Source organism: Arvicola amphibius, chromosome 2 (genome assembly GCF_903992535.2).
Source record: "Arvicola amphibius chromosome 2, mArvAmp1.2, whole genome shotgun sequence".
In the NCBI taxonomy this organism is placed as follows: domain Eukaryota; kingdom Metazoa; phylum Chordata; class Mammalia; order Rodentia; family Cricetidae; genus Arvicola; species Arvicola amphibius.
In genome coordinates, this window is record NC_052048.2 from 77,948,586 (window position 1) to 78,020,674 (window position 72,089).

Here is a 72,089-nt window from a genome sequence, read left to right on the forward strand (position 1 = left end):
GCAGTGTGGCGGTTTCTCAGGAAATTCGGGATCAACCTACCCCAGGACCCAGCAATTCCACTATTGGGAATCTACCCAAGAGATGCCCAATCATACAACAAAAGCATATGCTCATCTATGTTCATAGCAGCATTATTTGTAATAGCCAGATCCTGGAGACAGCCTAGATGCCCTTCAGTGGAAGAATGGATGAAGAAACTGTGGAATATATACATGCTAGAATACTACTCAGCGGTAAAAAACAATGACATCTTGAATTTTGCAGGCAAATGGATGGAAATAGAAAACACTATTCTGAGTGAGGTAACCCAGACCCATAAAGATGAACATGGGATGTACTCACTCATATTCGGTTTCTAGCCATGATTAAAGGACATCGAGCCTATAAGTTTGGGATCCTTGAGAAGATAATAAGAAGGTGAACTCCCAAAAAAGATATAGTAATCCTCCTGGATATTGGAAGTAGACACGATCGCCAGGCAAAATTGGGAACTTGAGGGTTGGGCAAGACTGGGCCAAGGGAAGATGGGGAGAGAAAAGTGTGAAGGGGAGAGCGGGTGGAGCTCGGAGGAATGGGGTGCTTGGGATATAGGAAGGGTGGATATGGGAGCAGGGAAGCATATATCTGAATTTAAGGAGCTACCTGAGGGTTGTAAAGAGACTTGACCCTAGAGGGGTTCCCAGGTTTCCAGGGAGACGCCCCCAGTTAGTTCCTTGGGCAGCTGAGGAGAGGGAGCCTGAAAAGGCCAGTTCCTATAGCCATACTGATGAATTTCTTGCATATCACCATAGAACCTCCACCTGACGATAGATGAAGAAAATGACAGAGCCCCACCTTGGAGCACCGGACTGAGCTCCCAAGGTCCTGATGAGGAGCAGAAGGAGAGAGAACATGAGAAAGAAAGTCAGGACCGTGAGGGAACCTCCAGCTGGCGACAGATGGGGAAGGTGACTGAGACCCACATTGGAGCACTGGACTGAGCTCCCAAGGTGCCGATGAGGAGCAGAAGGAGCGAGAACATGAGGGAGAAAGTCAGGAACGAGAGGGGTGCGTTCACTCATGGAGACGGTGGGACAGAACTAATGGGAGATCACCAACTCCAGTTGGAATGGGACTGATGGATCATGCGACCAAACCCGTCTCTCTGAGTGTGGCCAACAGCGGGGGCTGACTGAGAAGCAAAGGACAATGGCTCTGGGCTCTGATTGTTCTTCATGGACGGGCTCTGTGGGAGCCTTCTCAGCTTGGTCGATCACCTTCCTGGACCTGGGGGGAGTTGGGAGGACCTTGGTCTTAGCATAGAGTGGGGAACCCTGATGGCTCCTTGGCCTTGAGAGGGAGGGAGGGGAGGTATGGGTGGAGGGGAGGGGAGGGAAGGGGGAGAAGGAGGGGAGAGAAAGGGGAGAAGGAGGGGAGGGAGGGGGGAGGAGGAGGGAAGGAGATGGAAATTTTTAAATATAAAAAAAAATAAACCATGAGAAAAAAAAAAAAAAAAAAGAAAAAAAGAAATCATGGATGATGAAATCAAAAAAAAAAAAAAAAAAAAAGAATAGTGAAAGAAGTTACCTGTAGGTATGAAAGAACTGTTTTTGTCTTTGAAAACATCTCATTCTGTTGTCATTCAAATGTAAAAGGAATGAGGAATTACATTATATATGTACAAATAAAAAAGAAAATGTTATATAAACCTCTTATTCTTCTTAATTGCATTGCAATTCAGAGTTCATGTCGCTATTGTCTTTTCTAAGCAGCCAGGATGTTCTTAGGCAGTCATTGTGCAGAGAGTAACAGGTCCTTTATGATCATAACTGCAATGAAAGGCTGGTCATTCTCCTTCAGGAAAGCATTTCTTTAAATAAAACTGCCTATGTCATATTTTTAGTCTCTCTCTCTCTCTCTCTCTCTCTCTCTCTCTCTCTCTCTCTCTCTCTCTCTGGCTGTTCCACACATATTCCAAAGTTTGTATATACTCTTCAAAGAAGTACATGTTAATACATTGCTTCATTTTCTAAAATGTTGTATGTATATTTCAATTTAAAAATGAATGCATTATTTGGCTTTATTGTTGTAATGAAATAATGCTTGAACTTGTAAGACAGTAATCGTTTAAGAGATAGAGACTTTGAAAGCATTCTGTTCTCTTAGTCTTTTTCACAGGCAACATTTGATAAATTATTCAAGTCTGTCTCCCATACCTTTGTCCATAGCTCATCACTTTGTTTTGTACTAAGTCATTCCCAAACCCAAGACTAGTGAGAATTTCTATACCTTATACTTTAAGAATGCCTTAGTTTCTTGTTCACATGTGGTACTCTGTGGTAGTTTATATGTGGGTTGAGTTACTTGGGCCCATATATAATGTTTTCTAAATGGATATGTATTTGTTCTTTCATTTGTTCAAGCAAGTTGTACTTGTCTTTCCATATAACAGTTTTTGTGGTTATCCTACGCTGTCATTTGAAACCCTCTATACTAAAAAGAAGATAATTATGAATATAATTTCTAACATAGGAAATATGAATGAGTCAGTTGCCATATATAACCAACACTTTCTATAGGCAGCTGCATTATATACTTGTCATTTACTTGATAATAGCAACCACATCTTGTCATAAATCTAGAAGTCTTTAACAACAAAATGATATTCATCTTAAGCAGTCAATGACCTAGAGACAAAATTTAAAAAGAATAGTGAAAATTGCAGAGAGAGCTGTGAACAAAGTGTAAGCAATACATGCACACTGTATATTTTGGGGCATAGTCTCTTGCCTGTACTAGGAACCAAAAAAAATGTTAAACATATAATAATCAAGTATCTCTTGTGACTACAAGGCAATGTACATCAGAGTGGTTCTGAGAATGATGTACACTACAAAACATCAGCACTGCTACCCAGGACAATCTACAGTTAATGAACTCATTTAGGCTTCATTTTTATGTCTGACATGGAGGTGGTCAAATATTCAAATAGATATATGCTCCAGATAAATGGAAATATATGTTCACATATAATCTGATACAAATGTGTTCATAATACCTTTTTAAATAACATCTTTAGGTGGAAAAATAAAAAAATCCACATGAAAGAATAAATATTGCCATCAATAAATGCTCCGGTAACAGAGGCATTTTATATTTGTGTGTTCAAAGAATGTAAGTGAACCTTTAAAAAAAAAAAAACAGGTATGATGGGGAAACTCTGTTAACCAATCACAGCTAATTGTGGCATGGTGACCTGGACCCCATGAAGAAAAACTGGGATATCCAGGTGCATGCCCCTCTCTGCACGGTGCCCACTGGACCTATTGGATTTCGGACCTCGCACTCTTGTAACATGAGTTTCCCTTTTTCAACTATTAAAATACAATTGTTCTTGAGCTGGTCTGGTTATTTATTGTACCAACTTAATTCATCAACACTTGGCACCCAGTACTACCTTTGATCAAGATACTTATACATTGTTTACATTTAAAGGTCATTGTCCTCATTTATTGCACAGTTTTTTATTGTCTTAGTCTTTAAGTTAGATAGGTATTGAGAATTATAGATCAATAGTCATCTATGTTTGTCATATATTTAGGCTAATCAGGTTCTTTAGATACATAGAGATTATATTCAGTATAGATAGATAATCTTCAAGCTCTTCAAACAGCTTTAGAAAATGGTCTTTAATCTAACTTAGAGTTCTGTGGTAGTGAGACACAATCGCTTCTGACAACACCGATCTATTTCAGAGAGAATGTTGAGCACCAAAGACATTCCACCTGGAGCCTTTCTTCTTGGAAAAAACTGGCCTTTGGGCAAAGAAATGCCCTTACCTTAACCACTGACAGAGATACAGAGTATCTGTAAATGAATAAAACAGGACTGTCATATCCTGCCCAAACAGGGTAAGATAGTTTTGAAAAGTTTCTTGCCTTTAAAAATAGTATGTCAGTTACATTAGGCCTTAGCCAAAGTTGGTTGCTTCAACATTACAAATGAGACTTTGAGTGAGTTCCCATAGGAGCTTTCAAACAACACATGCTCTTGGAAAGACTTTGGGCTGCTATCTAAAAAACTGATAGCATGGCTCTAATATTGAAGACAACATCTACACAATTCATTGAACATGGAGGAATTGAACAGATCCCTTCATAGAGCCTTTACTCTATGTACTAATGTCTTTAATACATAAAGATGCTCTACAGGGTAACAAGGGACAAAGGTAAACCACCAATGCAGTCACATACCCTCTAATCCACAATGTTTTCCTCTCTGTGAAATATGTTGTTGCAATGGTCGCACGAAGTCTGTGGGAGTAGCCAACAAATATCTGATTTGCTTGAAGGTCCACTCCATGAGATGGTGTAACATGAAGGGAGCCAGGCCTGCTTGTGGGTGGTTTCTGTACCGCCCAGTACCCCACAGCCAGCAAGCCCCAAAGAAATAACACAGAGATCTTTTTAAGTTATAAAGCTGACTGGCCCATTAGCTCTAGCCTCTCACTGGTTAACTCTCACATCTTGATTAACCCATTTTTCTGATCTATGTTAGCCATGTGGCTTAGTACCTTTTTCAGTGGTTGCAGATCACATCCTGCTGCTTCGGTGGTCTGGGCAAGAGTGGGAGGAATCGACTTCCTCCTTCCCAGAGTTTTCCTGTTCTCATTACATCATTTCTCCTTCCTGTCTGGTTTTCCCACCTTTACCTCCTGGCTGGCCAATCAGCATTTATTTAAAACATGATTGACAGAATACAGACAATTCTCCCACACCAAGATGGAACCCATACATAATCCTGCTTGTGTGACAAAGAATCAGAGATTAGATAGTCCAGACACCTACAGTAAAATCATAAGCTCATATACTACTGTTCTATAACAAGCAAACAACAAACCAAAAATAACAACAAAAAACCTAAATCAAACCAAGAAACAAAATAAATCAATAAAATTACTCATTATGACATTTTGTTATACTCATAGATTACTGTCTTGCTCGGCTATTATAGGGGAAGTTTTTTTCTGCAGAAGATCAGAGCAAATACAGAGACTTAGAGCCAAACATTATGCAGAGAGTATTAGAGTTTGGGATACTCATTCATAAAAGTAATATCTCTATGAAATAACTTCCCTTGTGGCTCAGCATGAAGAGACAGAAAGAGTTTAAGAACCACAGATGCTATAAGACACCAAGAAAACAACTCCTTTAAAAATCAACATGATTAATGTCTTTTTTATGGCTAGAGTTCACTAATGAGTGAGTACATACCATATTCATCTTTTTGGGTCTGAGTTATCTCACTCAGGATAGAGAAGCCAAATAACAAGGTGAACCCAAAGAAAAACATATATAGATTCTCCTGGAAAATGGAAGCAAACAAGATGGCCAGGCAAAAGTTTCGAACATGGGAGTGGGGGTAGGGGGAGGGGTGAGGCTGGGGGAAGGGGAGAGGGGAAAAGAGAAGGGAGAAAGGAAACACTGGAGAGAGCTTGGGGAGTGGGAGGTTGGAGATGGAGGAAGGACAGATATAGGAGCAGGGAAGAAGATATCTACATTAAAGGAGCCATTTTAGGGTTGGCAAGAGACTTGGCTCTAGAAGGGATCCCAGGTATCCACGGGGATGTCCCCAGCTAGGTTCTTGGACATCAGAGTAGAGGGTGCCTGAAATGGCCTTGCCCCACTCTCACACTGATGATTATCACCATAGAATCTTCGTCCAGTGACAGATGGAGATAGAGACAGAGACCCTAATGAGAGCAATGGACTGAACCCCCAAGGTGTCTGAAATCCGGGTGTCATTTAGACCTGCTCTGACAGACGTTGTTTGCTTGGGGCTGCTCTTGCTGTCCTTGCTGCCTTGGGACTGCTCTGGCAGAGGTGGCTAGGTCAGGTCTGCTCCCACAGAGGTTGCTGAATCACGCCCAGTCCTACAGAGGTTTTTGGTTCAGGCATCCTCTCTCAGCAGGGAGTCTGTTGTCCTGCTTCCATGAAGATCATTGCCACAGACCTGCTCCCACTGAAGTTACTGGCTCTTCTCCTGCAGAGATCGCTGGCTCAGGTGTCCCCTTCTTGTTCCTACTCCTGAGTAGGTCTCTGGCTTGGGCCTGGTCTCTAGAAGGCCCCTGACTCATGCTGGGTCCCACAGAGGTCTATGGCTTAGGCCTTCTCCTTCAGCAGTCACTCCCTTGTACCTGCTTCTGTAGAGGTCACTGTCTCAGGCCTGCTCCAGCAGAGGTTGCTGGCTTAGGTCAAGGGCATGGCTACTGCTCTGGCAGGATTCCATCAGACTGATTAGTGGAGTGGGTGAGGGGTCGGGGTTCTTCCATCCGTTGCATTTACATGACTTCTCTGCCTCTACCAATGCTCAGACTGAAGAGGGAACGCTCAAACTGCCAAACTTTAGACTATCTTGTTTCCTTTTTTATTGGCACTCATTGTGATCCAGTACAGAGCTGACGTAGCTGCTGGATTGAATAACCTCATAACATGAACGGAGATTGATGCTTAGCACTCCAAATAATTTACGAAGTTGAAAATAAGAGCATAGGAAAAAATCATGTCAGTTTATGAGTCTGAAAGAAAATATTTCCACACTTTTCTTTTTTCATTCTCCCATTGAGGGGCATCTAGGTTGTTTCCAGGATCTGGCAATTATAAATAATGCTGCTATGAACATAGTTGAATAAATGCTTTTGTAGTATGATTGGGCATTTCTTGGGTATATTCCCAAGAGTAGTATTGCTGCATCCTGAGGTAGATTGATTCCCAATTTCCTGAGAAACTGCCACACTGATTTCCAAAGTGATTGAACAAGTTTGCATTACCACCAGCAATGGATGAGTGTTCCCATTGCTCCAGTTGAAGAGCAGAAGGAAGGAGAAGATGAGCAAGGAAGTTTGGACTGCGAGGGGTTGGTCCACCTACTGAGACAGTGTGCCTGTTCTAATGGGAGCTCACCAAATCCAGCTGGACCAGGACTGAATGAGGATACAATCAAACTGGACTCTCTGAATGTGGCTGAAAATGGGGGCTGACTGAGAAGCCATTGATAAAGGCACTGGGACTTGTTTCTACTGCATGTACTGGTGTTTTGGGACCCTAGTCTATTTGGATGCAAAGCTTCTTATGCCTGGGTGTGTGGGGGGGCTTGGACGTCCCACAGGGCAGGGTTCCCTGCCCTCTCTTAAGGAGGGGAGGGAGGAGGAGTGGGGAGCAGGAGGGAAATGGGAGGGGAGGAAGTGTAAATTTTTGAATGGAAAATTAAATAAAAAATATTTCACTTGATACACCTGCCACCCTAATCTCCACCCTAGTCTCAAATTACCATTATAGAAAGTGAAAGATTAGCAAGGCATAACATTTTATAAGTTATTGCTAAGTTTCTATTGTCTATCTTTTCTTTCTTGACTGTTGATAATAGTATGAATCTATGCAAAGAGCTTGGTAGATGCGGTCCCATCAAGGTTCAGTGACAGTGGATAAGGCACACAGTATTCCCTCAAAATCAGCAGCCTCCAACCAGAAGACATGGCAAGTAATTACTGTCAGCATGGTGGTAGTACTACATCCATGTTTATTCACTGTTGGGATTTTCTTTAGAATGAGTGTATCTATATAGATATAGTCCAGTCCTTTATCATTTCTATCCTTTCCTCTCCCACTTCAATTACTTCTATATCCTTCTACCACATCCTTTAAATTCTTGATTTCTTCAAGTATTATTGCTGAAGCCCAACCCCCAACACAAACACAGAAGGAGAAAGAGGAGTGAGGGTGGGAGAGACACAAAAAGAAAGATGATAGAGACATTCACATATAGTTCCTGCTGAGTCAATTACAACTTTTTTATACTCATATGTGTTTAGAGGTAATCACATTGAAATGGATACTTACTGTATGATCCCTTCCTGAAGAAAAGTGACTTTCTCTTTATTAGCAGTCATTAATTGCCTTTAGTTCTTTATGTAGATTTCCCTCATCCACACTACTCTGTCAACAGGTGATGCTGTTGTGTTGGTTCATTTAGGCAAAGGTAAAAAATGAAAAAAATGAGGTAAGGATGAAGAATTTAACTGTTATTGGGGTAAAAAAAACTGTAAATAGGAAATTGAGAAAGGAAAAGGAGAAAAATTAAAAGTCAAAGAGACTCCCAAAATATATAGCATACTCTGCTAGGGTTCCATGAGTGCATGAAAGAAGAAAAACAGAAAAATGACCACAAGGACCAAGTATAGTCCTTGATGAGCATAAACTTGATCATAGCTCTTCTAAAACCCCTCCTTCTTCTTAATAGGTCTTCCCAGAGACCTGAAGGACAGAGGCACAGCCATATGATTTAGTCCTTGCCAAATGTGAAACCTTGCTACATCTCTGAGTTCCTTTTTCTGCACAGTCAAGCCATACTGACAATCCCACATTATGGTTTTGATGTAACTAGAAAGATTATAGGCAAACCATATGTAGCTGACTCAAAGTAAACTCATGTAAATGACTTTGTTTCACTGAGTTCATTTCATGTCCTTTTATCATTATTTTCAAGCTAGAATATAAACAAGATTACTAACATAATTGAAAGTTGTTTTCTAATGAAACCTCAATATTCTGTATCTTCATTGGAACCAACATCATTTTTTACCAACAAAAGAATAGATCATAAGGGCTGGAGAGATGGCTCAGAGGTTAAGAGCATTGCCTGCTCTTCCAAAGGTCCTGAGTTCAATTCCCAGCAACCACATGGTGGCTCACAGCCATCTGCAATGGGGTCTGGTGCCCTCTTCTGGCCTTCAGGCATACATACAGACAGAATATTGTATACATAATAAATAAACAAATATTTTAAAACAAAAAAAAGAATAGATCATAAAAATTTGATGTACATATAAATACTATCTAGTTTAAACAAAAACTGGAATCACAAAATTTTATGAAAATGGATCAACTTAGACTATATCATATTAAGGGAAATCACATGACTACAGAGAGAAAAATTTCACATTCTTTTTATTATGGGGACTATAGATGATAATATATGTATTTATGTAAACAATGATGTAGGTAGGTCTTATTTCTATGTGCTGTTTTTATTTGTTAATTAATAAAGAAACTGCTTGGCCTGATAGGTCAGAATATAGGTGGGTGGAGTAGACAGAACAGAATGCTGGGAATAAGGGAAGTAAGATAGATGCCATAGCTCTCCTTTCCAAGATGGATGCAGGTTAGAAGCTTCTCGGTAAGCCACCACCTCGTGGTGCTACACACATTAATAGAAATGGGTTAATCAAGATGTGAGAGTTAGCCAATAAGAGGCTGAAATTAATGGGCCAGGCAGTGTTTAAATGAATACAATTTAGGTGTTGTTATTTTGGGGCATAAGCTAGCCGTGCGGGAGCCAGGCGGGAAGTGGCCTGCCACTCCTATTTCAACAAACAAGTCTACTTGTATGTACAGTGTCATATGTAGGTGAGAAAACAAGAAAGGATAATTTTAGGGAAAATTGAATTCAGGTAATGGACATAAGTCATGAAAGATTATATAAAGCTAATTGCCTAGTTTTAATTCCATTACAGATTTCTCACTTTTGGTAGAGGAATAACGATTATAAACACTGCTGTAGGGGCTGGAGAGATGGCTCAGAGGTTAAGAGCATTGCCTGCTCTTCCAAAGGTCCTGAGTTCAATTCCCAGCAACCACATGGTGGCTCACAACCATCTGTAATGGGGTCTGGTGCCCTCTTCTGGCCTGCAGGCAGACACACAAACAGAATATTGTATACATAATAAAATAAATAAATATTTAAAAAAATAAAAAAATAAACACTGCTATAGCTGTAGATATTTTTTGATATGAATAACTTTGAGATTGGTGAATATTTTACAGTTTTCATTTATAATAAAATTCATCAAAACATACATATGAAAATGTTTTTCTGGACATAATTTATGTGAACAATAATAGCATTTCCTAAATTATGACTGTTATGATCACTGTAGATAATGTAAAATTATTTTCAAACAGAACTTCCTAATGTGCAGTGGACTTACCATCTCTTGTTTCAGCATGGATCACAGTAAGTAAAATGAGAGTTGAATCCCCATTTTTTTGATCACTAATCTATATTTTAGCTCTCACTACACATTTCTCAGTGGCCACATTACTCCATCATTTCCGCCCATGATCACAAGTACATTCTTCATATCTGTGCTAAATCTATTAGTCAGAAGCTTGTGATTACACATTTGGACCAACTGGTTAACCAGTCTACATCAGTTAAGAGTTAAAGTCATGACTCACTACTAAGAACATAAGCAGGAAAGTCAAGCTCTTTCTGCATGCACACTGTATTTTACATCTCTGTCTCGCTCTCCTCCTTCCTTGCTTCCTTCCCATCTATACTTTCCTTTCACACCTATCCAATTACTCTATCTATCCATCTATCTATCTATCTCTCATCTATCTATCTATCTATCTATCTATCTATCTATCTATCTATCTATCTATCTATCTACTTGCCTTGTCTTTCCACTTTCCTTCCCCTCCCTCCTTGTGCTACTTTCACTTTCCTTTACCAAAAACAGTATCAAAATCACTTCACTTCTAAAAAGAATTCACAGCAAGCATATGATGGTCCGAAGCCTCCTGTGGGAAGATAGTCATGGATTTACATGAAAATGAGCTGTCCTCATCCTCATTCAAGTACATAGACACAGAAAGCTGTTAATAATCTAGACATTATGCATGCAAATGGAGGGAAATAGAAAACACCATCCTGGTGGAGGGGAGGGGAGGGAAGGGGGAGAAGGAGGGGAGGGAAGGGGGAGGAGGAGGGGAGGGAGGGGGAGGAGGAGGGAAGGAGATGGAAATTTTTAAATATAAAAAAAAATAAACCATGAGGGAAAAAAAAAAAGAACCACTCTTAAACCCCCCCAAAAAAAAATGAAAAAAAAAAAACTAGAACCTATGTCTAGTTACAAAGTAAAGATATTTGGTGTTTTTTTTCTATTCTACTAAAAAAAAAAAATAAACAAAAAAATAAACAAAAAAAAAAAAAGAAAACACCATCCTGAGTGAGGTAACCCAGGCCCAAAAAGATGAACATGGGATGTACTCACTCATAATTGGGTTCTAGCCATAAATAAAGGACATCGAGCCTATAATTTGTAAAAATCCTAGAGAAGCTATATAAGAAGGTGAACCCAAAGAAAAACATATAGTTATCCTCCTGGATACTGGAAGTAGACAAGATTGCCGGACAAAAAAATGGGAACATAGGGGTAGGGTGGGATGGGGGAGGGGGGATGGGGCGAGAAAAGTGTGAAGTGGAGGATGGGAAGAGCTTGGGGGAATAGGATGGTTGGGATATAGGAAGGGTGGATATGGGAACAAGGAATTATATATCTTACTTAAGGGAGCCATTCTAGGGTTGGCAGAGACTTGACTCTAGGGTTCCCAGGTGTCCAGGAAGACGCCCCCAGCTAGGTCCTTGGGCAGCTGAGGAGAGGGTGCCAGAAATGTCCAGATCCTATTGCCATACTCATGAATATCTTGCATATCACCATAGAACCTTCACCTAGCATTGGATGGAGAAAATGACAGAGCCCCACATAGGGGCACCGGACTGAGCTCCCAAGGTCCCGATGAGGAGCAAAAGGAGGGAGATCATGAGCAAGGAAGTCAGGACCATGAGGAGTGTGTTTACCCATTGAGACGGTGGGACAGATCTAACGGGAGACCACCAAGTCCAGTTGCAATGGAACTGATGGAACAGGGGACCAAACCGGGCTCTCTGAATGTGGCTGACGGTGGAGGAAGACTGAGAAACCAAGGACAACGGCAATGAATGTGAACTCTACAGCATGGACGGGCTCACTGTGAGCCTTAACCTTCACCTGGCGATGGATGGAGATAGAGACAGAGCCCCACATTGGAGCACCGGACTGAGCTCCCAAAGTTCTGATGAGGAGCAGAAGGAGAGAGATCATGAGAAAGAAAGTCAGAACCATGAGGGATGCGTTCACCCACTGAGACGGCAGGACAGAACTAATGGGAGACCACCAAGTCCACTTGGAATGGGACTGATGGAACATGCGACCAAATCGGACCAAATCGGACTCTCTGAAAGTGGCTGATGGTGGAGGTTGACCGAGAAGCCAAGGACAATGGCGATGGGCTTGGTCTCTATGACATGGACGGGCTCTGTGTGAGCCTTGTCAGTTTGGTTGCTCACCTTCCTGGACCTGGAGGGAGTTGGGAGGACCTTGGACTCAACATAGTGTAGAGAACCCTGATGGCTCTTTGGCCTGGAGAGGGAGGGAGTGGGGATATGGGTGGAGGGGAGGGGAGGGAAGGGGAAGGAGGAGGGGAGGAGATGGCAATTTTTAATAAAAAATAAATAAACTGGAAACAAAAAAAATAATCTAGACATTATCACTATCTATACAGGTCATTCATAGCCTATTAAAACCTCTCAGTCTGTCTAAAATATTTTCTAATTTTTTGAGATTTTCATATCTTTATACACTATATGTTCAACAAAGTGAGTACTTTATGAAAATGTAGTAATGAACCTCCATTTATTTTGTATACTTTAAAACTGTTTCTGGATATTTCAGGATTCTGCATCTCACAACTTCAAGTTATAAACGATTGTTCCCTAAAGTAACAAGAAATCAACTGTTTTCCCCATTTTAAACATTTATACTAACCACTTCACCTAAATCCTATGCTTGAAACACTCAATTTAAAATATAAGTTAAGTATTTTATTGAGAATTTTTGCATCAATGTTCATGAGTGAGATTGGCCTGTAATTCTCTTTCTTGGTTGAGTCTTTGTGTGGTTTAGGTATCAGGGTAACTGTAGCTTCATAAAAGGAATTTGGCAATGACTCTTCTGTTTCTATATTATGAAATGCCTTAAGGAGTATAGGTATTAGGTCTTCTTGGAAGTTCTGGTAGAATTCCGCATTGAAACCATCTGGTCCTGGGCTCTTTTTGGTAGGGAGGTTTTTGATAACAGTTTCTAATTCTTCACGACTGACAGGACTATTTAGAGCATTCACCTGGTCCTGGTTTAACTTTTGTATATGGTACTTATCTAAAAAAAAGTCCATTTCTTTTACATTTTCCAATTTTGTGGCATACAGGCTTTTGTAGTAAGATATAATGATTCTCTGAATTTCCTCTGAGCCTGTGGTTTAGCAGTGTAAAGCCAAGTGGGAAATCAGAATAGAGATAAAGCAAGATAGAGTAGACAGAGTCAAAGAAGCAACATGGATCTGCCAAAGTAGGATATAGAAACCTGACTTCAAATCTATTACAGAGCTACAGTATTGAAAACAGCTTGGTATTGGCATAAAAACAGAGAAGTTGACCAATGGAATCGAACAGAAGACCCAAATCTTAACCCACAAACCTATGAACACCTGATTTTTCATAAAGGAGCCAAAAGTACACAATGGAAGAAAGAGAGCATCTTCAACAAATGGTGCTGGCATAACTGGATTTCAACCCATAGAAAAATGAAAGTAGAACCATATCTATCACCATGCACAAAACTCAACTCCAAATGGATTAAAGACCTCAATATTAATCTGAACACACTGAGCTTGATAGAGGAGAAAGTGGGAAGTACTCTACAACAAATGGGCACAGGAGACCGTTTCCTACGTATAACCCCAGCAGCATAGACATTAAGGGCAACATTGAATAAATGGGACCTCCTGAAGCTGAGCAAAGGACACTGTCACTAAGACACATAGGCAGCCTAATGACTGGGAAAAGATCTTCACCAACCCTGCAACTGACAAAGGTCTGATCTCTAAAATATATAAGGAACTCAAGATACTAGACTTTAAAATGCTAATTAACCCATTTAAAAAATGGGGCTCTGAACTGAACAGAGAATTCTCAGCAGAAGTCCAAATGGCCAAAAGACACTTAAGGTCATGCACAACCTTCTTAGCTATCAGGGAAATGCAAATCAAAACAACTTTGAGATACCATCTTACACCTATCAGATTGGCTAAAATCCAAAACACCAATGATAGCCTTTGCTGGAGAGGTTGTGGGGTAAGGGTTACACTCATCCATTGCTGGTGGCAATGCACACTTGTGCAACCACTTTGGAAAGCAGTGTGGAGGTTTCTCAGGAAATTCAGGATCAACCTACCCCAAGACCCAGCAATTCCACTCTTGGGAATTTACCCAAGAGATGCCCAATCATACTACAAAAGCATCTGTTCAACTATGTTCATAGCAGCATTATTTGTAATAGCTAGAACCTGGAAACAACCTAGATGCCCTTCAATGGAAGAATGGATGAAGAAACTGTGGAATATATACATATTAGACTACTACTCAGCGATAAAAAACAATGACATCTTGAATTTTGCATGCAAATGGATAGAAATAGAAAACACTATTCTGAGTGAGGTAACCCAGACCCAAAAAGATGAACATGGGATGTACTCACTCATAATCGGTTTCTAACCATGATTAAAGGACATCGAGCCTATAATTCGGGATCATTGAGAAGATAATAAGGTGAACCCAAAGAAAAACATATAGTTATCCTCCTGGATATTGGAAGTAGACAAGATTGCCAGGAAAAAATTGGGAACTTGGCGGTGGGGTGGGAAGGGGGAAAGGGGCGATGGGGAGAGAAAAGCATGAAGGGGAGGATGGGGAGAGCTTGGGGGAATGGGATGCTTGGGATAGAGGAAGGGTGGATATGGGAGCAGGGAAGCATATATCTTAATTAAGGGAGCCATCTTAGGGTTGTCCAGAAACTTGACTCTAGAGGGGTTCCCAGGTATCCAGGGCGATGTCCCCAACTAGTTCCCTGGGCCGCTGAGGAGAGGGAGCCAGAAAAGGCCAGATCCTATAGCCATACTGATGAATTTCTTGCATATGACCATAGAACCTTCACCTGGCGATGGATGGAGATAGAGACAGAGGCCCACATTGGAGCACTGGACTGAGCTCCCAAGGTCCTGATGAGGAGCAGAAGGAGGGAGAACATGAGAAAGAAAGTCAGGACCGTGAGGGGTGCATTCACCCACTGAGACGGTGGGCTAGAACTAATGGGAGATCACCAAGACCAGTAGGAATGGGACTGATGGAACATTCGACCAAACCGGACTCTCTGAATGTGGCTGATGGTGGAGGTTGACCGAGAAGCCAAGGACAATGGCGATGGGCTTGGATTCTAAGGCATGGATGGGCTCTGTGTGAGCCTTGTCAGTTTGGTTGCTCACCTTCCTGGACCTGGGGGGAGTTGGGTGGGCCTTGGACTTAACATAATGTAGGGAACCCTGATGGCTCTTTGGCCTGGAGAAGGAGGGAGTGAGAGGATGGGTGGAGTGGAGGGGAGGGAAGGGGGAGGAGGAGGGGAGGAGATGGAAATTTTTAATAAAAAAAGAGAAAAAAAAAGAACTCATGAAAGGTCACCTTGTACACCACCAAAATTACTTCTCCCAACAAAAAGCAACAGTTTGGAGAGATCTATGCACAAACTCCCAAATATTGCTCATAAATGTTTGTTTATATTTAAAAGGGGATACAATACAGAGATCAACATTTTGCAATGAAATGGGTTTTGGTCTATAGATAAACATTTTATGTCTATTTTGTTATATGTATATTTCTGCTCTTCATTAAGGTATTGTGTTTGTCTACTCATTTAAAAACGTAATGCATAATTAAGAAATATAGGTTAATAGTCATCTGTAATAGTCAAGCTTGTAGTCATGTTAGTTAGGTTTTCTAGATATATAGAGATATATTTCAGTTAGATAGGTTTTCTTTAAAGCTTTCAGAGACCTTCAAAATATCACATTTAGAATGTTTAAGATCTTAGCCTTTTCATGACAATGAGACACATCTGCTCCTGGCAGTACCAATCTAACTCAAGAGGATGATGAGCATCAAAGAGGTTTTTAAGGAACTTTCTAGCCATTTGGGCAAGAAACTGCTCTTGCCTGAAATACATAATAGTCTGCTGTATGAACTGTACATGACCCACAGAAAAATGGCTACTGAACTTGCCTAAAGGTGAGACGGCTCAGAAACAAGTCTGGGTGACCAGAAAACAAACAAGCAGCCTCCCTCAACAGAGGATATAGACATTTATTCAAAAGGTTACAGCTCAATCCTTTTATACAAAGTTCTCAAAACTATGTCAGAGAAAATACAGACTCATTTACAAATGTCAATATCAAAACTAGATATCCAACAAACAATAAGGCAACTAATCTTGATCTCTCACTTGATATAAAAATTATCTCAAAATGGATCAACTATATATTGGTGTAACAATTAAAATATTAATTGATAGAAGAAAAAAGTTAAACCCTTTATACCTATAACACCAGCTTCACACCTCAGGCTCAGAGAACAATTCAGAAGAGTGTGTGGAAATACTGGAAGAGCAATGAAACCAGGATGTCTTCTCTGAGAGTGTGTCTTATAAAAACGAAAGAACTACGATCATAAAAATTCAACAATATGGCTTCTTAAGAAGACCTGAATGATGACAAAAATAAAATAGATATACCAATTGGGATGGTGGAGCTCTTGTAGAACCCTGTCACTAGGTAAAGAGCTATCAGTAATTTTTAACTGCCCAGAGTGAGAAAAGTAGTTTTCTCTAGAGATGAACCCCATAATATTCTCCAGTGTGAAGTAGTGAGCAATAAAGTATACATATATGAGCCCACTAATGGCCTCAACAGCCATATTTATACACACAGTTTGCAAAAAGGTATCAGTGATGAGTAGTACTGAACTGGATGAAGAAAATGTGCCCATAACCTGTTTATACTTCTAAGATTGTGCAACACACATATTCCTAGGTAATGTCAAGGAACACATAATTGCCACATACCAATGCTCTTTCCTTTTGGCCCCAAGAAACTTGCATATTCTTTGTAGAAAAGTACTCACAACCTCCTGTCAGGCAGGAGGCACCTTGGGACCCTGACCCCTAGTGAGTCCTTAGAGAAATGTGTCAGTTCAGTAACTGTGCCCAGCTCCCACAGATTTCCATGTCCTGTCTTGAGGTCTTCTCCATTGACAGACCATACCCTTAAAGGAGTCATTTGTCATCAGGACACAGCATGGTCATGTGTATTCCCAATCATGAGGTTGCTGTTGTGCTGGCTCCCAGGTAAGGAATGATATCTGTGGGCATTTGCTTAGCTATGGTGAGTGCTGTTGAGCTTGTAAAATAATGAGTAGGTTAGGAATGTTAGTGATTTGTAAGTATTTGTTTTCTATTTTTAATGCCAGGTGTCTGTCACATGTGGTGTGAAGACAACCCAGACTCCATCTTTTCTCTTTGTATTTCTGGGAGAAAACATGAGGAAAACTTGACAGAATAGTGAGGAAACTGAGTGTTTATTAGCTTGGTATCAGCAGAAGCAAGAGAAAGCTCCCATGCATCCACTTGGGAGATCAGTGGCAGTGGATCTGGTACAAAGTATTCTTGTGGGTTCTCTCAAATACTATTATGTACACCTGGCCACACTTATGTTCATTTCAGGGTTCACTGGTTAGCCCCACATTGTGGCACTAATATGTCAGTGACTGTCCCACATTGGGAACCATATATCAGGAACTGGCCTAAACAAAAACACCTCTTACCAGGGTATAGGCATGGAGATTTACATATATTAGTAAAAAATATGAAGATTAAAAATTAATGAAAGAGAAGCCATAAACAATACTGGGAGAGCATTCCAATGAATATTGAAATTGTCCACGTTTAATTTTCCATATACTGCTATACACTAATACAAAAGCAAGGAGAACATAAAAAAAAAGACTTCAACATGATACAAAAGACAACTTGAAAAGTCAATTGCTTTAACACTTTGAGATATCAAGTCATTAGCATTATGCTGCTTAGGTACTAAAGCCACTCTAGACCAAGTATCCAAAGGCAACCACTTGGCAGGTAACCTCATATTACAAAAAAAGAAAGAAAAAGTACATTTAGATATCCTGAATATCTGTAAGGATAAAAACAGGCTCTAATTTTGGGCCTTCACAAGCAGTTCATGTGTCTATTGTAATTTGATATAGAATTACATCAAAACAGGATATGAGTAAACTATTAAATTCTCAGTGAGTGAAATGAAAACATGGTAATCCACAGAGTATGTGTCCTCCAGTTTGTCCTGTGAGTTGATAATGAATTACATCAAGACAGAGTATGAATAGAATATTAAGGCATTCTCAGTGTGTGAATACATGCTAATGCTCAGATTGTGTGTTCTCCACATAATTTATGTTTTTATTTAATTTATTTATTATTTATTATTTTATAGACTTTTTGACAGGCAAAGGTTTGACCACAGTAAGTACATTCATTGGGTTTCTGGCCAATACAGGTTCTTTAATGTATTCAAAGCTATTGTGACATAAAAGGCTGTAACACACTAAATATATTCATAGAATTTCTCTCCATTATGTGTTCTTTCATGCCTTCGAAGACCATTGAGATATGTAAATGATTTACCACACTGATTACATTCATGTGTTTCTCTAAGGTATGTGGTCTGTTATGTATTTCAAGATGACTGGGGCATGCAAAAGCTTTACATCATTGATTACATACACAGGGTTTCTCTCCAGTAAGAGTACTTTTATACATTTGATGATATAAACTACTACATGCAAACCTTTACCACACTGATTAGTTATAGGTTTTCTCTCCAGTGTGTATAAGGAGATGGTTGTGGCATGCCAAGACTTTACCACACTGAGTACATTCATAGGGTTTCTGTCAAGTATGTGCTCTTTTGTGCATCAGAAGGTGACCATGACATCAAGGCTTTACCATCTGATTATATTTATGGGGTTTCTCTCTAGTATGTCTTCTTTTATGCATTTGAAAATGAAGTGACATGAAAAGGCATTACAACACTGAATACATTCATAGTGCTTTTCTCAAGTGTTATTCTATGCCTTTGAAGAATGCTGCAATATCCAAAGGCTTTATTACATTGATTACATTTATAGGGTTTCTCTCCAGTATGTGTTCTTTTATGCCTTTGAAGACAACTGAGATATGCAAAGGCTTTACTACATTGATTTCATTCATAGGGTTTCTCTCCATTATACGTTCTTTTGGTTTTGAAGATGACTGTGACTTACAAAAGACTTTACCACAATAATTACATTTAAAGGATTTTTCTCAAGTATGTGTTTTGTGCCTTTGAATATCAATGTGACATGCAAAGACTTTACCATACTGATTACATTTATACGGTTTCTCTCCTGTATGTGTTCATTTATGCATCTGAGATGATTATTACATGCAAAGGTTTTACCACACTGATTACACACACAGGATCTCTCTCCAGTATGGGTTTTTTTTTTTTTTATGTATTCAGTGACTGCTGTTATATACAAAGGATTTACTGCACTGAGTGCATTTATAGGGTTTTTCTACAGTTTGTGTTCTTTTATGAGTGAGAAGATAATCCTGACTTGTAAAGGCTTACACTGATTACATTCATAGAGTTTCTATCCAGGATGTGTTCTTATATGCCTTTGTAGAGTACCAATACACGCAAAGACTTTATAACACTGAATACATTGATAGGGTTTCTCTCCAGTATGTGTTTTTTTATGCCTTTGAAGAACACTGCGATATGTAAAGGCTTTATCACACTGAGTACATTTATAGGGTTTCTCTCCAGTATGTGTTATTTTATGAATCTGAAGATGACTCTGACTTGCAAAGAATTTACCACACTGATTACATTCATAGGGTTTCTCTCCAGTATGTGTTCTTTTATGCATTTGAAGATGACTGTGACATGTAAAGGCTTTACCACACTGATTACATTCATAGGGTTTCTCTCCAGTATGCATTCTTTTATGTATTCGGAGACTACTATAATATACAAAGGCTTTACTACACTGATTACATTCATAGGGTTTCTCTCCAGTATGCGTTCTTTTATGTATTTCAAGATTACTGTGACGAGCAAAGGCTTTACCACACTGATTACATTCATAGGGTTTCTCTCCAGTATGTGTTCTTATATGTCTACGGAGAGTACTGATACCTGAAAAGGCTTTGCCACACTGAGTACATTCATAAGGTTTTTCTCCAGTATGTGTTCTTTTATGAATTTGAAGATGACTGTGACATGCAAAGGCTTTACCACACTGATCACATTCATAGGGTTTCTCTCCAGTATGTGTTCTTTCATGTATTTGGAGACTATTGTAACATACAAAGGCTTTACCACACTGATTACATTCATAGGGTTTCTCTCCAGTATGTATTCTTTTATGTATTTCAAGATTTCGGTGACTGGCAAACGCTTTACCACACTGATTGCATTCGTAGGGTTTCTCTCCAGTATGGGTTCTTATATGGGTATGAAAAGTACTGATATATGCAAAGGCTTTACCACAATGAGTACATTCATAAGGTTTTTCTCCAGTGTGGGTTCTTTTATGCATTTGAAGATGACTGTGCCTTGCAAAGGTTTTACCACACTGAGTACATTCATAGGGTTTCTCTCCAGTATGCATTCTTTCATGTATTCGAAGACTATTGTAACATACAAAGACTTTACTACACTGAGTACATTCATAGGGTTTCTCTCCAGTATGTATTCTTTTATGTATTTCAAGATTACTGTTACGGGAAAAGGCTTTACCACACTGATTGCATTCGTAGGGTTTCTCTCCAGTATGGGTTCTTATATGTCTATGAAGAGTACTGATACCTGAAAAGGCTTTACCACACTGAGTACATTCATAAGGTTTTTCTCCAGTATGTGTTCTTTTATGCATTTGAAGATGACTGTGACGTGCAAAGGTTTTACCACACTGATTACATTCAAAGGATTTCTCTCCAGTATGTGTTCTTTTCTGACTTTGAAGATGACTGTCGCATGCAACGGCTTTAATACTTTGAGGGTATACATAAGATATCCCTCCAATTTGACTTTTTTCATGCCTGCAAGAATAATGGCACATAAAAAAGTGTTATCACATTCAATACACTGTTGAATCTTTATTACTATATCAAATAATTTTTAAGTTTATTCGAAATTTAAAGAGGAATTAGATCTTAAGGTTTTACCACTGTGTTTATACTCATGCTGTTTCCATTCACTAAGGATATTTTACAACTTTGAAGATACCTTTGATAGTAAAATCCTTTATTACATGAGCCATATTTACATAATTATTTTTATACAAAATTTTCCACATATTTGAAGAGAACTGGAAAAGCTCAGATCTTTAATATCCTTATTGCATTTATCAATTTTCCTAAACTGTCAAAGAGACTACATTTGCTAAGTGAGCTAGGACAAACAGAAGTATTACTGATTTCTAGTACTCATGGGGAATTTCCGCAATGCGCATCTTTTGATGTATTAATGTTGAAAGAGAAAATCAAATAACTTGAATACTTGAATGATATTCAACAAGCATTCTCAACATGGGGACTGCTATATATCTCCTAATTATTCTGAGAGATAGGTATTATATGTCTTTCCATATCCCTATGCTCATTAAGGCTTATATTCAGCATGACATATGATATACCTAGTAAAGGAAAAATATCAAATAAAAGGATTACAATTAATGTCACAGAGTTTGATCTTCTGTCCTCATAGACTTATGGTACAGAGATTAAGGTTTCTCCATAACTGCCCCTTCATTCTTGACTCTAATTGCACCCTCAATAAACTTAGCATAATCACATCAAGTATATAAGTCAAACAAGCTTCAACATGGACAATTTGCATGTTAGAAAGTCTTGGAGACATACTTAACACCACTTCAATGTTTATAATTTTTGTAATGTGAGTGGTATGGAAGAAATTGATTGACAATTTTACAGCATAGATCTCATGATGCTATAACTCAAATGGTGATATCTGTTAAGACACTGTTTCCTTTGCTTCTTTCTTAAAAGTGTGGCTTTCAAATGCAATTCATCCAGCTGAAACTGAGGTACATGGCTTTGTGACAATATAATTATCATTGATGCACTCACATAAAGTGTCATTATTTATTATGTTGTTTTTGTTTAAAACTTCCATTACATACCACAGTTTCTACAGAGGAACATTTTTTTAGCTTGCACATGAAAATTACCTTTCATATCTTCTAGACCATGGAGAATGCTTTTCAGTATTATGGTCTTCCCAACTGTATCCTAGAATATAGTATCAGAAAATATATGTAATATTGAAAATTATGCAAAATGTTAGTTGCTGTCGTCTCTGAGCCTTAGAACCATGCCTGATTTATTCACCCCATTGCTCTTCTTTCTTGACCAAATTGGAGAAGAACATAAATAACCAATGAACTGTTGACCCCTTATTTGATACATAAAAGAAAATTCAGTCTTACCTATAATAGTGAGGTTCCTGTAGGTCTCCAGCATAACATCTTCATAGAGATTCTTCTGGAAAGGATGCAGTAAAGTCCATTCTTCCCAAGTGAAATCAATATGCACATCATCAAAGGTCACTGCATTCTAAAATTTAGAGTGCATATATACAATGGCAATCATAATGACAACATTGTAAATGTATAATTCTTTGACAGTATACTCACATAAACTTCCCCACAATTATTTTATATCATAGACATTATGATTTAGTTATCAAGTAACTTTTGAAGGAAACTAAATAGGCGGTTCACCACTATCATTTTTTTTTACCCCTTGAATGGAATATCATCTGCAAGAGAAATGCCTATAAACAAACATAGAGAGACAAGTAAACAGATCAGCAGTACAGAGGACACATAGGAAAAATTTGTATGAACAACTAATTAGTGCCTACAAAAACAAAAAACAAAATGGGTAAACTGGGTACATTGGATCATGCCTCCCTCTAATTCCAGGACTCAGAAGGCAGAGACCTCTAAATTGAATGCCTGACAAGTCTATTCAATCATGTCTAGGACAGTCAGAATGACATATTAAGAACCTGTTACCTATGTATAAATCAGAAAAATAAAACAACCCAAACATCATAGAAAAAAACCAGAGGCGTTTGGTGAAGTTCCTATACAGAACTATGCATTCACTCCACGTTTGTATTCATCTTCCAAAAACCTGAAGTGTGCCACTTTAAACTCTAACATTAATAAAATTTTACTAAAAGGCACTGTATATCTTAAAAGTTAGAAATTGAGACATGAAAACCTTAGCAATATAAATGTTATCACAAGTAATCAACATGGTGGGAGAAGGCTCAAAATAAGGAGAAGTCGCTAGCTTGCATATAGGTGGGCTCAATTGTCAGTACTTTTTTTGATTTTTGAGACAGGGTTTCTCTGTACCTTTTTGGTACCTGTCCTGGAACTAGCTCTTGTAGACCAGGATGGCCTCAAACTCACAGAGATCCACCTGCCTCTGCCTCCCAAGTGCTGGGATTAAAGGCATGCGCCACCACCACCTGGCCAATTGTCAATATTTACAAGGGGATCACAACTATTCATTAGTCCAAGCTCAGGGTTTTTTTTTTTTTTTTTTTTTTTTTTTTTTTTTTGGTTTTTCGAGACAGGGTTTCTCTGTAGCTTTGGAGCCTGTCCTGGAACTAGCTCTTGTAGACCAGGCTGGTCTCGAACTCACAGAGATCCGCCTGCCTCTGCCTCCCAAGTGCTGGGATTAAAGGCGTGCGCCACCACCGCCCGGCTTTCAGGGTTTCTGTTATCATGTTATGATCACTGTGAGGACCAGGTACCCACATGCCGCATATATATGCATACAGGTAAATTCTCACATATAATGAAATATTCAAAACAAAAATTACAGGCAGGAAGAAGGTGATGTACCTGCAATCCAATGAATCAGAAGGCTAAGGCATTATTAATGTCATAAATACATGCCATTTGGGAAAACAAAATGATACTTTCTTCCAAATTTTTATATTCAAGGGGAAATCTCAGTACAGTAGCATATGTTTGATAGAGATAAAACCATCAATCAATAATATAAACACAAAAGAAAGAAATGTTAGACCACTTTTAGTCACAGCACTTGGGATACAGAGTCAGAGGATCTCTGAGACTGAGGCCAGAGTGGTGTACAGAACTATTTTCAGGACAGCTAGGGCTACATGGACAAATATTGTCTCCAAAAACTTACAAACAAGAAGATTCAAACAGCAGCCTGCTAACCTGCCTTATCACTGAATAGCAATAATTTATACTGAATCTTATGCAACAGTACTATAATGGTTGTTAAGGCATGACAGCACAAGAAGGAAGCTTACTGATTAGTATCAAACATAACACAGTACACAAAGAACAGGAAATAGGTTGAGGCAATAGAGACTCATATTATATTCCCAACTGAATATATTTTAGTGCCCAATGTGGGGCTCAAAATTAATGACTCCTTTAAGAGTTTCTGCATTACAGAAGTCCTTGAGCAGTTGGTACATAAAAATTCTAACCAAATAAATAAACAAACAAACAAACAAATAAATAAATAAATAAGTGGCTACGGCAGAACAAAAATCAGATTCCCAGTGATATGAAGGTAGAATGTAATTCCTGAAACACAATTTCCACCTGGCTGCAACCTTAGTGCTTGGTTTTCATGAACAGAGAAGCAGGAGCCTGCAGCCAAAGTTAACAGGGGAAGTCAATGATGCATAGCAGTTTAAAGGCTTTTGTTGTCAAAAAAAAAAAAAAGCTAAATGGTATTCAGTTAAACAGGTTCAGATTGAAAAAACCTGTAAAAAAAAATCTCCAGTGTATTTTACAATTTGCATAAGCTTAAGAAAGGAAAGAAAATAGGTGTAGGCATTTATAGAAAGAAATATATTTAGAAAATAATAGTCTTTTTAAAAGACAGCAACACTGATAGAAATTTTAAAAAAGCATGTAAAGATGTGAAATATCCAGGAAGTCAGGATTCTGAATACTATTGCATTGATTTTGAACCTTTTGATGACTGATGGGCAAGAGGCAGCTGGTGGAAGACATGGGATTATAAACAGCACTGCAAAACTGAACCAATTCAGGTATTTTGGGTTATATTTTTGTTACTATGGTTTTTAATGAGCTTTACATTTTTCTCCACTCCACTCCCTTTCCCCCCTCTCTTCTTCTACTTTCTCATTTGACCCCCACATTGCTGATTTACTCAGAAATCATGTCTTTTTCAGCATCCTATATAGAACCATGTACGTCTTTCTTAGGGTCTTCTATTGTCTAGTTTCTCTGGTACTGTAGCTTCTAGGCTGGATTTTCTTTCCTTTATCACTAAAAAACACTTATGACTGATACATATTATATTTGTCTTTCTGGGTCTGGGTTACCTCACGCAATATGTTTTTTTTTCTATATACATCAATTGCCTGCAAATTTCAAGATGTCATTATTTTTTATCCTTGTGTAGTACTCCATTGTATAAATGTACCACATTTTCTTTATCCATTCTTTAGTTGAGGGGCATCTGGGTTTGTTGTTGGAGGCATTTAGTTGGTTCCCAGATGCTCAGCACCAAAATAAACACTGACAAGTGATATCATTTGCAATACTGCTTGGCCAATAGCTTAAGTGTATTTTTAGCTCACTCTTATCTCTTAAATTAACCCATTTTTATTATTTTATATTTTACCATGAGGCTCGTGGCCTACCAGCAAAGTTGTGGCTGATAGCTTGCATCTTTCTCCTCTGGCCACTCCATAGTGTCTCTCTGACTCTACCTTCTTTCTCACAGCATTTAGTTTGCTTTTCCTATCTAGCGCTATTCTCTTAAGCCACTGGACAAAACAGCTTCTTTATTCATTAAGCAATAAAAGCAACACATATACAACAGGACTTCCCACACCATAGGTTGTTGCCAGGTTCTGGCTATTACAAATAATCCTGGTATGAACATAGTTGAGCACATGTTTTGTGGTATGATTGAATGTCATTATGGTATATACCCAACAGCAGTATTGCTGGGTCTTGGGGTAAATTGTTTCCTATTTTTGTGAGAAATCACCATTCTGATTTCCAAAACAGCTGCACAAGTTTTGAAGACCACCAATGGAGGAGTGTAGCCCTTACCCCATATTCTCTACAGCATAAGCTGTCATCAGTGTTTTTGTTCTTGGCCATCCAGACAGGTTTAGATCGAATCTCAGAGCTGTTTTGATGTGTATTTCTCTGATAGCTACGCATGATGAACATTTCCTTAGGAATCTCTCAGCCCTTTGCAATTCATCTGCTGAGAGCTTTCTGTTTAGGTCTGTACCTCATTTTGTTAATTAATTTACTCTTTTATTGTCAAGTTATCTTAACTTTAAAAAATATTTCAAATGTATCTGTTAATGGATATAAAAATATTTTTGAGAAGAGGTTTTGTTTCCACAGAAGAGTAAATGCTGTGGATTTCTTAACAAATGACATTAATCAGATTTGATAGGGGAAGACCTCCAAAATCTTGACAAGTGATCACTATTAGCAAGATTATAGTTAGTTTTCCCAGGACTTGGTTGGACATTATCTCAATGTATTTAGGGAACCCTAAAGATGTCTTCACCCATATTTAGCAGGAAGCAAAATAGAGAACATGACACCCACATTTCCAACAGGTGGGATATGGTAGGCTTTTGGTTATCTGGTTGACCATAGGTGCTTGTTATCATTTAGTATTTTGATAATTATTTAAATTGTTTTTGTTACAGTGCATATATATTTCTATTCTTATTTAAGGTATTCTAGATATGCAACTCATTTAAAGTGTAAGATGAAGTTCTCATTTTTGAAAACTATTAATATAAACTATTTAGGATAATCAGGAAACCCAGGGTAGTAGTTAACCACTTATACCAAATATGTTGTTGTTAGGTATTTTTTCAAGGTCCTACAGAGACATATCTAGATAGAAAAATAGTTTTCAATCATTTAAAAGATGTACAGAACACTGAACTTACTTGCTTAAAACATGAAGAAACTCTATTGGAGTTGTTTTCATTCTGACAAGAATAATCACTGGGGCTGGGCGGTGGTGTTGCACGCCTTTAATCCCAGCACTCGGGAGGCAGAGGCAGGTGGATCTCTGTGAGTTCGAGACCAGCCTGGTCTACAAGAGCTAGCTCCAGGACAGGCTCTAAAGCTGCAGAGAAACCCTGTCTCAAAAAAAAAAGAATAATCACTGGGTGAAAAAAAATCTGCTACTACCTTTGGCTGCTCAACAGTGTGTTGTGCAGATTTTACATGCAGGACCTACAGGAAAGTGAATGCTGAACATTTTCAAAACAAGGCAGAAGAGTGCTTTAGCATCAGTAAAAGCCATTCAAAGATTCAATATTCCATTTAAAGAATTAGCCTATTATTTTTAATTTTGCTGTACTAAATTACCAGGACATAGGCAGAATAAGAAAGATTTTGGGCTCAATATATTATGCAAATGATCAAGTATAACTTTTTATGGAGTGATGTAGTTGGGTCTTCTTTCTATGTGTTGCTTTTATTGGTTAATAAATAAAGAAACTGATTGGCCTGATAGGCAGCACATAGGTGGGTGGAGTAGACAGAACAGAATGCTGGGAAGAAGGCAGTGAGCCAGACACCTCAGGCAGATGCCATAGCTCTCCTCTCTGAGATGGACACAGGTTAAAATCCTCCCCGTAAGCCACCACCTTGTGATGCTACACACATTAATAGAAATGGGTTAATCAAGATTGAGAGTTAGCCAGTAAGAGGCTAGAGCTAATGGGCCAAGCAGTATTTAAATGAATACAATTTGTGTGTTGTTATTTTGGGTGTAAAGCTAGCTGTGCGGGAACCAGGCGGGAACACAGCCCGCTGCTCCTTCTACAATGCACTCTATTTGGGACACCTTATGATCTCCACTTTCTGCTATTACTCTTAACATTCCCATCTTCCTGGTCCTACAAGAACAGCCAATTAAGTTCTATGTACAACTTTCTATGGTTTTTCTACCTAAAGTCATGATATCTTTGACATTCTTACAAAAGAAAATATTCCAGGTTCTTCATGGAAAAACAAATCGCTTTTGGAGTTTCACTTTTGGTATAACTTGTGTTTTTGCTGCTGTGATTAAATCTGATAACCAGAAGCAGCTCAGGCAATGAATAATAGGTCTATTTCACTGATTGTGTCAGATCATATTCCATCATTTTGGGAACTTAAAGCTAACAATTTAAGGCAATACCCAAGGGCAATGATTGTTTCCTGGCTTTATCTCTTTCCTAGTTACCGTCTCATGTGGAGATCGCTTCCATTTCTAGTTCAGGCCCACTTTCTTAGAGATAATGCTACCCTCAATGGGGGATCATTCCCACATGAATCATCCAACAATCAACACAATCTCTCAGAGATATAACAATTCTGGCTATTATCAATAAAGTCACTGTGAACATACTTGAGAAAGTGTCCTTCTGGAAGGATCTTTTGGGTACATATCCAACAATGGTATAAGTGGTTCTGGAGATAGACTGACTCTCAATTTTCTGAAGATTGAATACTGATTACCACAATGGCTGTACAAGTGTGCACTTGCAAATGCAATAAATTCCCTTGCTCCATGTCGTTGCCAGCTTTAGTGGTCATTGTTGTTATATGTTATATATGTTAAGTATAACCATTCTGACAGGATTAAGATGAAATCTCACAGTAGATTTGCTATGCATTTTTCTGATAGCTAATGATGGTGAACATTTCTTCTAGTGTTCCTCATACATTTTAGATACCTCTACTAATAATTATATGGTTTGTCATTGTCTCATTTCTTGAGTTCTTTCTTGTCATGAGTGAGTAAACTGAGAAACACACAGACAAGCATGTTATATACTCATAAGTGTAAATTAGCAGTTAAGTACAATCATAGTAATCACAGTTAATCTGAGTACAGGCTATGGATACACAAAGGCTAAGAGAAAATACAATAGATTCTGTGGGTGCACTGCAAGTCAGTGGGGGAGGGGAACAGGAAGAGTCAGGTGAGTGAAGAAAGTACAGAGAGGGAGAAGACAGAGAGAGATGATGGGAATAGGAGAGCTGTTAGCAGGGGATGTGAAATTAGTGCAGCGAAAACATCTTAGAACCTATAACCCTAGTTAGGGCTGGTAGTGATCAAGATTATACAGGCTAAACCAGCCATCTTCTGTAACCATATAAAGCTCCCAGTGGGACTGGAACACCAAGCCAGCCATAAAACATTTGACACATACATATATCCTGACTGAAAAATATGCAGGGGAAATGGTGGCTCAGAACTGCTATAAGTGGTCAACCAATAACTAACTGGTCTAACTTGGAACCCAAACTGTGAGAGTAGGTGTACGCCTGACACTGCCTGGATGGTCAGGAGCCAGAATTTGAATGACTCAGAGAACTATGGTAGACCAAATACAAATGAGCAAGAAAAAAAAATCAATGAATGGTTCAACCTATGTTTTGCTATAATCATAGAATGACACTTAACCCAATTTTTATCAGTGAGGCTTCTTTCAGCAGCTCATGGGAGAACATGCAGAAATCGCTACACAAATATCAGCTTGAACTATAGAAATGCTATAAAAGGAGGGGGTTAGCAGAGGGGTTGGGGAAAAACATGGTCCACAGAATCAACTAAGTAGGGCTCGTAAGGGCTCAGAGAAACTTAAGTGACAATCATGGAGCCTTCAAGTCATGGTGTCAGGTCCTCTGCACTCATGTTACTGTTTTTTAGCTTAAGGCGTTTGTGATTGAGTCATGTGTTCTGTGACTTTATTGCCTGTTCTTGTTACCTTTTTCCTCCTATTGTGGTGTCTTGTACAGTCTTGATATAAGAGCTTGTGCATGGTCCTATTGTACCTTGGTATGATGTGTTTGGTTGATATCCCTGAAGACCTGCTCTTTTCTGAAGGAAAATAGTACCAGTGTATCTGGGGGAATGTAGATCTGGTGTGGGAGGACAGGAAGCAATGCAAGAAGGGGACACTGGCCGGGCAGTGGTGGCGTATGCCTTTTATTCCAGCACTTGTGAGGCAGAGGCAGGCAGATCTCTGTGAGTTCGAGACTATCCTGGTCTACAAGAGCTAGTTCCAAGACAGGCTCCAAAGCTATAGAGAAACTCTGTCTCAAAAAGGGGGGGGGGGACACTGAAGTCAGGATGTACTATATGAAAGAAGAATAAATACAAATTATAATGAAAAAATAAAAATGCATTTAGTCTAAGTTCAATGATTCTCATAATCTATAACAACCCAAACAGCACAAATGTCCAATGTCCTTTTCTGACACTCAAGACAATCTTTTGTTTCATATCTTGTAAAATCAAGAAACAAATTAGCAATTGCACAGTATATATTCCCATTCAGAAAAAGAGGAATATGGCTGTGTTCCAGCTCCTAACTCAGGCAGACATCCCCTGTTCATGTGCATGTTACACATGCCAGAAGAACAAGGGCACAGTCCACCAGCCCATGAAATCACATTCCCTGCGTTCCCACAGACACAAAATCCTCCAACAACCCTACAGCTGCTATCCTAAAAGCCATGTCTTCACCCCCAAATCGAAAGGATATCCACTTTTCAAGTGAAGGACACATCAGCATAAACAGGGGGGGAAACTTACTCCCTGCTAGATGCGAGGAAATGCCAGCCATAAAAAAATCCATCTAGGCTGCTTGCCTGTGGACCTCCGCCATTCTTTCAATAACCAGGCAACATTATCCCCAATCCGACTTCCTGGCTCATCTCCATGTGGCTCATCTCTGTGGTGTAGCCTCCAAATTGGGTGGAGACCCTTTACTCAAATAAAGGACACAGCATCCCCCAGAAGTCCATGCAGGCCACCTACCCACTGACCTCCATACTCTTTCAGTATCAATACTATTCCTTAAGCTCCTTCCCCTCTTCCTTTTTTATAACTCCAAACTTGGGCAGATGCTCCCTGCTGGAACAAAGGTCACAACTACTATAAAATTTCCAATCATCAATTTTGGTTGAGAATCCATGTTCAACTATAGGCCACACAAGAGAGCAAAGAAACTAAGGAACAAAATACCAATTTTAAAAAAGACAAACTGAGAAATCAGCACCTAGAACTACAAGCACCTCAAACCCAGATACCTGCACACCAGTATAAGAACACAATCAGCAACAACCAGAGTAATGTCACTACCAGATTCCAGCTATACTAATACAGCAAGCTCTTAATATTCTAACACCACTGAATCACATTTAAGTTATGATGAAATTTATAAAGATGACAGATATCCTTAAGAAAGAAGTGAATGAATTCCTTAAAGAAAGAAGGGTAAGATAATGAAATATTTTCAAAAATTAATGAATTCCTTAAAGAAAGCAAAACAAAAAAACAGTTCATTGAAATAAATGAATGTTAAAGACCTAAAAATAGAAACAGAAACAATTTAAAAAATGGAAACTGAAGGAATTCTGGAAATGAAAATCTAGATTATCATACAGAAACTACAGTGGCAAGTATCACCAAAATAATAAAAGACATGGAACAGAGGATTTCAGGCTTTGAAGATATGATAGAAGAAATGGATCTATTAATCAGGGAAAATATAAAATCTAAAAATTTCCTGAATTATAATATACAGGAAAAGTGGAACACCATGAAATGTTAAAACGTAAGAAAAATAGAAATTAAAGAAGAATCTTAGCTCAAATACCAATAAAATGTTTTCAAAAACTTCATGGTCAAAACCTTTCCTAACTAAATGAACACAGGACAACACAGCCCAATGAATCAACTAAGTAGGGCTCATAGGGTCTTACAGTGACTGAAACAGCAATCAGAGAGACTGCACGAGTCTACAGCAGGTTCTCTACATGTATGTTATCTTTGTATAGCTTGGTGTCATTTTGTGACTCTTAAAAGTGAGAATTCAGGAGTATCTCTGACTCTACTTTGTATTCTTTTAAATCTTTTCTTCCTGCTAGGGTGCCTCATCCAGCCTTGATATGAGGGTTTTTATGAAGTCCTATTGTTACTTGTTATCGAGGGTTTTGTTGCTATCCCTGGGATACCTGCCCAGTTCTGAAGTGAAATACAAGACAAGTGGATCTGGTGAGAGGAGAGCTGTGGAGAAGATTGAGAGGAGTGGAGGGAGGGAAAACTGCAGTTGGGATGCATTTTATGAGAAGAATAAATTTTACAAAAAGAAAGAAATGTAGACACAGTGAGGGAAGACTGGACCAAAGCTAGACTGAACTCAGTAGAACAAACAAATCCTAGAGCTCTGTCTCAGACAGGTTTCATTCTCAAAGGGCTTAGATAGCATTATCCATGAAAATTTTCATACATGTCTCTCCTTTGGTACTTCTACTCCCTGTATGCAGCTCTCCATGGGTGATGTCTCATACCTTGGATATCTCAATGTCCAATCATCTCAAAATACAACACTGTCTTTATTGTCACAATTTTATGCAAAGTACTCTCACAGTACCTTCACTGGTTCCTGACTCCACCAAACACAGATGGTTGCAACAGTGCTGAACTGAAACTAGAGAGGAAGAATCTATGATCTATTATTTTTTTTTCATCATTGTTGTTTCCAGAACCAGTACAACACGGGTTATCCTCCCAAATTTGGCATCTAAGTTGTGATGGACACAACCACCAGAGTTACAGAAAGATCTGGATGAAGTAGTTTCTTCAGATTAGGAATCAAGTTGCCTATTCCTTTCAGAAACTGAAGGCTAAAATGGATGGAATCTTCACTAGAGTACCTTTTTAGGCTTCAAATGATGAGAAGAGCCTTCTCTTTAATGGTGCTAAACTTCCTGAAATTTCCTGCCTGCCTTCACTTCACCACATTTGAAACTACAGTTTGAAACTACAATTTGAAACTACCTAGTCTCTTTTTCTCCATGAAACTGACTTTTCACTTCTTTCTGCACTGTTGACCTGGATGAGTCATCAGTAACAAACACCTAACAGAATAAATACTTTGTCTGAGAAACCAGCCAATTACTATTTAATTCTGCCTTACTCAGTTTCTCAGAGCATATAGAAAATAGGAATAAATGGAGGACAAAATTTTATACAAATGACTCTAGCAGAATTTTTCATAGATTCTATTTCCCACTGAAAATAATTGTGACCTTAAGCCCCACTGTCTGAATTACTTTCATTACTCTAATATTCCAAGCCCTACAACAAAAGCCAATTAAGCTCTATGTGCAGCTTTCTATGGCTTTTGCTATCTAAAGTCCTACTATCTTCCATATTCCTCCAGAAGACAACATTCCCACATTCTATCCAGCAACAAAATCACTTTTGGTGAACTACGTTTTGACCTAACTTGCTTGTTTCTTGCTGTGATTAAATTCTCTATCCAAAAGCATCTCAGGTAATGAACTGATTTATTTGATTGATATTACCAGATCACATTCCACAACTAGGAGCTTAGAATAAAAACTCAAGCTAGAAATTTAAGACAAAAACCACAGAGAAACATTGTTTTCTAGATTTCGCTCTTGTTTAATTAATGTTTCACACTCACCTAGCTCTCTTGTCCATCTCAGGCCCAATTGCTTAGCGTATTGAAACATCAGTGGAAGAGGCTTCCCACATCAATCATCAATCAACACAATTTTTCACAAAATAGTCATTAGCAGTTCTGATCTGGGTAAAGCCTTAAGTGATGCTCCCTCAGATGACTCTAGGCTGTCATGCTGATAGTTGAAGCTAATTAAGACACAGCCAATGATATATGAGATGAGAAGATTTTAAAAGCACAAAACCAGTATATTAACAATACCAATCATTTAAGCAACAAACACACACACACAGAGAGAGACAGCAACAACAAGAAAACACAGATATATGAAGAAATGAGGAGAAGCAAGCCTCTAAGATCAAGAAGAGAAAAATACAACTGTCTTTCCCCAGAAACATCCAAAGCCAACAAATGCTCGAGGAACACATAACATCATAATAGTAAACTTTCTGAATAAAAATGGTGAAGATATGTCATTTTATAGAGAAACAACAATAAACTTAAATGATAGTTAATAAAATCAGCCACATAGATACACCGCTGACAAAACAATACACAAAGACAGACCTACAAACATATGGTCACTTATACAAGAACAACAAGATACTAATAAAAATTAAATCATAAGATTCCTAGGACAGAGAGTTTTGGAGGAAACAACCTCCACTGAAAGCAGAAACCAGGAGCAAATCCAGCCTTGGGAGCCAACCCAGTCCTAGCACACTGGCAGAGCAGAATTGACCCAACGACCTCACCCAGAGTCTGCGATCTCTACCAGAACTGGAGTGGGACTGAACCAGTTACCTAAGACACAGAGAGAACAAGATCCACCAGGAGCAGAAGCCAGGAGCAAACCCAGTCCCGGGACACAGGCAGATCAGGACTGAGCCAGCAACCAGATCCAGAGTCAGTGATCTCCACCACAACAGGTACAACTCCAAGCCAGGGACTTCTACAGGAGGATATCCAGACCAAGATTTAAAGACACAGATCAAAGCCAGCAGCCTAGGCCAAAGTAAGCCTGAGACAGCAAACCCCAAGGGAGCAGACGAAAGCACAGGAGTACTGAGCTACCTCCAGGAACAGGAATAACCAATGGGATAACTATAACTGTTACACTGACTGTACCATGAAGAACAACCATCTGAGCTTTGGATTCAGTGACACCTAGAAGATTATTCATCAGAATGTCAGACAGCCCCAACCACAACTATTAGAGGAAAAGATCAGTAGAAAAGTAAGATCAGCCGGGTGGTGGTGGCACACACCTTTAATCCCAGCAGTCTACATACAGATCCAGGCAGATCTCTGTGAGTTTGAGGCCAGCCTGGTCTACAAAGCTAGTTCCAGGACAGGCTCTAAAACTACAGCAAAACCCTGCCTTGAAAAAACAAAATAAATGTAATATCACATGCTACACCACAAAGAGCAACACAATACCAGTAAAACCTAAAGACCCTACAAAAGCAAGACCTGAACAAACAAATATGAATGAACAAGAAGAAAATGATCTAAAAAAAATAACCTCAGTGTCAAGAGACTTGACCCTAGAGGGGTTCCCAGGTTTCCAGGGAGACGCCCCCAGTTAGTTCCTTGGGCAGCTGAGGAGAGGGAGCCTGAAAAGGCTAGTTCCTATAGCCATACTGATGAATTTCTTGCATATCACCATAGAACCTCCACCTGACAATAGATGAAGAAAATGACAGAGCCCCACATTGGAGCACCGGACTGAGCTCCCAAGGTCCTGATGAGGAGCAGAAGGAGAGAGAACATGAGAAAGAAAGTCAGGAACGTGAGGGAACCTCCATCTGGCGATAGATGAAGAAAATGACTGAGCCCCACTTTGGAGCACTGGACTGAGCTCCCAAGGTCCTGATGAGGAGCAGAAGGAGAGAGAACATGAGAAAGAAAGTCAGGAACGTGAGGGGTGCGTTCACTCATGGAGACGGTGGGACAGAACTAATGGGAGATCACCAACTCCAGTTGGAATGGGACTGATGGATCATGCGACCAAACCCGTCTCTCTGAATGTGGCCAACAGCGGGGGCTGACTGGGAAGCAAAGGACAATGGCGCTGGGCTCTGATTCTTCTGCATGGGCGGGTTCTGTGGGAGCCTTCTCAGCTTGGTTGATCACCTTCCTGGACCTGGGGGGAGTTGGGAGGACCTTGGTCTTAGCATAGAGTAGGGAACCCTGATGGCTCCTTGGCCTTGAGAGGGAGGGAGGGGAGGTATGGGTGGAGGGGAGGGGAGGGAAGGGGGAGAAGGAGGGGAGGGAAGGGGGAGGAGGAGGGGAGGGAAGGGGGAGGAGAGGAGGAGATGGAAATTTTTAAATATAAAAAAAATAAACCATGAGAAAAAAAAAATAACCTCAGCCGGGCGATGGTGGCGCACGCGGGAAGCAGAGGCAGGCGGATCTCTGTGAGTTCGAGACCAGCCTGGTCTACAAGAGCTAGCTCCAGGACAGGCTCTAAAGCTGCAGAGAAACCCTGTCTCGAAAAAAAAAAATAACCTCAAGAGAATGTGTGAAATTCTTAAAGATGAAATGAGAAATTACCTTAAAGAAATGAAGGAAAAAAACAAAAAAAAAGCTGGAAGATATCAGCAAATCACCTAAAGAAAACCAAGATAAAGAACTCAAACATATAAAAGAAACTATTCAGGACTTGAAAACTGAGATAAAAAATAAAGAAAACACAAGCCGAAGGAATTATAGAAACAGAAATCATGAGAAAAAGATCAGGAACCGCAAATGCAAGCATGAACAACAGAATACAAAAAAAAAAAAATGGAAGAGAGAATCTCAAGCGCTGAAGATACAATGGAGGAAATAGATTCATCAGTTAAAGAAAACATTAAATCTAATAAAAGCTTAACACAAAATATCCAGGAAATATGGGACACCATAAAAAGTCCAAATCTTAGAATAATACGTATAGAAGAAAGAAAAGTTCAACTCAAAGGCACAGAAAATGTATTTAACAAAATCATAGAAGAAAACTTTCCCTACCTAAAGAAAGATATGCCTATGAAGATACAAGAAGGTTACAGAACACCAAATAGACTGCATCCAAAAAAAGTCCTCTCGCCACATAATAATCAACATACAGAGTAAAGAAAGATTATTAAGAGCTGCAAAGGAAAAAGGCCAAGTAACATATAAAGATAGACCTATCAAAATTACACCTGACTTCTCAGTGGAGACGAAAGCCAGAAGGTCATGGTCAAGCACTGTGCAGACATTAAGAGACCACGGATGCCAGCCCAGAATACTATACCCAGCAAAACTGAAAATCACCATAGAAGGACAAAACAAGATATTCCATGACAAATCTTAATATCACCAATACCTAGCCAAAAACCTAGCCCTATACAAAATACTAGAAGGAAAACTCCAACCCAAGGATGATAGCTACACCAACAAAAACACAGATGATTGATGATCTCATTACAGCAAATGCCGAAGGGGGAAAAATGCACAAATTAACATCACTAACGATGATAACTAAATTAACAGGAGAGAACAACCACTGGTCATTAATATCCCTTAATGTAAATGGGCTCAACTCACCTATAAAAAGGCACAGGCTAACAGATTGGATACGAAAACAGAATCCATCCCTCTTCTGCATACAAGAAACACATCTCAACCTCAAAGACAGACATCATCTCAGAGTAAAATGTGTGGAAAAAAATATACCAATCAAATGGACCTAAGAAACAAGCCGGTATAGCTATCCTAATAGCTAACAAAATAGACTTCAAGCTAAAATCAGTCAAAGGAGACAAAAAAGGATATTTCATATTAGTCACAGGAAAAATCCATCAAGAGGAAATTTCAATACTGAACATCTATGCCCCAAATACAAGGGCACCCTCATATGTCAAAGAAACACTTCTAAAGCTTAAATCGTATATTAAACCCCACACACTAATAGTGGGATGTAGAGTGAAGCGGCGGGCTGCCACCCGCCGCCCAGGTCACAGCAACCGGCTAGCTTTCCGCCACCCGGCCGCCGGCTAGCTTTACACCCGAAATAATTACACGGAAACTGTATTCTTTTAAATCACTACCTGGCCCATAGTTTCAGCCTCTTATTGGTTAATTCTCACATCTTCCTTAACCCATATTTAGTCTGTGTAGCACCACGAGGTGTGGCTTACCAGGAGAGATCTTAACCTGCGTCCATCTCGGAGAGGAGCAGCATGGAGACTCACCACGCGACTGCCTGAAGCGTCTCTCCAACTCTACTTCCTTGTTCCCACAATTCTGTTCTGTCTACTCCACCTACCTAACTCTCTGTCTCTTAAAGGGCCAAGGCAGTTTTCTTTATTAATTAACCAATGAAAGAAACATAGACAGATAACTCTCCTCCATCATTTCCCCTTTTTCTGTTTAAACAAAAAAGAAAGGCTTCAACTTTAACATAGCAAAATTACATATAACAAAACAGTTATCAAGCAAGAATTACAGTTACAATATTTAAATCTATTTTATCTTTTATCATAACTAAGGAAAACTATAACTATTGAACCATTCTTCAACTCCATCAAAGACTCCAGAAGGATATAATGCTACCTAAGTAAACAAGAAATAAGTAACTTATAAAACTCTAGAAATGACAGAGACAACTCGCTGCCTGGACAGTCACCCAAAGTTCCTCTGTACCGTTGGGGCATCCATCTTCGGGCTTCAGGCCCATAGTATCCAGCAGACATTTCCATGAAGCAGAAAAATTCCAAAGACAGTTCAGTCACTTTCTGCTGTGTCCTCCAGAACGTCTCGCAGACTCTTTCATGAATCAGGAACCCCGAAAGACCATCTCACCTTTAGGCAAGTTCAGCAGTCCTCTTTCTGTGGGTTCCTTGTGTCCAGTTTATGCAACAGTCCAGGCAAGAGCATTTTCTTGCCCAAATGGCTAACAAACTCCATAGGTAGCCTCTTCGATGCCCATCTTCCTCTTGAAGTAGATTGGTGCTGCCAGGAGCAGACGTGTCTCATTGTCATGAAAAACCCTAAGTTATTAAAACATTAAATGCCATATTCTGCAGTCTTTGAAAGATATGAAGAATGCCTATCTGAAATATATCTATGCACATCTAGAAAATGACTAACATGACTACAAGCTTGACTATTAATCGATGATTATCCATTAACAACCTATATTTCCTAATTATACATTACATTCTTTAAAATGAACTACAATCACAATAGCTTAATCAAAATCAGAAATACATATACATATAACAAATTGACCTTAAAATCCATACCAATGCAAATTCATATCTATATCATCTCCCCCTTTAAATGTAAAAGAACATTTATAAACAATATTTGGGAAAATGGGCGCAGTTTTTTCTCTCCAAACTGCTTCCTGCTGAATGGGGGCGCTGTTATTTAGGTCTTTCATGGTGTAACCTGTGTGCTAGGTTCCTCTCAGTTGGCAGTTGAGTGAAGTAATTTTTTGAAGATGTTCACAGCAACCTTTCAGGAGGGCGTGGTCTATCATACCATATTGGGATAGAAGCAATCCACAGAGTCTCGTCCTCTGTGAAAACAAAAGAAGAAACTCTTTTCCAAAGCATCATGTTCTTAGATCCAAATCCTGAAGTCATACCGTTAAGATGTCCATTCTGGTCTAGCCTGGCAGCCCATATAATGAAATGTCTCTCTGTACTTAGCTCCTTTACAGTCAAAAAAAATCAAAGAAAACACAACAAAATACATAATCCAGACTCTCTGTGAATTTTCCATTTTTATGCGGCTTATTTTCATTCTATCACTTTACTTTATTCTGTCTCTTTAAAGACTTTAGCCTTTTTTTAGGCATTAACTTTATTTTTTATATTTTCTTCTCTCTCTCTCAAGCCTACATACATTCATCCAACACTGTGACTCATTTAAAAGTCTTTTATGTCTGAATCTTTTCTATTGTGAATCTGTAATTTTTTACTATCCAGGAGCACTTCTTAAAAGGTTAACCACTTCTTAAAAACTTAAGTTGCGCCAGGTAGGGGTAATATGGTACCGCGTGTTTACAGCCAAGTCTAAACCTTAACTGCGCTGTTATCATGGTAATTACGATAGATCCTGCCTGAGCTCAGTACAGTTCAGCATGGCGGAGCAGAGCCTAAGCCACTCCTGCCTCAGAGCATGGTCTCAGAGAACCTTCTTTCCGATCCCCAGCGGGCACACAAACATCCAGTCCATAAAAGCCACTGAAATGCTTTAAAGCCAGAGTTCGCACTGGCAGCACAGCACAGGAAGCTGCGTTTTAAAATGACTCAGCTTTTTTTTTTTTTTTTTTTTTTTTTTTTTTTTGTGCCGCTATTGCGGAAACAGGAGATCTCTCTACAGCATGTCCAGGCAAACAGCAAAAAGCCGTGTTAAACTCTCTCTCTCCTTTATTTAAAGCTTTTTCAGGTTTTTACGTGGATTTGGTCACCACGTTGGCGCGCCAATCTGTAGAGTGAAGCGGCGGGCTGCCACCCGCCGCCCAGGTCACAGCAACCGGCTAGCTTTCCGCCACCCGGCCGCCGGCTAGCTTTACACCCGAAATAATTACACGGAAACTGTATTCTTTTAAATCACTACCTGGCCCATAGTTTCAGCCTCTTATTGGTTAATTCTCACATCTTCCTTAACCCATATTTAGTCTGTGTAGCACCACGAGGTGTGGCTTACCAGGAGAGATCTTAACCTGCGTCCATCTCGGAGAGGAGCAGCATGGAGACTCACCACGCGACTGCCTGAAGCGTCTCTCCAACTCTACTTCCTTGTTCCCACAATTCTGTTCTGTCTACTCCACCTACCTAACTCTCTGTCTCTTAAAGGGCCAAGGCAGTTTTCTTTATTAATTAACCAATGAAAGAAACATAGACAGATAACTCTCCTCCATCAGTGGGAGACTTCAACACTCCCCTTTCACCACTGGACAGGTCAGACAAAAAATGAACAGAGAAATAAGAGAACCAACAGATGTGATGACTCAAATGGACTTAACAGACATCTATAGAATATTCCATCCAAACAGAAAATATACCTTCTCCTCAGTACCTCATGGAATCTTCTCAGAAATTGACCACATACCCGCTAACAAAACAAACCTCAACAAATACCAAAAAATTGGAATAACCCAATGTACCTTATCAGATCACCATGTTTTAAAACTAGAAGTCAACAGCAATACAAATTCCAGAAAACCCACAAACACATGGAAATTAAACAATGCTCACCTGAATCATCAATGGGTCAAGGAAGAAATAAAGGGGGAAATTTAAAGACTTCCTAAAATTCAATGAAAATGACCACACAACATACCCAAATTTAGGAGACACAATGAAAGCTAATGATCATCTCATTAGATGCCAAAAAACCTTTTGGCAAAATACAACATCTCTTCATGAGAAATGTCTTGGAGAGAGCAAGGATACAAGGAACATACATAAGCATAATTAAGGCAATATACAGCAAGCCAAAAGCCAACATCAAACTAAATGTAGTGAAACTCCCAGCAATTCCACTGAAATTAGGAACAAGACAAGGTTTCCACTCTCTCCATATCTATTCAATATAGTTCTTGAGGTCCTAGCTAGAGCAATAAGACACCAGATAGAGATCAAGGGGATACAAATTGGAAAAGAAGAAATCATACTCTCACTGTTTGCTGATGATATAATAGTTTACATAAGTGATCCCAAAAAGTCTACCAAGGAACTTCTACAACTCATAAACTGATGGAGGATGGTCACCTGTCTATGTGTTACTTTCATTGGTTAGTAGCAGGATACAAGATTAACTCAAAAAAATCAGTTGCCCTCCTGTACACAGATGATAAAAGGGCTGGGGAAGAAATCAGAGAATCAACACCCTTCACAATAGCCACAAATAGCATAAAATATCTTGGAGTAACTCTAACCAAACAAGTGAAAGACTTGTATGACAAGAACTTTAAATCTTTGAAGAAAAAAATTGAAGAAGACACCAGAAAGTGGAAATAACTCCCATGCTCTTGGATAGGCAGATTTAACATAGTAAAAATGGCAATCTTACAAAAAGGAATCTACAAATTCCACTCAATGACCATCAAAATCCCAGTAAAATTCTTCAAAGATCTCGAAAGATCATTTGGAAAAGCAAAAAGCCCAGGCAGTCAAAGCAATCCTATGTAATAAAAGAACTTCTAGAGTCATCACAATCCCTGACTTCAAACTCTACTACAGAGCTACAGTACTGAAAACAGCCTGGTATTGGCATAAGAACAGACAGGAGGCCGGGCAGTGGTGGCACACGCCTTTAATCCCAGCACTCGGGAGGCAGAGGCAGGCGGATCTCTGAGTTCGAGGCCAGCCTGGTTTACAAGAGCTAGTTCCAGGATAGGCTTCAAAGCTACAGAGAAACCCTGTCTCGAAAAACCAAAAAAAAAAAAAAGAGCTAGTTCCAGGACAGGCTCTAGAAACTACAGGGAAACCCTGTCTCGAAAAACCAAAAAAAAAAAAAAAAAAAAAAAAAAAAAAAAAAAAAAAAAAAAAAAGGACAGGAGGACTAACGGAACCAAACAGAAGACGTGGATATCAATCCACACATCTTCAATCACCTCATCTTTGATAAAGAAGCAAAAAATATCAAATGGAAAAAAATGCATATTTAACAAGTGGTGCTGGCATAACTGGATATAAACATGTAGAAAAATGAAAATAGACCCGTATCTATCACCATGACAAAACTCAAGTCCAAATGGATCAAAGACCACAACATAAAGCCAGCCACACTGAACCTCATAGAAGAGAAAGTGGGAAGTACACTTGAATGCATTGGCACAGGGAACCACTTCCTAAATATAACCCCAGCAGCACAGACACTGAGAGAAACAATTAATAAATGAGACCTCCTGAAACTGAAAAGCTTCTGTAAAGCAAAGGACATGGTCAACAAGACAAAACGACAGCCTACAGTATGGAAAAATATCTTCATTAACCCTACATCAGACAGAGGTTTCATCTCAAAAATATACAAAGAACTCAAGAAATTGGACACCCAGATCTTCTATTTTGGTTGAACTACTGTTTCTATAACAACTGGTTTCATGATCAGGTCAGTCCTTTACACAGATTTTTATTGCTTGTGTCTGTGAACTATAAGAAATGGCCAATTTGTGAAGCATCTCAAATTGACTACCTAATTCCACATTGCTGATCTCAACTACTGTTGAAGCAGGAAAGCTCTCACCCTCCTACTTTCCTCTCCTTTTCTACAATCTTACTGACCAGCTTCAGTAAGATTCAAGTTTTCAATGACCCAATTAGAGCACATGTCCCTCTTCATATATAAGTCCCCCCCCAAAATACAGAAAGACTGGAGGTCATATATGAACTGGTCTAATTTTCCTTTTCATTGCCTAGTGAAGGCCCAGTTTGGAAGAAGTTTGCAGAACTGTCTTCCCAGCATTGGGTAGAAGAGGCAAGGTTAGGTGTTCAAAGCAATTCTCATTTACAAAACATGAGGCAAACCTAAACTATATAACATATTGCTTTACACAGAAATCAATAATCAACATCAATCGAGACAAAAGGATTGAAGCTATTAATGACCTAGAAACATTGGGGAAGAGAAACAGAGATAAAGACAGGAATCCACTTAAAGAAAATATTTAAAATTGATAACAATAAGTGATTTTTAAAATGATAAAAAAATATTATATTTTTAAGATTAAAAAGCTTAGGTATACTGACTTTGAAAAATAGTAGGCCTTTCCCTAGAAGAGGGAAAGTTATTAATAAGAGATAGTCTGATTTTGCCCATACGTACAAGTTGTCTACTGAGATCTGTAACCTGACACAGAGTTAAAATCAATAGACTGTTTCTCAAACCTCTGAGCTCACATAACTGTGTCAAGCAGGCCTGAACATATCTACATAGGATCCCTGCTTAATTATATCTTCAATATTCATTGGCTCAAGATAACCTTACACCCACACTGATCTGTGTTCATTCACATGATATGGATTAAAACATGCTGAGAAATTACAGAAACACTCCCCTGATGTCAATCAAGTCCTTTATCATAATGCTGACTCCAGGAGCTGGTTGCCTACCCTGTTTCTCCTGCAATGTACAGAATAAATTCTTCCTCCTATTTTGGTCAGAAGACAGAAGCAATGATACATATATGGATCCTTTTACTGTGACTGCACTAGTTAACTGACTAAATGACTCTAATAAATTATTTTAAAACTGAGATGGTATAGTCATGCAATTTAAGAATTTTGAAGGTGTAATACAAGGCCACCCAAGTCAACCTAAGATAGCTCGTCTCAAACACAGTTTTTCCAACAGGATGGAATACAACAGTTCTAGAATTAATATGCCTTCCCTTTGATAAATCACTTCATACAAAGGGGATTAACAAAGAAAAATCTCTCTAATGATGGTACACATCTATCTCTGCCTAATACTCAAAGAGGAGCCAACTTAGACAGATTTTTACATTCCACATGTGCTGTCATCCTTATGTGTCTTTTGGGTTCATGTTCCATGTAGACTTTGAACAGTTCAAAAAAGATAGGCAATTTGTAGGTCTAGCCACTCAGGCAGACAGGAGGGTTAGACAGCAAAGATATTCCCAGAATAATTTCTTAAGTACACCCGTGGCATGAAATAGTGACAGGGTCCTATGGTGAAGGTCACAGGGGATAAGGAAGATAGGACAAGTAGAAAGTACAGAAGATAAAAGCAGCTGAGCAGTGGTGGCAAAGGCCTTTAATCCCAGCACTCTGTAAGCAAAAGCAGGCAGATCTCTGTGAGTTTGAAGCCAGCATGGTCTACAAGAGCTAGTTCCAGGACATGTTCTAAAGCTACAGAGAAACCCTGTCTTGAAAAGAAAAAGAAAAAAGAAAGGAAGGAAGGAAGGAAGGAAGGAAGGAAGGAAGGAAGGAAGGAAGGAAGGAAGGAAGAGGAAAAAAAGCTGGGCAGTGGTGGTGCACGCCTCTGATCCCAGCACTCGGGAGGCAGAGGCAGGCGGATCTCTGTGAGTTCGAGACCAGCCTGGTCTACAAGAGCTAGTTCCAGGACAGGCTCCAAAGCCACAGAAAAAAAAACCTGTCTCGAAAAACCAAAAAGAAAAAAAGATAAAAGCAAGGCTGGGGATTTCTTGCACATGCTAAGTTCCATGCCTAGTAAGTTTCTTAAGAAGAATAGAATCTTGTATCCAACTTCCTGGGGGAAATGGAAGGAAATGAAAGACTTCAATGAAGTGAGTAGAAACCCTCACACTTAGTACAAATTCAAAGGGAGTATAATTAAACAATGCTAAACAAGGGGAATATGGGATCTTAAGTGATCATTACTAAAACCAAAAGACCTTGAGATTGACAACCATAGCTCTGAAGGGTTCTCAGGATCTATAGCAACCCTTCCACAAAGGCCTTGACCCGAAGTGATTACCAAAGGATCTCTGTTCAACTGTCAATACATCAGACCCTTGGAAAGCTTCCAAAGCCTAGGCCCCAGACTGTTATTCTCTCTCCCAAAAATGTTTTTCCTCCCTGCTGGAGGGTCTAAATAAAATCCTTTAGGATCAGACCAGTCCTTAACACAACAGTGTTTTATTTTTCATATAGCTGTCACCTGGTGTCATATTACCCATCAGGCAGACTATGCTTTTCTCTAAAATAAAATGAAACTTGAATGGCACATCAGGCCTTAAGGTTGGCTGTGACCCTGTTATGCTCCCTTGAGCAGTTTGTTATAGGCCTGTTCTTTGGTATGCAGATGGTCTGGTTGTAAACCAGGGAAGGCTTGTTTGTAAAAGTTTGGAGTTAAATGTCTGAAAAATATCCTGTTTATTCAACATTTAGTATCCTAATCTCTAACAGGCCTGGTCATCACATGTCCTGTTCTCTGGCAGAAAGAGCTCCTGGCAGGATAAAGCTTCCTTACCCTGGTCACCAATCTACAAGGTTCTCCTGCAGAAAGAGCTGGGGCAGAGCGAGCGGGACCTGCCAGACTCTCTGGGGGGCTGAAAGGGATGATTGTCAAAACTCAGCCATCCTCCCTACTTGGGCACCAAGGAGAAACACACCCACTGAGTAGGGTGTCTGTCAAAGCAGAAACTCCTTTATTTGTATCAAGCAGGGACTTATATGGGTTGTGATGGTGGTGGAGAAGCCTGGGATGGGCCAAGGAGGAGTAAGAAACGAGGGCCAATAATACTAAGCCACGTTAACTGTAGCTGGGCAGAGACAGGTCTTCATACTCTAGCTAGGCTCAGGAAGTTACACTAGGCCTCAGGCCAACTCAAGTTAGGCTCAGGAAATTACACTGGGCCTCAAGCCCAGGCCTCATGAGGCTCAACAAGCGTACAAGTATAGTTTTGTGTGTTTTAGAGACAGTCCTACCTGTGTTAAATTCTACTTTTTGAGACTTAATATTTTCTAAGAATTGGAAAATTCTTTATATTACCAATTCTACTCTTCTACATCACGGCATAGAAGTGGAGGGCTACCCAGCATATAGATGATTTTATAACCTCCACAAAATTAACAGTAAATGGATCTCACACATGAAGGTAAAATGCACAGTGCTGAACATCTAGAAGATACTAGAGAAACTAGACCTCCACGAGTTTGGCAATCTGCTTTCCATGAACGCACTATAAGCATGATGATGTTGCCTAGAAAGAGGTTTCTCCACACAGCTCCCTGCTCCCAATGCTCTGAGCAGATTCAGCCCACAGTGTAAAGTTATTCAGAGGCCTGCCCTATTCAGGGAGTTGCAGGCACAGCACTGAACTTGAAAGGATGGGGAATCTGGCTGCAGTTTCCCTGGCAGAACTGGAGAGGAACCACCTCACTGGTTCCCGCACCTCACCATCTGTTCCTCCCAGTCCAGGGACAGCAGCCCCTCACTCACCATGCCGCGGTTTCCTTGCTTTCCCAAGCGCTCCACGCAGTTCCCAGGAGGCGTTTTAGTTGAACAGCACACGCGACTGGCTCCACTTTCACTTCACTACCAAGCAGGAACCAGGAAGGGAACTGCCACCACTTCTGACGGGCAAGTCACCTGGAGGGCCTGATTGGCTAGTGATACCTGAGTGACAAGTGCACCTCCCATAGGGTTAGCCTATTCTTAAAGACACAGCACAGTGTTTCGTGGCCCTGCTTTACAAATAAGGCAAAGACCTTTTCTAAATCAGCAGAGATGTGCATTTCAATAGCACTTGCCATTGGATACAATAGCAGATCCTACTGTCTTCCTGTAGGCACTTCTTCTTCCTTCCTCCTGGACTCTAGGTGGCTAACCATCTTGCACAGCCCACTATACTTTGTGAATAGAGTAATTCCTTGTCACACTTGTGGAAGGATGTTCAGGAGTGATTTAAGGACACAAAAGGAGGATATTTGTTCTGTGGTTTCATGTAGTAAGATGAACTAAAGGTGTTTTTTTCCTGGTTGTCACGTGTATTTCAGAAAATCAAGAAAGAAAAGCAGGAACCAGATTTCAAACAAGATGTCTGGGCAAGAGGTGGGCCTGGCGGGGCGTGGCTGGGGAAGTGACTCAGGCCACAGGCCAAAGGCCCCCGCGAGGAGGGGCGGAGGGGCGCGAGGAAAAGGAGACCGTGACCAGGTGAACTGCAAGCAGAGGGTACAAAGGTGTCAGCGCCCCCAGGGTGGAGCGTGGCGGCGGGTCCAACTGCGGGGCCCTGAGTGGCAGGGGTCTGATCTCTGGGCACGGAGCGAGCAGCATCCAGTCCTGGGGAGTCAGGAGGATCCCAGTGGCCTCCAGCTGAGGAGCGCCAAGGCGACCCTGGGTAGATGGGTGAGAGTGCTGCTCCAGGCGCCGCCCGGGCGCCCGCGCCCTTGCAGGCAATGCCAGCCTCCTTGGCCCCCTCAGAAACTCGTTGCAATCAACAGGCGACCGCGGGAGCCCCTAGCCGCCAGCCACGGAGTGGTTGGCGGGAGAGACGGTGGGGAAGGCTGGTGGACGCCGCAGCGAACTGGTGGGCAGACCGGGAGTCGCCACGTAAGCGGGCCGGCTCCGTGCCTTGCGGCAGGAGCGGCTGTGCAGCAACCAAAGTCCTTTGTTGCAGCGGTGTCCCTGGCACAGCCGAAGTGTCTCCGCACAGCCCAGACCCTCGCCTCCGCCTGCTCGCCACACGCCCCACGGGTGAGTATATAGATGCCAGTCGTCGGGGAGATTTGCCCAACTTTGACCCGGGCCTGGCCGAAGGCCTGGCGTGGACTGTGCAGCCCGTGGCCTCCTTGTATCCAGGACGAATGCCCTCTCCAGACGATTTCCCAAATTACTTATTTGTCCCCTTATTTTGGGAACGGGGCGAGGAGGTGGAGGCGGGAGGCCGCGGTTGATTGACAGGCCAGGAGCACGCTTAGGTAACTTCCTGCTGTTGCTGAGGAGTCGGTGGGAGGGGAACTTCCGGGAGCCTAAGGCCGCCGACTTGGGCGAGTTCGTGGGAGGAGTCTGCTGGGCCACGCCTATTTCTGCTTTGCTCTTTTCCACACCCTCTCCTCAGCACGGTTCAAAAGGAACCCCAGAGGCTCCTTGGCCTGAAGAGGGAGGGAGGTGGGGTATGGGTGGAGGGGAGGGGAGGGAAGGGGGAGGAAGAGGGGAGGAGATGGAAATTTTTAAATATAAAAAATAAACCAAAAAAAAAAGTGGTAGGTCTCTGGAGTTTAGGGATTTTTCTGTGGACGAGATTTTTTGTTCTTTCACCCCCGATTCCTGAAAAGAAACTGCTTTTCGCCTCCAGTGGTGGGCTTTTACAAGTAGAAGTTCTGGGAGAGGGGGTGAGCCACTTGGGTGGCAATCAGGAGCCCTTGTGGCTGGAGTATGCTGGCACGGGTCTGAACTCAGCAGCTGCTCTTGGCTGCCTCTCCACCTGAGTCTCCAGTCCACGTGATCTCATGGCTTGACAAGACATTTTTCCAACTCTGGACGCTGTCAGGAGCAGGTTTGATTACTAGAAGATGGAGAAGCCCAGCCAGAGCAGCTTTGTCCTTCAGCAGCTCAACAACCATAGAGAATGGGGTTTTCTCTGGGACTGCTGCATTGCTGTCGATGACATTTATTTCCAGGCACACAAAGCGTTCTTGGCTGCCTGCAGCTCCTGTTTTAGAATGTTCTTCATGAACCATCAGCACAGTATTGCACAGCTGAATCGCAGCAACACGAAAATAAGCGCTGAGTGTCTTGATCTCCTTTTGTAGTTCATGTGTTTAGGAAAGATTATGACTGCTCATTCCAATTTTGAGCAATTCAAAGTGGCAATGAACTACCTTCAGCTGTACCATTTCCTGACTGCTTGGAAGACTTACAGGACGCAGATTGTTCTGTTCAAAGTGTTAGTATTCTGCTTCAAGGAAACAGAACAGCAAGATGATCTTTGGAGTGAGAATGTATGAAGACACCATGGCTAGGAATGGCACTGAAGCCAGCAGGTGGTGTTCAGAGCCCAGTTCGATGGTGCATACACTACATAATAGAGAGCCCAACTAAGAATCTCTACAGTTAGATAATTTTTCTGAGCCATGCATTAAATAAGCTAATTTTCTGAGCCGATATTTGATGTGTGTAAATAAGTTCTATGTCTAAATAATCTACTCTGAAAGAACATGGGCAGAGTTTTATCATAATGTGATATTTGTGGATTTGGCTTCAGCTGTGAGAAGTTACTAGACGAGCATGTGCTGACCTTCACTAACAGACATTTATACCAAAGTACTGCGAGAGCTTACCACGGAATAGTAGATATTAAAGATGGCAAAGATAGTAACATCAAAGTGGAACTTGGTGAAAAGGATTCTTCCAAAACATTTTCTGCACAAACAAATACAGAGAAGACGACAGCCAGGCACCTGATGATTCAGCTTCAACTACTGGAAGCAGAAAAGACACAGTGGAGTCTGGAATGGCGGCTGGTGAAGACAAAAGTAGAGCCACCAAGACAAAAAGAATTATTATCAAGGTGGAGCCTGAAAATATTGACCAGTCAAGAATGTACTGTGATGTCCCTGTGATGTTGTACTTCAATTGGGTAATCTCTGTACATCATTTCAATTACAAAGTTCTATTAGACTCAAGCAATTCCTTCATGCATGGAGAAAATCATTGAGGGGTGTGCAGTATCATCTACCCAATTACCTTGAGGAAGCAATAACTTATTATAATATGTAAATTGCTTATCATACACCATTATTAGTATTGGAAATACTCCAAGAAATCCCACAAAGGCAATATTCTTTGCAAACCAAAGGAATTTCTTTGTCATGCTGAACATAAAAATTTTTTGAGCAATCAGGAACTCTGCAGTGGCAGATCAATTTAAAAATCATATAGCCTTGACTGTGACCACAATTTCTTGTTTCCCCAAACAGCAATATGAAAAGATCAGTGTACCAGGAGCATAGGCCAAATATGTCTCACTCTGACTTTTCTGAATTATCATTGTCAATTTTAGGATCAGAATATCTCAGCTCCACATACTGCATCTGTGAGCTTCATTTTCATTCTGTGAAAACCACAAATATGCCTTCTCCCCATATTGAAGTAGATTTGGAACCCTTCCATAATCAAGCACAAGGAATTCTTCCATAACACTTAGCAAATTATGTGTTGTCAAAAATGTATCCTTGGCAGATTTCTCACAGATATCTACATTTTAAAAAGAATAAATTTAAAATATAATGCATATGTGGTGAATGAGGATATAATTTCACACTTTTTAATTTTATTTTAAATTTAGTTTTAAGACTTCCATATGCCCTTTGAAAATTCCTTGTTCCTGCATAGAACATCGTCTCAAAACCTTGAAACGAATATGATCCAGGGAATAATAATGAGATTTTAGCATAATGAGCTCAATGATACCTAGAAAGAAATTACCATTTATTAAAGGCATCAACTTGGAAATGAGAATAGGGACAAATTAGTGTTACATTTCATGTTTTTATGATAAAATTCCCTTTTGATTTAACATTCCGGGGGAGATAATATAATCACTTCTGCAATTACTTTCTACTGACCATAGGATATTGTTCTCAGGGCCCTGGAAGGGTAAAATTTTGGTCATGGGCAATGAGGAAACTTAGAAGCATCTGATTATTGACAAGGTGAAAAAACAGCCAATCACATTGACTGGATTTCTCCATATCAGTTTTCAGCAAGTTTAGAGCTCATAGTCATTTGGAGAAAGTTTTAATCAGCAATTTATGCTTGCATGTGTTTGTCAGCCAAATGAAAAACTGTCAAGACAGACTCAATCTAGGAAGAGAAGTTAAAATGTATGAACTCATTTGAAACTTGTAGACTCATAGTCTCAAAATTGTAAAAGGGAAAGTGTCCCAAGACCAGCAGAGAAAAAAAAAATACCATAATCCTCTTGACTTCTGGAAGTAGATCTGTTTTATGACTCTCAATTTTCTGATTTGTATGATCTCCTTTTTATAAAATAACAAGAGTTTCATATACATTAGCATTATCAATCAGTACTGAAATTCCAATTTTAGAAAAAGCGGTAACTAGTATTTGTAAAGCAACAGGAATAGATTCATATCCTTGAGATTTAGCCAAGCTATGGATTTGGGTTAAGCTGAAGTGACCCTATATTCAAAAGACAACCAAAAGAAATTTAAAATCTTGAGCTTGTGACCCAAACAGTAAGCAGGCATTGCTTTGTTAGCTTTGTCAGAACTCTATTAATGTTAATCTCAGAATTTTGAAACCCTGGTAATAAGGGGAAAGAAATTTGTGTAATATTTTATATGTATCTAAACCATTTTTTTCTTATAAATTGTCTGTATTTTTAGGAATATCCACTCAGACCCATATAATCCAAGCTTTGGCTCCCTTCACGTATCCTTACAGCCTGCAATGATATCCTAAGGATTTTATGTTTTCAGACCCTCAGAATTTATGTAGACTCATAATATAAGCTTTTTTTCCTATTTATAGACCATTATGGGTACAGTTAGACTACATTTTTAATTTATAGACCTCAGATGTGATATTGACAGTTTTTAAGAAACATGGTTGGACTTCTCTATCAAAGTCTGAATAGCTAAGAGCTTTAGCTTCTGTCATTTCATAAGAGGCCAATCATATAGAACCATGAAACCCAGATGGTTGCAATATGAATATTAATTTTTAACTTGAATTCAGGATCTCAGTTATCCTTTCGCCTTTCAAAAGCATAATCTAATTTTTAACACAAATATTCTGCATTTTTCTTCTCTCTTTCCTCTCTATTCTGACAACTTGTAAATTTCCATCAAATTGGTCTTATGTGAGTTCTTCCAGTATACAGAACATTTCATAAATTAAATATTTAAAGAAAAGCAGAATTATATATATGTAAAATAAGAATACTTTAATTTGCATCATCATGTAAAAACCCACAGCAATGTGAAACATTTGGGATTAGCAACAGTTTTTTTATTAATCAGTAATTTTCACCCAATTAAAAGATGACAAATATTTATAAATCCATGGATCTAAATAATCAAAACCATATATTTTTCTTTCCTGTAAAAACAAAAGCATAATTTCTCCCAAACACAATGCATCTTGAAATTAAAACAATGCTTCCCAATATGCACAGGTTGTATAATCCAACATTTTTTTCAAGCAGTATCAGGACAGAAAAAGGTTAAGATGGAAAGCTGCTGGTCATCAGAAGAGACCACAGTTATCAAGAAGTGAAGAGAATTGGGTTAGTAGAAGGAAAGGAGGGGAACAGCACTGGTGGGCACAGAGTGTATCCTTGGCTGCCAGTGTTCCTGCAAAGAAATTGGTCAACTTCTCTGGTCACAATCTCAGATTCTATGTGTTCACATCATTGTAATTTTCCAACTGCAAGCAGTCAGGGTCCCCATCACCCTGTTCCATGAGCAATGCCTCCCCAAATTTTCCTCTCAGCCCAATGAGCATATTTACCCCCACAATTTGCAGGAGCTGCTGGCTGGTTGTGAGTCAGAGAACATGGAGGGAGGCCCTTGCCATGCCTCTCTTTTTAAAACTTTTTCTTTCAGAAACCCAAGGTCTAGAATGAATTCAATAAAAAATGTTTAGGTGGACAGAGGCAGAGGCTATTTTGTTCATCTCCTCTATGATAGCAAAGAAGGTTAATAGACCAAAACCGGACAATAATAACAGACAACCAGGGGTACCAAGTAGTGCTTAAGCTTTACAGAGACATGAACACATAAAACAGAATAGCAACATAGTAACAGCCAAAACCACAGACCAAGAAGAATGCTCATTCACTTACAATCCTTTTTAAATCTCTAGATTCAAGGTACCTTCTGTAAGGAACCAGGGGTACACATCCTTTACACATTTCAGAAATTGAAGCAATTTCCGTTTCCTTTCCTAAGTACCCTAACCTTTGACCATATTTATAAGTAAATGTACAAATTCTAAAAATTTACACAGTTGTTGATGGTCTACCTTGACAACTTTGACTTTTAACATACCTTTAAACAAATATACAAACAGCTGCTTACTATTACCACTTAAACCATAAATAACAGTTCACTTAAACTCAAGTTACTTTTTACTGTATTTTTATTTTCCACCTTGCATTTACTCACTTTTATCAGTACACCCTGTAAGGGCTCCCAAATACACCACAGTTCCACTTTTACCAAGTGCACTCTTTTAAACCCATGGTATCCATCATGAAAATCCACATGTACTGCTCCATGACTAGCACCTCTTTTCAGTGCTGGCTCCAACAGTTGCTGGGGATATCTGGTAGGGGTACGAGGACTAAGGAAATGTCAGACTGAAGGAAACTGAGACAGAAAACAAAAGATCCATTTGAGGAAATGCCAGTTTACTCTACACAGCCACAAGTTTATTTCAGAGTCTGCTTATATGCAAAAGCAGAACAACCACAGCATAAATGGTCAGTCAGAAGCTAACCACAAAACCATTCCTGTCCTTGAGTAAGCAGTTTCAAATCCTGTTTCAATGTTCCTAAGGTTTGGAATCAGTGATATTCTTCCTTATAGATAGAGTGTCCTCTTCTGATGAGCAAAATGCTCTTCCCATGGGCTTAATCAGAACTTTCTCACAGCCATCAAGGATGCTGGAACAAGCAGAGAACATAAGTTTTGAACTCAGTTGACTTTTTAAGTCAGAATTGGACTCCAAGTTGAAACTGAATCACACATGGGTTACCACACATCTGCAGTGTTTGTTCATTTATTTATAGTTGAGAGGACAGGAAAGGTTTACAAAAGAGATTATTGCAGGTAATGTCAGAGTCATTGACTGAGGGAAGGAAGAGAAACGAACAAATGAAAAATCAGCCTAAACCACTATCTGTAGTTGGAAGCAAATTGAGGCTGTAGGAGCTTTATATGCATGGGGGGAAGGTGGAAATTTTAAGGATGGAACTCTGGGCCAGCATGCTCATGCTCTGGGGCAAACTCAGTGGGAAGCTGTGACTTTCACATCTTCTTTCTGGATCTGTCATTTCTTCTGTATTGTATGCTGTATATTGTTCTCTTGGATTATATTATAATACAGATTGTATATAATATATTTAAGTTCTGAAATTTCTGCTTTGGCTTTAGTGACCATGTGATTCTGTGGTAAAACACCTGTACATTCTGTTGAAATGTGTACCTTCTCTCTGGTATGGAAAGGAAGGATATCTATGATCCACAAAGAAGCATGGTTCTTTTTATTAGAAAAGATCATGTACACTGTGTTCTGTTTTGCTTTGGATGTTTTAGAGTTAACATGCTATACATGATACTACTAGTCAAATATCATTCTCAAAGTCATTAATGTCCATTATAGAACTGACATGTGTTTCATGTTTTCACTGTGGAGTTTCATACAGTTTCTTTCTACCATATAAAAATGTCCATCCCTTCGTATGCTAGCATTAGGAAGTGAACCACTGTGATTATAAAATGAGGTCAAAAGGGCAGATTTAACAAGAGAGTTTTTTCTTTTTACCTGAGCCCCATTTGTATTTGTATTTGTTTCCAAAGACTGTTGTAGAAATTTACCTAGATCTAGTAGTTTGATTCAAGAAGAACATAATATCTCACAATCCTAAATGTCAGTCAACCAGCATCAGACTGTGTGGATTTGATCTCGCCAGTAGCTTAGAAGTGCTCCACACCTTGCCACTCCTAGGTCCCATGAAATGAAGCTCCTGTGACCACACCTGAGTATTACTACTCTCTATGTTGACACATCCTTTCCCTATTTTGTCTCCGTTTAATCTCCTAATGAGAATTCTTACTGTTGAAGTTGAGGTTTATCGAATCAGTACAGGGAATTATTTCCCTGTTAATGTTTGTAGTTTACACTTTCACGGTTCTGTTATCATTAAGATAAATTAAGAATTTTCAGAGAATATGACCTTGAGTTCAAAGTTTCATAGTTTGGATAGTCCAACCATTGAGGCCTCCCCAATTCTCCCTTTCTTGTTCCTGTCCCAATAATTATAATAAATCACTTTCTGAATGTTCCAAAGGGATCATGTAGGATTGTTAAAGGATGAAATAAAGACTTGATCTATAGCGTTCTCATAAAGGTTGTAACAAGAGATCCTGTGGTGGCCCAAACCACTTGTAGATAAGCTCAGACTATAGAGAAAACATAGCCTAGTCTCTGCAGCTCTTAAGCAAGCTGTATTTATCAAACCTCAAGATGGTTATGATCAAAAAACAGGTAAGCATTGGGAATAGATTTAAAACTTGGGACTCCACATGTTTTGGACTATGTATATATAAATATGCACACATAAAACTTCCTCTCTAAATAATGTACTTTGGGATACATTAACAACCTAGAACACTCAGGGGAATATTATACCTGATATAAGATATAGGAATATGATTATTTCCTCAGAATCTCCTTCATCAAATCTTATTTCTAATCAATCTCATTCATAAAAGCATGCCTTAAGCCAGGACAATATATGAATCCAGACTATATCACTTAAGTTCATGCGCACTAATAAATATGTTCTATAGGTGAGCTCATGAAGTCGTAAGTCACAAACAATCCCACACCAGTTTGGAATTATGATTAATAGAATGATTATTTATTTGAAGGGGAAAAACTTACAGATCACCGTCCCAGACAACAGCCCTCTGCGCAATCAGGTAGGGAGCCTAGTCGCCGGAAGCTGAGCCGGAAGCCAGAGCAGGAGTAGCGAGAAGTGGCTGAGGTTTTTAAAGAGAGAGACCACGCCCCAATGGGCTGGTATCTCAGCGGCTCTTGGCTGAAGGAGCGGAAGGAGCTCCTGCAACAAGCTCAAATGGAGAATTCCCTATTTAACATATACTGACAATGTATAATTGGGCATAGATAAGTTTAAAACAAGATGCATGCTTCTTGTACCTTCATAGGGATATCCTTCTTTAGGTTGCAAAAGTTGTTCTATGATTTTGGTGAATATTCTCTGTGCCTTTGAGCTGGAGTTCCAAGGAATCCACAAGGATTACCCCAGTTAAGACCCTAAGCAATAGTGGAGGCGGTGCCTGAACTGGGCTTGCCCTGTAGGCAAACTGATGAATATCTTAAATGTCACCATAGAACCTTCATCCAGCAACTAATGGAAACAGAGGTAGAGATCCACACAGAGCCCTAACCTAAGATCCCAAAGTCCAGGTGAAGAGTGGAATGATTGAGAACATGAGCAAGGAGTCAAAACTTTGATGTGGGAAACACACTGAAACAGATTACCTGAGTTAATTGTAGTTCATCAACTCCAGTTAGATAGGGAAAGATCCAACATAGGATCAAACTAAGCCCTCTGAATGTGGGTGACACTTGGAAGGATGGGGCAGACTCCAGGGCCACTGGCAATGGGACCAGTGTTTATCCCTGCTGCTTGTACTGGCTTTTAGAAACCATTCTTGTTGGCAGATGTTGCTTGTTCATTTCCCAGCTGCCCAGACCTAAATAATCACTGAGAAACTATATTAATTACAACACTGCTTAGCCTGTTAGCTTATGCATATTTCTACCTAACTTTTACATCTTAAATCAACCCATCTCTATTAATCAGTGCAACACCATGAGGTCATGGCCTACTGGCAAGTTTCCATCATCTGTCTCCACTTGTAGCAGCATGGTCTCTCCTCGTCTTTGTGCTTGGAATTCCTGCCTTACCCTTTTCTGCACTGCAATGGGTCAACAGCTGCTTCTTTATTCATTAACCAATAAAAACAACACATATGCAGAAGGACTTCCCACATCATCTCTTTTCTGTCTAAATAAAAAAATAAGATTTTAATTTTAACATAGTAAAATTACATATACAGTCAATTATCCATCAAGAATTACAGTTAGAACATTTATATCTACCTTATCTTTTATCATAATTAAGGAAAACTATAATTATAATTATTTATTCTTCAACTCCATCAAAGTCTTCCAAAGAATATATTACTTAAGTAAACAGGAAGTACATGGTAAGCAACTTCTAAAACTCTAGAATTGACAGACAAATGTCACTGCCTGAAAGTCACCCAAAGTTCTTATGTAACATTGTAGCATCCAATCTTTGGCCTACAGTCCAAAGTATCCAGCAGACATTTCCATGAAATAGGAAATTTGAAAGATGTTTTTGCGTCTATTGGCAGTTTGTCAATAACTTATCTCCTGGCCCTGCAGAATGTCTGACAAACCTCTTTCACAAAGCAGGAATGCCACAGGAACATTGTTTCCTTTACGGCAAGTTCAGTAGTCATTTCTCTGTGGGTCCTGGAAATCCATTTTCATATGGTATACCATCACGAGGTCTAGGCACGGGCACTTCTCTTTGCCAAAAATGGCTAACAAATTCCATAAGGAGCCTCTTTGATACCTATCATCCTCTTAAAGTAGATTGGTACTGTCAGTAGCAGATGAGACTCTTTGCTCCTGAAAAGTTTCTAAGATCTTTAAATACATTAAAAGGACCCTGATGGCTCCTTGGGGCCTGGGAGAGGGAGGGAGGAGGAGGTATGGTCGGAGGTGGAGGGAGGGAAGGGAGAGGAGGAGGGGGGAGGGAAGGGGGAGGAGGAGGGGAGGGGGAAGGGGAAGGAGGAGGGGAGGAGATGGAAAATTTTTAAATATAAAAAAATAAACCATGAAAAAAAAGAAAAAAAATGTCTATTCCATAGGTTACTTGAAAAGTTTGAAGATTATCTATCTATCTGAAATACATCTCCATATATCTAGAAAACCTAACTAATATGACTACAAGCTTGAGTGTTATAAATGACTATCTATTAACCTGTGTTTCTTAATTATACATTACATTTTAAATGAACTGCATAAACACAGTACCTTAATCAAGAGCAAGAACTATATATAAAGAAATTGACCTTAAATTTGTATCAATAAGCCAAGATCCATAGTAATGCAAAGCATTCACCTCTATATCATATCCCACTTTAAATGTAAATATTTATAAAGAATAATGGAAATTTGGGCATTGTTCTCTTCAAACTTCTTTTTGTTTTTGTTGGGAGTCTTGTTCCATCACATTTCTGGAAAGAATACACAGGTTCTCATCATCTGTGGAAACAGAAACAGAACCTCTTTTCCAAAGTAATATATCCTTATACCCAAATTTTGAAGTCAAGATACATTTAAAAACTATATGTTGGTTTAGAATAGCAGCCCCCAGAATCAAATATCTCTCTGTAGTAAAAAAAAAAATTCAGTGAAAACACAATAATATATATAATTCATACTCCCTTTGTATATTCCATCTTTACAAAAACTTTTTTCTTTACACCTTTATCTATGACTGTCTGTAACCTAGTCTGGTGTAGTAGGTCCTTCTGTGTATGTGTTGCTTTCATTGGTTAATGAATAAAGAAACTGCTTTGGCCTTTTGATAGGGCAGAACTTAGGTAGGCATTGAAAACAGAACTGAATGTTGGGAGGGAGAAGGGCAGAGTGAGAGAATCCATGGATCCTCCACCTGACACAGATACTGGTTAGAATCTCCAGTAAGTCACTGCCATATGGTGATGCACAGAATAATGGAGATGAGTTAAACTAATATGTAAGAGTTAGCCAATAAGAAGTTAGAACTAATGGCAAAGCAGGATTTTAATTAATACAGTTTCTGTGTGGTTATTTTGGGTGTAATCTAGCCGGGCGGCTGGAACAAAACAAGCGGGTCCCTCCCTGCAACACAGTCTCTTTAAAGACTTTATTTTTTAAACCCATTACTTCCTTTTTAACTGTCTATATTCTTTTTCTTCTCTATACCAAGCCTACATATATTATCTAGCCCTGTGACCCATTTAGAGATCTGTTTTATCTGAATCTGTCTTTATTGTGTATTTGTAATTATTTTTTGATCAGGAAAAATTTTTGTTAAATGCTAAGAAGGCATGGTTAGGACCAACTCCATGGTCTAGCCTTTTTGCCCAGTCAAAACATGGCAGAGGCATGTTCACTGCCACTGAGAGCCATTTTCTCTACCCCAGATCCAGGGTCACAGTGGGTCTTGTGAAACCATTAAGCAATTTCTAATACATTGCTCACAAACTGATTGTTTGGTAGGATATGTTTGTCAAGTGAAAATTTGACTTATAATATTTCTGATCTATATGATTTTAATTGTTGTATGCCCACTGTCAGATATAACATCTGTGGATAGGGACAGAGTATATTTGTAGGAATTACACACTGTATGCACTTTTGCATCTATGTTTTATGCCTTCTTATTGATATTTCTTTATTACTTGATAACAAGAAGTAGGGTATGTGTTCTGTTTTTATTAATGTGTATATGATACTATTTGCACAATTATTGCTTTTTTTCTCTTATTAAGCAGAGTGAAGAACTCTCCAGCCTTCATGTTTTCATAAGTTTTTTTTTTTCTTCCAAACACACTAGGATTTATAGTGCAGTTTTTCCTCTTGGCTCCAACTAGGCCTATTACCTATTATTCCAACAGAGGGCAATATTAACACATTTATTTATTCAAAGACAATAGTCTTGGTGCTGAAACCACTTTAACACTATAAATAAGAGAAAGGGGTTCCTGGGTTCTTCATCTAATTAGGCATCCACAATGTCTCCAGGCCTCCAACCCCTTCACTGAGACTGTTCTGAACCCATTGACACAGCCTCTAGAATCTGGCAATTCCAAAAATTCACTATCTCCAGAGAAGAAGAACGTCTCCCTGATGTTCACTCCTGTTTATAACAACAGTCTTGGCTCAAGAGGGTTAAATACACGAGCTCCTCTTGAAAAAAGTGTGAGGCAAATGGTAGATTCATGACAGATTCTACAAAATTAATATTCATGTTTCCTTCTTTTCAGAAATGAAGATTTATCAGGATGTGACTTCTGTGGAAATATCCCTGGAAAAATACCTGAGTAGTAGAATATACACTGGCACACTGGATTTCCCAGGGAATATGAACTCTGAGCCAGTTGATTAGAGTGGGAATGGATGAGCAGAGCTTAACTGAGGAGCTCCCACTTAATGAGGAGAAAAATCTGGGACTGAGAATATGCAATGTACACTAAAACGAGTCATACTTAGCTGAACTTTAGAAAGGAAAAAAATAAATTCTACACACTGAAGAACAGAACCAAATGCCATGGAGTAAAATTAAGACTGGTTATGAAAATCTATGTGGAGAATACAATGGACAAGTAGCAAGCAATACTGTAGAGAAAAAATTAAAACAACACTCAGAGATTTCACTTTTTATCAACTTAAAGACTACAAGTTAGTGAATAGACACTTTTATTCGTGAGGCCAAGGGCATCCAAGCCTACTCCCCGATTTTTGCATATTTACTCTTCAGCAAACACAGATAGTTCAGACTTTCTTTTAAGAGAATAAACTTTGAAAAGAAATATTTTTAGTGAGACATCATAATGTGTTTGTTGATGCAAAGTTACAACTTGGTGCTATTCGGTGTCTTAGGATAAAAAGAGAGAAGGCCCCAATCTGACACTCAGAATCTTTCCATACAGAAGTTTTACTTTTAAAGTTACAAATATTCTTCATTCCTTTCCTTGTTCTCCTCCTCTAACTTTTTGTATCATTTCTTATTTCTTTACCAAGTATGTGACATAAAAATATTCTGAAATCCCATTTCCTATGAACTTATTTCTCTTTTCATCTTTCCAACCATAGTATCAAATGGAGAAACTGTTCTCACCTAGTCTCCTGATTTCTTGGATGTTTCTCAGGGAGAAAGGGTCAGTATCACCTCAGGGCCAGTTCAAGTGGCATCCTTGGTATCCTTCTACTGGTAAAGCAGAAACCAGGAGTCTCCCCTAAGCTCCTGGCTCATGGTACATAAATCTGGCTTCTGGAGTTCCAGTCCACTTCAGTGGTAGTGGGTCTGGAACATCTTACTTTCTCACAGTCTACAGCACTTAAGCTGAAGACGCTGCCACTTATAACTGTCAGCAGAAGAACTGTGTCCTGCTCTTCTACAAAGCAGAAAAAACCTTTTTATCTTGTCAGGACAGAGCAGATTTTCTCTTAGAAGATAAAATATAGTCAAAAGTTTGACGGATATGATAGAATCTCCCAATAATTCTTCCATGGAAGCAGGACTGAATTAATCATTATTCCTTTTATCAGAACCCTACTTGGGCAAAGACTCAATCAAGTCCCCATTTTAACAATCTCACCAGCAGGGGGAGGCAATAATACATGTTTATCAATTCAACATTACTAGTCGTTAGCTAGTCACTAGGAACAAGAGCAGTTTTAGTTTCCAAATCACTTGGTATTCAGTGTTTTCTTCTAGTCCTTGCATACTTCTGTGAAAGTGGTCTGGGCACATATCACACTCACAGTTGATGGAGAATGGAGATCCTGACAACTTTGTTTGTGACAGATAGAGAAAAGCTGGTGCTATAACTCTGACCCTGAACAATAACCTTCTTGGCTACCAGGATATGGGTCACTGCTGCTTCCTTTTCTGTTCACCATTGTGATCTTCTTCAAAGCTGATGCATCTCTTGGGTGGTATATCCTTGTAACCCAAATAGAGGGTGCTTGTAAACATCCTAAAGACCTTTAAAAGTTGAGAGTATAAAGTGCATAGGAAGATTCTAATCAGTTGCTATAAGAGAAAACATAAGACATATTACAGCTGACATCCAATATCTCCAGCCTGATCTCAAAGGATCATAATTGGAAGTGAAAAGTTTTGCAAGGTATGGCACTTCATTTGCTATTGAGAAATCATTTTTGTCCATTTATTTCTGTCTTGAATATTGCTAATTCTATGAATCTAAGCAAATAAATGTTTCTTCCTGTGTGCCTTTCTTTTTTCTCTTTTTTCTCCTCTTTGGGAAAACTCTCCACAGCATTTTAGAAATAAAACTGTAGACCAAAACTCTCCTATATACAGGGCCATGAAGAAACTGACTGTGAGCTGATGTGAGTCCCAGAGGCTCTTGTTACTGTGTGTCCAGTATCCAAGGGTTTGTTCCTTTTCCAGACAATTAACACCTTATTGTGTGGTCTCCCACTGCTCTTCAGTAATCAATAAACAAACCAAACTCAAGAGATCTACCCCACAACATTAGACTTAGTGAAGCCCTCTTAATGATGATGTGCCTTTCCTATGAGTAATCCCAAAATGTCACACACATGTAAAGATAAGAAATTATGGATGCCCACAGAGGTTTAGCCAGAAGTGCAAGAATTAGATTTTAGATAAACTCTATTGTTATTTGCTCTAAGACAATGTAGTGGGTTGGAAAATTGGTTCCAGAGGATTGTGAAAAGGGATTGCTTTAGGGCAGCCAGGAACAGACCCACATATATCCATTTATCACTATGTATCATGTCTTGTTTCCAATAATTAATGTAGATTGTTCTGAGAACGCAACTTCATGAAGGATGTGAACATACTTCATGAAGGAAGTAGCTCGCTGAAAGTACTCAGACACTGTCAATCCAACCATAAAACAGATGTGTTGCCTTTGAAGCGTTTATTCCCTTAAATAAAACAAATGTGGGGTTTCTATGTAGACTCCCTCAAGTGTGGGGCAAGTGCAGCACATACAGACACTGACCTCCACCAGCATCATTCCTGACCCTGGGATCTGGGTAACAATGAATTCTTTTCTGCCTGTTTTTATATAAAACAAATACACTCCATATAACTAATGTGTGAGAGTGTTCTGTGCCACACGTCTACAAAATTGTGAAATAAAATACTATTTTGATTGACTATTATCATTAAGACAATTTTACTGCTTAATCGAAACATACATATAGACATATATTTGGTGTTATTACATGAGATATACTCATATTAATGGATAAGATTAAAGGTGGGTTCATACTTTGTATCTCTTTTGCAGACTACTTGATATACACCTGAATGCAAGCACTATGACCATTTGCTTCAGAGTCACTGTTGTCATTGATTTTCAGGTCAATCGTTTTCTGATCGCACCCACCTCCCTCTAGTTTCTGACACCTCTCCTGTGCTCATCATCATTTTCAGGCCCTGACTGGGTGTCCTTCTAAGCCTGAACAATATCTTTCTCTGATAGAATGGTTCTCTGCACATGTAATACTCTTCCCATTCAATACCCCATGGACTCCCACACTAAGCTTGGACAGCACTATGGCTATAACTCCCTATATGTAGTTTCTAACTTCCCTTGTTTACACTCTTCTCCCACCACACAGTTTGTATCCCTCTGTCTTAAAATCAAGTTGTGAAGCATGTCCTCTTAGTATCTGGAAGAGATATGGCATCTGGAGTATATACACATTTAGAAAATGTTGTACATTCAAGGACAATGAGTGACTACTTCTGAGAGAAACACATATTCCTTAAAGACAATAATATGTTAAGAAAAGATAAAAGACTGGGAACTTTATATGAAGACTCACAGGAAAATTGAACATGGATATATGTAGTGTGAAGCGGCGGGCTGTGTCCGGAAAGGCGAAGCGGCGGGGCTGCGTCCCGCCACCCGGCCGCCAGCTAGCTTTACACCCGAAATAATTACACGGAAACTGTATTCTTTTAAACACTGCCTGGCCCATTATCTGTAGCCTCTTATTGGCTAATTCTCACATCTTTCTTTAACCCATATTTAGTAATCTGGGTAGCACCACAAGGTGTGGCTTACCAGGAGAGATCTTAACCTGCGTCCATCTCGGAGAGGAGAAGCATGGAGACTCACTATGGCGACCGCCTGAAGCGTCTCCCCCACTCTACTTCCTTGTTCCCACAATTCTGTTCTGTCTACTCCACCTACCTAATTTTCTGTCTCTTAAAGGGCCAAGGCAGTTTTCTTTATTAATTAACCAATGAAAGAAACATAGACAGATAACTCTCCTCCATCATTTCCCCTTTTTTCTGTTTAAACAAAAAAGAAAGGCTTCAACTTTAACATAGCAAAATTACATATAACAAACAGTTATCAAGCAAGTATTACAGTTACAATATTTAGATCTATTTTATCTTTTATCATAACTAAGGAAATCTATAACTATCTATTTATTCTTCAATTCCATCAAAGACTCCAGAAGGATATAATATTACTTAAGTAAATAAGAAGTAAGCAACTTACAAAACTCTAGAAATGACAGAGACATCTCGCTGCCTGGACAGTCACCCAAAGTTCCTCTGTACCGTTGGGGCATCTATCTTCGGCCTTCAGGCCCATAGTTTCCAGCAGACATTTCCATAAAGCAAGAAATTTCAAAGACAGTTCAGTCACTTTCTGCTGTGTCCTGCAGAATGTCTCGCAGACTCTTTCATGAATCAGGAATCCCGAAAGATCATCTCACTTTTAGGCAAGTTCAGCAGTCCTCTCTCTGAGGGTTCTCTATGTCCAGTTTATGCAATAGTCCAGGCAAGAGCAGTTTCTTGCCCAAATGGCTAACAAACTCCATAAGTAGCCTCTTCGATGCCCATCTTCCTCTCGAAGTAGATTGGTGCTGCCAGGAGCAGACGTGTCTCATTGTCATGAAAAACCCTAAGTTATTAAAACATTAAATGCCATATTCTGCAGTCTTTGAAAGATATGAAGAATGTTTATCTAACTGAAATATATCTCTACATATCTAGAAAATCTAATAACATGACTACAAGCTTAACTATTATCAATGATTATCCATTAACAACCTATATTTCCTAATTATACATTACAGTTTTTAAAATGAACTACAATCACAATAGCTTAATCAAGATCAGAAATACATATACATATAACAAAATTGACCTTAAAATCTATACCAATGCAAATTCATATCTATATCATCTCCCCCTTTAAATGTAAAAGAACATTTATAAACAATATTTGGGAAAATGGGCGCAGTTTTTTCTCTCCAAACTGCTTCCTGCTGAATGGGGGCGCTGTTATTTAGGTCTTTTATGGTGTAACCTGTGTGCTAGGTTCCTCTCAGTTGGCAGTTGAGTGAAGTAATTTTTTGAAGATGTTCATAGCAACCTTTCAGGAGGGCGTGGTCTATCATACCATATTGGGATAGAAGCAATCCACAGAGTCTCGTCCTCTGTGAAAACAAAAGAAGAAACTCTTTTCCAAAGCATCATGTTCTTAGATCCAAATCCTGAAGTCATACCATCAAAATGTCCATTCTGGTCTAGACTGACAGCCCATATAATGAAATGTCTCTCTGTATTTAGCTCCTTTACAGTCAAAAATTTCAAAGAAAACACAATAAAATACATAATCCAGACTCTCTGTGAATTTTCCATTTTTACGTGGCTTATTTTTACTCTATCACTTTACTTCTTTTAATCTATAACTATCTGTACTCTGTCTTTTTAAAGACTTTAACCTTTTTTTTTAAGGCATTAACTTTATTTTTTATATTTTTTTCTTCTCTCAAGCCTACGTACATTTATATGTCTGAATCTGTCCTATTGTGAATCTGTAATTTTTTAATATCCAGGAGCACTTCTTAAAAGGTTAACCACTTTTTAAAAACTTAAGTTGTGCCAGGTAGAGGTAATACAGTACCGCCTGTTTACAGCCAAGTCTAAACCTTAACTGCGCTGTTATTATGGTAATTACGATAGACCTGCCTGAGGTCAGCACAGTTTAGCATGGCGGAGCAGAGCCAGAGCTGCTACTGCCTCAGTCATTTGGTGCCCCTGAGCTGCACAAAGTTCCAGGTACACAGCAGTCCACATTGGAGCTGCACTCAGCAGTTTAATTTTGATACTGAGCGTGCAGCACAGAAACTCTCTTAATCCAAGTCACAGCCGAATCTGACGCGCAGAGCACCGCGCAGTCTGAAAACATCTCTCTCTCTATGGCGGCAGGAATCCGCAAATGCTGTCCCGCTCGCCTAAGCCTGATTCCGCCATCTGCCCAGGTGCAGGCAGGGAGCAGTGAGCCATTGGCATGGTCTCAGAGTACTTTCTTTCCAATCCCAAGCGGGCAAGGTTTTTAAGTGGATTTAGCACCACGTTGGAGCGCCAATGCAATTTTCTTTATTAATTAACCAATGAAAGAAACATAGACAGATAACTCTCCTCCATCAGATATAAACCTACTCTAATTTAGGAAGAGTTGTCATATACACAAATGGAAGGAGGAAGAATCCTATGACCTTTTCTGACACAGGAGGTAGTAGTTCCTGAGTAGCCAAGTTGTGACAAATAGAGCAAAACAAGATTGTTTGTCTGAAAAGACATGTTAGTTATATGAGGTCTTACCCTTCCTCACAAACCAGGCCTTCCAGTATTATTTTTTCTGGGAAATATTCAAGCAAAAAGATGCATGGTGAGTTGTGGAGCTCCCCACAATGGAAACATCTACAAGAGGCTCAGGGAAATTTTAGGAGTGGGGGCAGAAAGATTGACAGAGTTAGAGGATCAAGAAGTTTGCTCTGAAATTGACTTTTTCCAGTAACAACAGAATCTATACCCACAAACCTTCACCAATATTACAACTCATTTATAAACTAAACAAGAAGGATACCAAAAATGCAGCAAAGTGGATAGGGAAAAGTCCATGAGGCTTCAGTTCTATTAAAGAACTAGAGATGACTGGTAAACCTGAAAGTAGGGAAGAGAAAAAATTGCTGGTCAAGTTTCAAGTGATTAGCGCTGAAAACATACATACAAGTCAAATTATATGGACACAATAGGTGATATTTAGGAATAGGTATGTGTAAATAAATACATAACTACATACAAAAACAATGAATGACAAAAGAAGCCATGAATTTGAGGAGCGGGTACCTGTATTTGGGAGAATTTGGGAGGATGCATGACAAATGAGAAATTTCATAATTAAAATTCAACCTCAGAAACATGGAAAAAACAAAAGAATGTGCATGGCCTCAATAACATCTATAATAACCTACCCATGAAAATACATGGTAAGCATTTATGTACTGTCTATAACTGTACCATACCTAACAGCTCCTGCCATTGAGGGTAACATAAGAAAAAATGTTTACATGAAACATGACAGAAATAAAAATAAGGTGCAACTCATAGACTGGTGCTGTTCTTTGGTTTCCAAAGAGCAGCACATTCCCTACAAATAAAACTATATGGTCTCTTTGATCTGAGATATAGGAGGACAACCACTAACCAGTAATGAATTACTCTCTTGCCACTCCTATCGTGGTATCTAGTGATTGATGATTTGCAAATGCCAAGAGCACAACCCACTGCCTTGAGAACTTCTTCATAGTCAAGTCACATCCTGTGCTGGAGTCAGCTTCACACAGGTAACAGCACAGACATGACAATCCCCACTCAGCTCCTGGGGTTGCTGCTGCTCTGGCTTACAGGTAAGGAAGACGACATGAGAGAATTTTTCAGTTGAGTGTGGTCACTGTTGACAGGTCTCAAGGAAAGTCCTCATCTAACAGAATTAAGTGTGTGTGTGTGTGTGTGTGTGTGTGTGTGTGTGTGTGTGTATGTTTTTCAATTTTCCAGTCTCTGGTGCCAGCTGTGACATTCAGATGACCCAGTCTCCATCCACCTTGTCTGCATCTCTGGGAGAAAGTGTCACTATCACATGCTTGGTAAGTTGGGGCATTTACGAGCATTTAGCATGATATCAGCAGAAACCATGGATATGTCCTAAGATCCTGATCTATGGTACAAACCGCTTGGCAGAAGAGGTCCCACCAAGGTTCAGTGGCAGTAGATCTGGCTCACAGTATTCTTTAAAGATAAGCAACCTGCAGTCTGAAGATGTTGCAACTTACTACTGTCATCAGGGTGATAATACACCTACCACAATGATTGGTGTCATTATAGAAATCGTCAAGGGAAGCAGAAGTGAAAGCCTATTCTGGCCCATTTGCTCCTTCTAGTATCTCCAGCAGCTTATAGTGTTTTTCTTTGTTGAGATCTAAACGTCAATGTGATGTTTAAAATAGAAATCAGAAAAAGATTTCTATGTCCCAAGCCTTGCATTATAACCAGAGAATCCTTATTATGACTTTTCTGCATTTGTCTCCAGTGGCTCCATGTCTTCTCTTTGACTCTGCCTTCTTTCTTTCTTCCAGCATTCAGCCTCGATTTCCCCACCTAGTTCTGATTGTCCCCTCTATAAGCTCAAAGCAGTTCTTTATTCATTAACCAATAAAAGCAAGACATAGACAAAAGGACCTCCCACACCATAGTGACACAATTTCTTCAACAAGGCCCTACCTCTTGATAGTGCCATTCTCATTTGGGTGCCATTATATTTCAAACCAACCCTTTCCACTTCCTGGTCACCAAAGGCTTTTAGTCATGAACTAAGGTAAAACACTTTTAGTCCAACCTCAAAAGTCTATGAGAATTTTGACAATGTTTAAAAGTTCAAATTTCAGTTTCTTCTTAGATTCATGCAATCTCTTAACTGAAATCACCTATAAAACCAAAATCAAGAAAAAGAATCTATACTTTATTACATATCATCACTCCTCATCATTTATGATCCAGCAATGCTTAAGCATACATGGACAACACATTTATGGCAGTTTTTCAGTTGCTCCTATCCTAGGGAGTTCTGATGCTTATGTCATGGTCATACTCAAGGTTCCAAGTTTTCCTTTATACTGACTATCCAGCATTTTGTGGGCCTTCCTCTTTGCCTTATCCCATGCACTTCTCTAGGCATTGCTAACCCTCAGGTATCTGCAGTCATTTATTCTCATAACATGTCCAAAGAAACTCAAGACTAATTGCCATATCCTGTAGTTTACTTCCTTCTGTAGATGGAGATTTTTCTTAATATCATTGTTGCACAGCTATCTCAACAGGTGATACCTAGAGTCCACCAGAGTGAAAACATTTCAAACACATTCAGCCACACTTCTAGGGGCATATCGTTGTCCAGGTTTCAGAGTTGTAAAGGAGGCAACTTTACAACTGAAATATCTGAAATACTTGTAATTTCATTGATGTCATTATGTCTTTTGCTGACCAAACCTTTCCTAGTGTCTGGAATTCAGTCCTCACTATTCCTACCTCTTGATGTTTGAAATACTTTCCTCCTTTGAACTGAGGCTTCTTCCCATATATGAAAAGTAGACTGTTTGCTTGAGGATCTGGTTCTTTATTTCAATGTTAAAATGTTTGTGTGCCCTTTCCATGTGTTGAATCTCAGTCTTTTCGATTTTTACTTTTATACGAAGGTTTTCATTTACTTCCCACTCTATATACCATGGCCTGCAGCTCATTGGGACTTTCAGCAATTAGTGTTGTATTGGTGACATAACAAATGTTTTTGATTTGCATACCACCTATCTGATGTCTGTCTCCTCATCCTCAAGGCTTGTTCCTATTATAAATTCCAGAAATATAGGGGTGACTGTGTGCTATCCCAGGGCAGACTGTCCCGGAAGAAAGCACAGACCCCACCCCAGATCCTGCTGCAGGATTTCTCTGTTCCACTTGACCCTTCCCTGCCCTGCTCCCACGTCCGTATGTGGGTCTGAGGTGGCCTTGGAATACCAGGTATTCCTGTTTCAGTGCTGAGGGGTTTCATCCAGAGGGACAAGAACTATTCCTGCTCCTGCACTGAGGAGATCCACCTACAGAGTCAGTCACAGCAGACTGGAACAAGACACCAAGACTCTCCTGGCTCCATTTGAAGGAAGAGATGGGCAAGTGCCAGTGCAAGAATTCCTCCAACAACCTGAAAGGCAACATGACATCACCAGAATCCAGGCATCCCGAAGCAACAAGAGTGGAACACCCGACTCCAGAAGAAATAGAAGAAATCAACCTTAAACAGTACTTTATGAAAATAATAGAGGACCTTAAACAGGAGGTAAAAAACTGCCATAAAAAAATGGAGATGACAAACAAAAAGGTGAACGAAATAAATACATCTCTCAAAGATACCCAGGAAAAACAAGAAAAAGCAATCAAACAGGTAAGGGAAACAGTACAAGACCTGAAAAATGAAATGGAGGTAATGAAGAAAACACAATCCGAGGTAAGACTGGAAATGGAAATTCTGAGTAAATGAACAGAAACTACAGAGACAGGTATTACCAACAGAATACAAGAGATGGAAGAAAGAATCTCAGACTCTGAAGATACTATAGAGGAAATAAACTCACAGATTAAGGAACAAAACAAATCGAACAAATTCTTAACACAAAACATCCAGGAAACCTGGGACACCATGAAAAGACCAAACCTAAGAATAATTGGGGTAGAAGAAGGAGAAGAATTACAACTCAAAGGCCCAGAAAATATATTCAACAAAATTATAGAAGAATATTTCCCCAACCTAAAGAAGGATATTCCTATGAAGGTATAAGAAGCCTACAGAACACCAAATAGACTGGATCAAAAGAAAGCATCCCCATGCCATATAATAATCAAAACACAAAACATACAGAATAAAGAACAAATATTAAGAGCTGCAAAGAAAAAAGGTCAAGTAACATATAAAGTGAAACCTATCAGAATTACACCTGTCTTCTCAATGGAAACCATGAAAGCCAGAAGGTCTTGGATAGATGTGCTAAAGACACTAAGGGAACATAAATGCAAGCCCAGACTACTAAGCCCAGCAAAGCTTGCATTCACCATCGATGGAGAAAACAAGATATTCCAGGACAAAAACAGATTTAAACAATACATGGCTACAAATCCAGCCTTGCAGAAAATAATAGAAGGAAAATCTCAAACCAAGGAGTCCAACAATGCCCACAATAACTCAGACATCTAGTGATCTTTCACCAGCACAACTAGTAGAAGGGAAACACACAAACTCTACTAAAAAAAATGACCAGAGTTAACAACCACTGATCATTAATATAACTTACTATCAATGGAATCAATTCACCTAGAAAATGGCACAGGCTAAGGGATTGGATACAAAAACAGGATCCAACATTCTGCTGTTTACAAGAAACACACCTCAACCACAAAGACAGACATCTTCTCAGAGTAAAGGGTTGGGAAAAGGTTTATCAAGCAAAAGAAACAAGCAGGTGTGGCCATACTAATTTCTAACAAAGTTGACTTCAAACTAAAATCAATCAGAAGAGATGGAAAGGGACACTTTATACTCATAACAGGAAAAATCCATCAGAATGAAGTCGCAATCCTGAATATTTATGCCCCTAATATAAAAGCACCCACTTATGTAAAAGAAATATTACTAGAACTCAAGGCAGCCATCAAACCACACACACTAATAGTAGGAGACTTCAACACTCCTCTCTCACCAATGGACAGGTCAATCAGACAGAAACCTAACAGAGAATTAGAAGACTTAATGGAGGTAATGAACCAAATGGACTTAACAGACATCTATAGAACATTCCACCCAAATAGGAAAGAATATACCTTCTTCTCTGCGGCTCATGGAACCTTTTCAAAAATTGACCACATAATCGGTAACACAGCAAACTTCCACAGTTACAAAAAAAGTATTAGTAACCACCTGTGTCTTATTGGATCACCATGGATTAAAATTAGAAATCAACAACAATGCTACCCCCAGAAAGCCTACAAACTCATGGAAACTGAACAGTCTACTACTGAACCACACCTGGGTCAAGGAAGAAATAAAGAAAGAAATTAAAGTCTTTCTTGAATTTAATGAAAACAAAGACACAACATACTCAAACCTATGGGACACAATGAAAGCAGTGCTAAGAGGAAAGTTCATAGCATTAAGTGCCCACTGAAAAAAAATGGAGAAAGCAGTCATTGGTGACTTAACAGCACACCTGAAAGCTCTAGAAAAAAAAGAAGCAGACTCACCTAGGAGGAGAAGAAGACTGGAAATGATCAAACTGAGGGCAGAAATCAACAAAATAGAAACATAGAAAACAATCCAAAGAATCAATGAAACAAAAAGCTGGTTCATGGAGAAAATCAACAAGATTGACAAACCCCTAGCCAAACTAATCAAACGGCAGAGAGAGAACACGCAAATTAATAAGATCAGAAATGAAAAGGAGGACATAAACACAGATACAGAGGAAATTCAGAGAATCATTAGATCTTACTACAAAAGCCTGTATGCCACAAAATTGGAAAATGTAAAAGAAATGGACAGTTTTTTAGATAAATACCATATACCTAAGTTGTACCAGAGATCAGGTGAACAACCTAAATAGTCCTGTTCGTCACGAAGAATTAGAAACTGTTTTCAAAATCTCCCTACCAAAAAGAGCCCAGGACCAGA

General features: G+C 39.4%; 1 protein-coding gene and 1 pseudogene across 1 annotated transcript; one reads left to right on the top strand and one right to left on the bottom strand.

The window, feature by feature from the left end:
- Positions 1 to 16,212: 16,212 nt before the first annotated feature.
- Positions 16,213 to 46,480, bottom strand: LOC119808216 (zinc finger protein 431-like). Its single transcript, XM_042054606.1, has 4 exons — positions 46,366 to 46,480; positions 22,373 to 22,499; positions 22,115 to 22,175; positions 16,213 to 20,963 (listed from the first exon to the last, which is right to left on the bottom strand). Exons 1-4 carry the CDS (start codon positions 46,366 to 46,368, stop codon positions 19,511 to 19,513), a joined length of 1,644 nt encoding a protein of 547 aa, XP_041910540.1. The 5' UTR covers positions 46,369 to 46,480; the 3' UTR covers positions 16,213 to 19,510.
- Positions 46,481 to 48,437: 1,957 nt separating this feature from the next.
- Positions 48,438 to 72,089, top strand: part of LOC119808081 — a 232,692-nt pseudogene continuing 209,040 nt past the window's right edge.

Bases quoted from the DNA above. Each gene is read 5' to 3' on its own strand.
- LOC119808216 (XM_042054606.1), bottom strand. The intron at 22,176-22,372 runs GTAAGACTGAAT...ACTATATTCTAG, and splicing joins CAGGAACCTCACTATTATAG to GATACAGTTGGGAAGACCAT. The intron at 20,964-22,114 runs GTAATTTTCATG...TTATTCTTGCAG, and splicing joins TGGTCTAGAAGATATGAAAG to GCATGAAAAAAGTCAAATTG.